The following is a 70,708-nucleotide window of genomic DNA, read 5'->3' as shown; positions in this document are numbered from 1 at the left end:
CTCTCCTACCTCCGTACATCGCCGTCCCCCTTCCTCACTTCGCAGCTCCACCGTTGTCCAGTCACGTTGCTGCTCAGGCCCGCTCGATGTCACGCCGCCATCGCCAACTCTCCTCTGTTCTTGGGTAGCTCTTCCCGTCGCTACTGCTCCAGCCGCTTCCGTCATTATAGCTGATGTCCGTCACGAGCAACCGCGATTGCTGTTGCTGTCCGCCCCGCCGCTATCGCTCCGTTCGGAACCACGCCGGCGCCCTCGCTGCTGGAGCTTGCGCAGCCTGCTTCTCAACACTGCACCACCACCACCACCCCCTTCTCTCTTTTCTAACTCTCTCTCGGTTTCTCTCCTCTCTTTTGACTTCCCAAACGCAAACTCCAATGTCCAATCGCCACCGCCTGATTCATCGCTGCTGCTCGGATAGTGAGACTTTGCCATCTCGACTCGGAAGTTTGTAGTCTCACTAATCTCTGATATGTAGAACTGCATTTGATAAACTCTTCTTTGCACTCTCGGTTTCTCTGTTTCGGAAACTCATCCCCAGGACCACGTGCTTGTACGTGGACGATTCAATTTGAGAAGGGGAGAAAAAAAAAGGAAAACAGAAATGGCATCCGCAGCAGAGGAAGAAGAAGCAGAGCGCGGAGACCAAACACACGGCCTCGAAGGCGGAGACGAATTTGAAAAGGATGTCGTCTATAAACCAGAGGTGCAGATTGAACCTCTTCTTCCACTGCAATGCGGCGGAGCTCTTCAACTTCCACCGCCACAAACTGCTACCGCCCCCGCTGCTGTGCGCCTTTGCCTCTCCTCTGCGCCGCTGCCGGGATCGTCATCGCTGTCTCGCCCCCTTCTCGCCGTCGCTGCCGAAGTCCAGCCACCGCTGCTCCAGATCGAGACAGCCGCTGCGGTTTGCTGCTGCAGCTCGCCCTCCAAGTCCGACGCCGCCGTCGCTGAACCGCTGCACGGCGGCTGTCCTTCGCCCCTGTTCCCAATCTCTCTCTCTGCTCGCCCGTATCTCTCTCCTCTCCAGACTTCCGAATCACGACGCCATCGCTGGGGTCGCCAGCCACCGCCGCCTCTCTACTTTGCTGCTCTCCCTCAAATTCGACGACATCTCCGACCCAAAATTAAAAAAGAACTCACTTCATCTCTCAATTCCTCCGATCTGAACTCCATCGTCGCTGCCCCATGCTCCGAATTGCAGCGCCGTCGCCGATGTTTTCGTATTCTTGCCGCTTCGTGTTCAGCCCGTTCATCCCTCTCCGCATCGCACAAGAACTCTCTTTTCTCTCGATTATAGTTGTGAAAAAAAGTCGTTATTCAGCCCGTTCATCCCTCTCCGCATCGCACAAGAACTCTCTTTTCTCTCGATTATAGTTGTGAAAACAAGTCGTGGGATAATGAAACTTGAGAGTTGATATACGTGTGTGTTTGCTGTTGCCCATTTATTCCTATATTTCAGGTAGGATGGATCATGGCATATCATGGCCCTATTATGTGGAGCAGAAATTGGGTGAAATCAAATTATTGAGAGTAATCTGGCGGTTTTCATCTCCAATTGGGCTTCAAAATGTAGTTTTAAAAAAAGAGGATTGGGCTTGGAAAATTAAATAAATTGGGGGTGGAAAAAAATAATTGTTATACGCCCAAAATGATATATCCTTCTATCAACTAACGAAACAAAGACAAAAAAAAAATTCAGGTGCACAAACAATATCACTAATAGAACAAATAAAAAGGGTAAAAAAAGTCGGAGTATTACGAGCCCATTTAGCCAACCTCATGGTTTACCCTCCTATTTCAGCACCAACAACAATGCATGTGCTGATTTCTCAACCAAAATAATTCTGGTTAAACAATTTTTTATTTTGCATTTTAAATTTAAGGGTAATCAATAATTCAATTTATTTGAACAACCATCATGAACTTAAATGATTCAAACTAACGCATGTAATTAAATTGGATACTGATAAACGTACATAATAATCGAACTTTTTTTAACATTTTACATTAAAAATCATTTTCTAAACATTAATTGATTTAAAATAAATTTCATACTAATCATTTTACAACACTTCAAAAAAAATTAATTTTTACTTCAATATTTATATATTTAAGTAAAAAAATATTTTCTAACTAAATATTGTATAATTAATTCAAATCAAGCTCAAAATTATGTTACGATTCGACATAAAATTTCTATATCACTTCTTTCTCAATGTTACATATAATATAATAAATAACAAAACTAATTTTTAATTAAATTCACTTAAATTTAAAAATTTAAGGATAGCATGTACATGCATGTATCTTTTCTCTTTGATCAATTCAGCTCTAAGCCAAAATGAAATTCAGGTTCCAAAAACAACAAAGAATATTGCAATGTAAGTGTGCCATCTAATTCAATTTAATTTATCTTTTTCAACAAAAAACAAATACAGTATTACTACAAGACATAGAGCTGCATCGTCAGTTAATCCAGAACTTGCAACAACAAAAACCAACTCATCATTCAAAAAACAAGATGTGCGCACAATATCTATCGTGCCGTCTGCGCAGGAGCATTTTCCAGAAGCTGGTGAACTATTTTATAGGTACGGTTAGAAAGAGCTGTAGTGTGGTTAATGAGCTGCTCATACCTGAGGAGCAGAAAAGATGATTCAATACATATACAGAGACAGATATACAGGAAAGGCAGAAGTGTATTGAACTTACACATTGGTATCATTGGGTTCCATTATAATGGTTCCCAACTTTGAATCAATCCTAGCTTCAAGCTTTGAGGTCCTAATTAGATTAACTATCCATCTTTCAGCCTCCTCGTAATTCAAATTCAGCTTCTCAGCGAGCACTCTGTCAGTACCACCAAAAAGAGATGAGTGGTGCCGGTACTAGAGAATATCAAATCTCTATTCAGCAATATTCCAATATACATAAGAATAAACTTACTACATGTGCCTAGAATTTGTATTGATGGTGGCAAAGTTAAAAAGTAAAGTTAGTGTGGCTATTCATTTGAAGAACAGGAACCAGGCAGAAAAGAAAATTGAAGAAAAAATACTCCGTAGTTAGAGAACAATTTCAGGTACATACCCCATATCAATGCGCTGATGAATGCGGCAGTAGGTCTCAAAGATGAAGAGACGAGCATTTTCAAGAAATTCATCTCTCAGAGGTACAGTTGTGAAATTTCCCTCTTCGATTCTTTTTCCAAGAAATGGGTCGTTCAATATAGCCTGCACAATCATACAGTTTAAAAAATTAATATATATTCAAAGGATCACACCAGAGACATGAATGAGGAGCTTTTGGAGTTGAGGAAATTTACTTCTTCACACTCTCTCATTTTCTTTTGAGCTCCATCAAAGTCATAGTTGACATAGATGCAGGCCAGAAACTCTGTAATGGGATCATCATGAGAGTACTGCTCTGGCTGGATAACCTTTATGAATTCCTTAAACTGTGGCCTTCTCCTTTTGTTCACAATGAAGGCAGTAGCCAGGTACCGTAAAAGGTGGGGTGCATTTGTTTGAATGGCACTCAGATACCTACAAGTAAGTAGGCAGTTGATTACAATTTATTGTTCCCCTTCTTTTTCGAACACAGAAATGAAATATCATCAAATAGCAGACTGCACATAGAAACATCTAAGAGAACAAATAGTCAAGAAACATACTTATCTTGATTAAACAAGTCAATAATCTGAGTTCTTCCATTATCATGGTTGAAGAAGATGAATAGACTCCAGTGCATTAACCATATTCTATTTTGGACTTGATTCAGCGGGGAAGAGAAATTCTGCAAAAGGCATACTGATTTTTAAAAACACAAATAAGCAAACTTAGAGAGTCACAATATGTGCACCAAACAACCTTGGAGTCAATGATTTCCTTCAAATGGTTAAGCTCCTCCAGCGCAATATCCCAATTTTGCATCAGGACCTCTGCTGCCAACTTCCCCCATAATGCACTCAAACTTTTGTCATTGTTGGTACACAAGGCTCTGTACTGGTGCAGATAATCAGCAGCACCAGAGTAGTTTCCACATTCAAATTGGAACTTGGCATAATCGTACAATGCATCAATCTGCTCAGGACCAATCTGGGAAACAACAAAAAACCATAGATTCATCAATAAATGTAACAGGCAATCAAGAAGTCTCCTTAAGCCTTTCAAATACAACTTGCAAGTAAACCACATCTACAAGTATGAAAATTCACATATCACTCTTCCGAAAGAAGAGATGATCATGAAGTTTCTAAAATGAAGGAGACTCAACCTGATAGCGCTCGTTAAGCATCTGTAAATTGTACTGTTTGTCAGCTCTTAATTCCTGTACTGCTTGAGGATTCTGCAGAAATCCAATCAAAGGAGCAGCCATCTTCCAACACCTTCAGCCTACCGACCACCTCGGCTCTCCTATCGATCATGTCTAAAGCAAACCAACAGCAAGAAATACAAAGATTATTAATACCAGTGGAAGAATGAGCACACATAAACATATCAACATTCACATGATCAACTGTTAAAACTCTTAAAATCTTGTCCAACATCGACTTGGTGATGATCCTAGCTTGTCTATATAAGTATGGATAATCATCCGCTTATAAGGCCTTTTAAGGGGTGAGTGACTCATTTCTAATATGCTATCAGAGCAGGCCCAAGTCGATGATGGATTTATCTCTTTATCTCTTCTCTTGCCTACCCACGTGATGGACGTCGGATGTGTCATTCCGGCCCACACGTGAGGGGTGTGTTAAAACTCTTAAAATCTTGTCCCACATCGATCGACTTGGTGATGATCCTAGCTTGTCTATATAAGTATGGATAACCCTCCCCCTTATAAGGCCTTTTAAGGGGTGAGTGGCCCATTTCTAATATCAATACTAGCAAAACTAAATCCACACATAACACAACACTGAATTTCGCCAATGGAAATGACCAATTGGAAAACCTGAAACGCCAAAACCCTAAAATAACTGGAATTACATCCCTAACATAAGACAATTTGCTACCGAACTGATCAAATCGAAATCCGTCATTGCACCAACCAATCAAATGCACACCACAGATGTCTTCCTAACAACACCTTAGATTCCAAATTTTCAGGAAAAACAGAAAAAAAATTAAAATAAAATTACACACCCTGGGGAACATCGTCCGAGCGGTAGAGTGATTTATGAATATCCATGGCGTAATCTACCATATTAGTGTGGTTGAGAAGCTCAATCTTCGCCTTTAAAATGTCTTCCTCAGGATACAATCCTCTCTCTTGCAAGAACTCGAGCAGCGGGAATACCAGATGCCTATCCAGATTCGGCGCTATCCGCGGCGTCAGGTCGAACTTCGACGCCATTGTTTCCGATTAACTGACTGCGAGAGGCGCTGGGATGCCGGACTTCTTTCTGGTTTAGGAACTAGTAGGTTTTTAAGAATTAAAAAATTAATTAATTGGATTTGCATTTTTCCTAAAGAAGTGAAATGGGCTTCGGTATGCTAGGGGTTCTGGGCCTGGGTATTCTAGGTATGTTGGGCCCAATCTTGATCATTGCGTTTTCGTATTGATGTAATCTAATTAAAACTTATTATATTTGTTATCCTAATCTTACTCATTTACTTTGTAATGCATAAAGTAAGTTTTCTTTTTTTTCCTTTTTTTATGATAGACGATAAATTATTTTACTTATGATAATTCAGATTTTTGACATATATATGAATCATATGATCTTATTTTCGGTCAAGCAAATTTTTAATATTACATTCTTTTTTTCCATGTTTGTATATGGGCGTCCTATATTTATTTTTTATTAGCAAAATCTGTTAAGATAATGCGTATGTATTTTTACAAAATCACTTTTATTAAATCCCCTATGATTATGTTATTTAGTTTAAAATGCTGAAGGTAAGTCTTGATTTACATTAATTCATAAGGTAAATTATCTTTTTTTCCATGATTTATCGTGACATTATTTTCTTAATTAGTAATTATTGTACTGAAACGGCACGGTTCTTAATGCACAATTGATAAAGTAAGTGAGAAAAAAATGAGTAAAGTAAGAGAGAGGAAAAGAAAAATGAGTAAGTAAGAGAAGGGAAGAGCAAAAGTAGTGAAAGTAAAGTTAGTGGATTGTGGGGCTCATGTCTTAGAATAGAAAGATTCTAAAATTTTTATTTTTAAGGAACGGCCCAAAATGAAAATAACTGCTATTTTTAAAAAAACGGAGGGAGTAGTATTTTATTTGGTTCACAACAATATTGCATCATAATAATTTGTAATGCATACATATAAAGTTGTTTTGCATCAAGTTTTTTTTAAACACCTACACTAATGCTCTTTCGCAAGAGCATGCTCTTACACTATTCAAGAGTCCCATTATTCTATTTTTCAATTTAAATATTTTAATTACTAAAAACATTTCCACGATATTAAAATGCATTCAAAATACCCGGACTACTATTACAAATTACTAAAAAATAAAAATTACACAATTAAAATCCTAAAAAATAAAAATTACATAATTAAAATCCTAAATATTAAAAATTACATCCGTGAAAATTTAAAGAAGACTAGTGGAAATTTAAAGAAGACTAGTTCGATGGCGGCATCCCCAATAGCTGCCGGAGGGTTTGTATCATCCAATGGTGAGCATCTTTTGCTCGGTAGTCATCCGAGACGTATCGGCGTTAATGGCGTTAGTCAAAATGGCTCATAACATGTTGGGGTTTGGAGGCATTCCAGGGGGTGGAGGCGACACAAAGGGAGAGGGAGCTGGCGGTTCGGCTGGGGGCGAGGCGCGACGGCGGCTGGCCGTCACCGTTTTCCTTCCTTGCACCTGGCGTCGGGAACCGCTCGGGCCGGCGTAGGAGCTATCCAAGTGAGCTCCGGCAAGCTGGCTTGCCACCTCGTCCTCGCCGACGTCGGATAGCGACCTTGACCTTTTGTTGGAGGAGCCGGAGGAGGATTAGACACCTCCCTTATACTTCGGAAGATGACGCACCTTCTGCCAACTGTTGAGATACTTGAATGGTTTGTAATGTATTCTTTGGTAGGCTGACATGGCGACTGTGATGATGTCGACCTCGTTGGTATCGTTCCCTGCCGACAGCTGTTCCTCGAGGTAATACCCTGGAACTTTTGGATTTCTTCGTTGGCTCTTCCGACAATATTGCGCACCATACTCTCAGTGCACTCCACCGTTCCAGCCAGTCGGTTGGCATTGTACCGGCGAGTGATGCGGTACCAAAACCTGTCCCGGTTTGGTTTGTGTCTACCTCCGCATCTTGGGAGATCGCGACATATGCATCGAATATCTTCTCCATATCGGGCGGAGAGTACGGGGCGCGGACGTTGAGGTCACCGACATTGCCACGGGTGCGGACACGGACACCACAACCGCCGTGACTGCCGGAAGTGCTCTCCGGAATTTGGGACAACGGTTGCGTCGAACCTCTCCCTCCTGAGCCGTGTTCGGGTGCCCACCGGTATTGCCTATCAGGGGCATCTATGTCCACCGGGTAAGGCCGGTAACCACCCGAAATTTGCGAACCTTGGGTAAGAGGAGGGGGCGAGAAATTCGTATCCGGCGAAGGGAATGGCGAACCGCCGAACCAATTGTGGTTCCATCCGTGGGAGTCGGAGGGGTGTTCGTCGGAGCTGGACATTTTTGCAAGAGAGAAAGAGTGAGAATTTATAGAAAATGAGATTGAGACAGTTGTTTGGTGTAGTGTGGTGTGATTTTTTTTTTTGTATTGAAATGGGGGTATTTGTTGATTAAAATGTGATTTTTTGGCTAAAAATAATGAAAAATAAATTAAAAGTTTAGAAAAAACGGATGTATTTTATTGGGAAGTGGGAAAATATTTTTTTTATTTAAATCTGAAAATCAGATTTTGGAATTTTTTAAAAAAATGAAAATATGCCAACGGCATTGCCGTTGGCGAATCACGGGCATGCTCTTCGGCACGGCGGTGCTCGTTGGCAAGAGCACGTCCGTGCCGTGGCAAGAGCACAACGGCAAGCAGGGTACTCGCCACGCCGACGGCGCGGTGGGTGCTCGTTGCGACGAGCACCGCTGCGGATGCTCTTAGGCATGCATGATATTTTCGATTATCTCTAAATCATAATTTTTTGCCAATAATTATATCAATACATGGTAAATATCGATTCTTCATAAATTTCGGAAGATACGATATTATTTCCTTAATTAATATGATTATAGTATTATCTTATTTCATTCACAACAATATTTGCATCTCAACAGTCGATAATTTGCATTATGCTTTGCATTCAGTTTTTTCGCTAATTTATGAAAGCTACAAGAATAAATGAAATGTTGGAGATGTACTTGGCAAGTTCAGTACTGGAGATGTTGTTGCTCAACTTGAAAGAAAATGTTAGATTAACGAAACAAATGTGATTAGGAAAGAATAATATTCTCAATATGTAAATGATAGCTACAAGAAATAGGTTTTCGGTTTCTATCATGCAGAAATCGCTGATTTCTTGAGTTTTACCCGTCGGAATTCGTTCCCGTTTGTTTCATTGGATTCCTCGTGTCTTGCTCTTGATTTCTACCATTTTTTTCTTTTAAGTTAGATTAAGTTTAGAGTCGTCCCGTCGGTTTTTTAGTTCTGATCGTACTCGCCGTGTTTGCCTCGTTCTGGTCACTGGACGTCCCTTCCGGCGAGGGGTGGACGTGGTTGTGTCGGGGGGTCTTGCTGGTTCGAGTGGTGGCCGGGGATTGAGAGCCGGAGGCCTGTTGCGGCAGATGTAGCCGGCGGCGCAAACTAGGGTTTTTTAAGGATTTTCGTTTTTTCTCTCGCGTCGTCGCCGGAGCTGGTTTGTCCGACCGGCTCTGGTTGGTGTCGGGTTATGTCGTCCTTCCTGGGGTGCCTCGAGGTTGGTGGTCGTCGGTTGTCCAGGAGTTGGAGGCGTGGGGTGTAGCGGCTAGGGTTTCCGTGCCATCTACGGTTTATGTGCCGGCTACGGTTCCGCCATGGAAGAACCGTCCGGTGGAGGGACAGGGTCAGGCAGGGAACAGGTTGTGGAATTGACGCCACGGTTGGCGGAGGAGAGGAATTCACGAACGGAGAATGGAGACGGAGAAGTTACCGAGGAGGGGGGTCTGCCGCCGGTGGTGTGTTGGCGAAAATCCATGGTCCCATCGCCGGAATCAATGGCGGCAGAAGGAAAGAGAATCGCCGTGAGGCTTGATGATGCTCCAGATATATGTGTGAATGATGTTGATAGTGGAATACATGATGTATGTGATTTAGATGAAATACATGGTTTATGTGATTTAGATGAATCACGTGCAATACAAATTGAAGATGGACAGGTGTTGAACCTTGAGATCAGCCGCGCCATGTCAACTGTGGTCGGACCATCCTCAATTGAGCGAAAGTTTGGCACGTGGGAGAATATTGAGTTGATCCTAGCATCCATTCCGGGGTCAAAAAACAGTCAAAAAACATGTTAACCACATCCAAAACACCAAAATTAAAGGTATGTGACTTCCGGAAGATACACATCCAAGAAACCCTAAATACAAGTTTTTCTTTACTCCAAAAACCAACCAAACGTCCAACTACCAAATTCATCTCCAAAACTGCCCAACGACTTTTAACTGTCTCCTCTTTGAACCCCGATAAAAACCAGCCAAACACACCTTCCAACACCAGAACCTCTCGGCCTTCCATGCCCATAAATAACCCAAAACCTCGCTCCAAATCATCCACCCTAAATGACCACTCTGATTTCCCTACTATCACCCCAGAATGGATGGCAAGAATGGAACAACCGTTGATTCAAGGTTCTGGAAATGATAGGTCAAACCCCTGGGTGAAAGCAACTAAGACAATGGCGGATGTGATAAAGGGCAGTCAGCCAAAGACATTGAATGAACATTTCATCTTGGACCCCAATAAAGTGAAGCAACGGGGCACGACATGCCAGAAAGACGGTATCCCTTGCCTTCATTTACCTGATACTGATAATACTGAGCTGGCAGATCGCATGGGACTCGCCCTGATTGGAAAGTTCTCACACTCCATTCCAGCCCCCCATTTGATTCGCAAGGCCCTCTCAAACTTCAAACTGAAAGGTACGCTAAATTGGAATTTTATTAATGCAAAGCATATCCTCATTACCCTTTCTGAGATTGATGATTATGTGAAAATTTTACGTGGAGCTAGTAACAATAACACTTGGTTTATTGAGCATCATCCGATAAGAATGTTTAAATGGACTGCTGATTTTGATCTATATTTGAGACTCCCATTGCTGCTGTTTGGTGCAATTTGCATGCATTACCCATCCATTTGTTTGAGGAATCTATGTTATTTTCCATTGGTAAATTGTTCGGTGAACCCATTCAGATTGATCATAACACTATCACACGTGCACGATTGTCATATGCACGCATCTGCATTGAAATAGACATCTCAAAGCCTGTTCCAGAGAAATACATACTTCGTCTTGGGGGAAAAGATGTAACTTTGCAGGTGAGGTGGGATACGATCACACACTACTGTTCAGCCTGCAAGCATGTTGGCCACTCAGAGGAACATTGCTATGCATTTGGGAATAAACCGGGCTCGCCCAAGAAAGACTTCTCCAGACCGGCACAACAAAGGCAGAATGAGATGAGAGGAGAACAGGGGGACCAGCCCCGGGGAAAACAACCAGCCGTGCAAACAGAGGCAGAATCAGGTTGGACTCGTGTGGGTAAGAAAGGCAGTGTCCTAAAGGACACATCGGCATAAGGACAGAATAAGGGGGTTCAGGCACTTAGGTATGAATACAGAGCCGTAGTAAACCGGAAGGACATCATCCCTGATACCAGCCTGCAGATTCGTGAGCCTCTTCTTATTCCGAACTCGGGCATGGTTGACCAACACCCATCTGGAAATGGCAGGAAAAAGAAGAAGAGAAGTCCAGAGAGTAGAGCAAGATACAGAGAGAAAAGAAGGTTGAGTAGGCTAGAAGAGGTTGAGGGTCGAGCCATGACAGAGACCGAGGGCTCGGAGTTTGAGACTGATGATGGGGGTGAGTTTCAGAGCAGAACGAGATCACTCTCACCCACCTTTAGAGAGAGTCGTAGCCCTAACCTGGAGACTTATATGGGACTCGGCGTCCATAGTAACAGTTTTGACATTCTGGAGGATGATGAGCCTGATACAGAGTCGTCTATGGCCTTGGTTCTGCACGATGGGACCGCGGATACTCAGATTATTCACGAGGCTAGAAGGACAAAGGGGGTACGGATTGGGGCTGCCGGAAATGGGAGCCTGCCGATGGAGATCGCCAGTGATGGGGATCGACGCCTTGTGATTAAAACACCGATGAAGAAAGCGAGGGTTTCTACCTCGCGTTCAAACTGATTTGTTTCCTCATGACGAGCCAGTTCCTAGTGTGGAACGCGCAGGGTGTGGCGAATGCCCGCATGAAGAGACATCTGAGATATCTAATTCGGGAACATAAGATTTTGTTTGCAGCAGTGATTGAACCACAGAGGACACCGCCAGCTTTAGGAAGGAAATTTCAGGGCCTTCGGTTTGCGGGATCTAATGAAAGTGGTCACATTTGGATTCTTGCTCATGACGATTGGATAGTGGAAGTGGTTGATGACTCCAGACAGGCTTTACACGTTAAGGTCTCTGCCGCAGTCTTCCTACTCCCAATCTACATCACCATAGTCTATGGGCGGGATACGAGAGAGACGAGACATGCACTTTGGGAAAAGTTGGGGGACATCTCGCTGGCTGTGGAGGGCAGACCGTGGCTTGTGGGAGGGGACTTCAACATGTTTCTAACCAATGAAAAGAGGCAAGGGAGTGACACAGATGGACACAGAGACATGATGGAGTTTGCCGATGCTATTGCTGAGTGCCAGCTGATCGACCCGGGGTTTGATGGTCCGATCTTCACGTGGCACAGGGGGGGCTTTGGGAGAGGTTGGACCGCATCTTGATTGGAGAGCATTGGACTTCAGTTTTTGCCACGACCCGAGTGACACATCTGGCGAGATTCAGTTCTGATCATGCACCACTTTTGGTGAAATGTCAGTTCTCTGTCCAGACCACAAGACCGGCTTTCAGATTTCAGAATATGTGGGTGAGACATGAGACTTTTAGAGGCGAGATTGCCAGAATCTAGGAGGCAGAGACAGGTTACAATGGCATGATGAACCTCCAGCTCAAGCTCATCAGGACCAAGAAGTTCTTAAAGGTCTGGAACAGAGAGGTATTTGGCAACATCATCCAAAACCTAAAGGATGCAGAGCAGGCAGTTCTTGGGGCACAAACTTTATATGATACTGATCCGACACCAGCACATAGAACCGAATTCAGTAGAGTGTCTGCAGAGCTCATCATCACGGCTAAGATGGAGGAAGAATTTTGGAGGCAAAAGGCGGCGATTAGATGGGCTGCTGAAGGAGAAAGGAATTCCAAATTCTTCCATGGTTGGGTCAGACAAAAGAGAGTCAAGTCCAGGATACACACGGTAGAGTTTGGGGGGCAGGCACTGACGGAGGAGACAGAGATCAGGGAGTCGGCGGCAACCTTCTTTCAACAGCTTTTGACTTCGGACGTGGGGGACCTTGCAGAGCCCGACTTATCTCTCATCCATACACTTCCAGACTCTGTTGATCAGGAGGCTCTGTGTTTGCCGCCGCGGGAAAAGAGGTTAGAGATGCAGTGTTTGGGATAAGTGGTGATAGTGTGTCTGGGCCGGATGGGTTCACTTCGTTGTTCTTTCAGTCATGCTGGGACAATGTTGGGAGGGATGTGATTGCAACTGTGGGAGACTTCTTCAGTGGGGCGTTTATGCCCCGAAGCTTCACGGCGACCATGATCGTCCTCATTCCGAAGAAGCCTAACCCGGTCACTTGGGGAGATTTTAGACCGATCAGCCTCTGCAACGTTACGAGCAAGATCAACACAAAGATCCTTGCCTCGAGACTTGCACCTCTACTACCCCTTGTCATTGCACCGAATCAGAGTGGGTTCATCAAGGGCCGCCTGATTAGCGACAATGCTCTTCTGGCTCAAGAGTTGATACATGACCTGGGTAAGGAGCTCTCGAGTAGAGGGAGCTCGTCCAATCTGGCTCTCAAGCTGGATATGGCAAAGGCGTATGATAGAGTCCAGTGGTCGTTTCTGCTCAAGGTCTTGGAAACGATGGGATTCTCACCGACCTGGGTGGATATGATCAGGAGATGCATTTCGTCATGTTGGTTTTCTGTCCTAGTGAATGGTGGCCCGACAGGCTTCTTTCAGTCGTCCAGGGGGCTGAGGCAAGGAGACCCCTTATCGTCTTCCCTCTTTGTGTTAGCGGCAGACTACTTATCGAGATGTCTTGACAGATTGATCAAGGGGATAGAGAGATGGTTTATAGATGCCGGAAAAAGGCTCCCGTTATCACCCACCTCTTCTATGCGGATGATATCATCATTTTCTCAAGGGCTCATAGAGAGGCGGTGAAGAAGTTAGTTGGATGCCTGGATCACTACATAGTCGTGTCTGGTCAGCTGGTAAACAATGGGAAGACACACTTCTATTTGGCGAATGATCACATGGAGTTCGCTGACATGGTGGGGGAGGTTGGAGGATTTCAGAGAGGTGTGATGCCTTTTACATACCTTGGTGTCCCGATTTTCCGAGGAGCGATGAGGGCATACCATCTTTTACCCCTTAGGCAGAGGCTGATGTAGACATGCCCACCGGTTCCGGTTCCGGCGGTTAACCGCCGAACCGGAACCGGCGGTTCCGGAACCGGAACCGGAACCGGCGCAATATTCCCGAACCGGAACCGGCGCAATTCGGTTCGCGGTCCGGTTCAGGTTCAAGATATTTCGAACCGGAACCGTCACCGAACCGGCGGTTCGGGACGGTTCGGAACCGGCGGTTAACCGTGGAACCGCCGGTTCCGGCGCTTAAATCGAGGCAGGGGGATGGGGGCCGGTGGTGATCTTCAAAAACGGTCGAAACCGCCGGTTTTTCGGCGGTTAACCGGCGGTTAACCGGAAAAACCGGCGGTTAACCGCCGGTTTAGTGGCTTTCGAGGCGGCGCGGAGCACGAGGCGACAATGGAGCAGCTTTTGCAGACGGTTCGTTGACCGAACCGGCGGTTTTATTTCGGAAACCGGCGGTTTTGGCCCGGAAACCGGCGGTTCCGCCGGTTCCGGCGGTTTTCCGCCAAAACCGCCGGTTTTGTGAAAATTCAAATTTTTTTTTTTTTTTTAAATTTCAAATTCGAATTCTTCCATTTTCCCCCTCATTTTTTTCTATAAATACCCCCCTCTATCCTCATTTACATTCACCCCACTCTTGTGTTAATAAGAGTTTCTCTCTTCAATCTCTCAATTCTCTCTCTTTGTCTCCAATTTCTCATTTGTGCTATTGTGCTTCCATTTAATTACGCAATTGCTACTCTTATTACGCATTGTTATACACTTATACAGTTATACTTGTTCCCGTAGTTCTATAAGTTGTCTTTCTTTCTCAATTACTAAAACAAAAAAAAATATATTATTCCATATTTCTACATTTCTACATACCATTCCAATATGTCTTCATCCCGAGAAGGTCGTGTTGATAAGGGAAAGGGAAAGGCCAAGAGGCCATCTCGGAGATCCGTTATTGATGAAATTTCTCAAATGAACATGGATGAGTGGCAGGTTAATATTTATTATCTACTAATTTCATTAATTTTGAATTACATTTCATTATTGTTCATAATTTTATTTTGTATTTACAATACAAATATTATTTTGTAGGCTCGAGAAGAGCAAGATGTGGCACATGCTATTGCTCTCTCTCGCTCTCAATACCAAGGCGATGCTTATGTTGGTACCGGTAGTGGTGCTCCCGGTCGCGGTGCCTATTCCCAACAAAGTCCAACCCCCGTGAATGTTGATGAAGACGATGATGATGATGATGATGACGACGAGGAGGAGGGGGAGGAGGTAGAAGAGGTTCAAGAAATGCCACCCCCACCACCACCAAGGAGTCGGCGTGGTCGTGGTCGTGGACGTGGACAACCTCCTCAACCTCCTAGACCAGCTGAAAGGTCTTTAACCTCAAACATCTTCGTGAAACATTTCAAGAGGGTACAAGATAGTAACGATCCAAACACTTATAATGTGTATTGCAACTATTGCGAAAACGTATACACATTCCGAAAGGGTGGAGGGTACGGTACATTTACCCGTCACCTGGAGAAAGCGCATCCGGTCGAGTTTGGTATCGCTCCAACCCAAACTCAACTCAACTTTCAACATGGAGTCGGAAGTGGGACGACGGGTTCATCCCAAACATCAGGTATGTGTAGCAATACTCTTTTGAAATATGATCACAAAAATGCTCTTAATGTGATGTCTAGATTTGCCGTTATGAAACATTTTCCATTCAATGCTTTTGATAACGATGCTTTTGAGTCGAGTATGCGGCAAGTATATAATGCCGCTGCAAGAAAATTGAGTCGAACTTCAATGACGCGAGCCGTTGTTCGACAATGCATGGAAAAGAAGGCGCAATTAGGTACGTTTATTATTAACTTAGGGCATAAAGTTTCTATTTGTTCTGATGTGTGGACTGATTGTTTTTGTAAAAATTCGTATATGGGCATCACGGTGCATTTCGTTGATCACAGTTGGACTTTAAACAAACGTTTGATTGCATTTCGGGAATTTCCCGCACCACACACTGCACAAGCAATTGCTCAATTGATCATTCAAGTTTTGAATGAATTTCAATTGATCAATAAAATTTTTTCTATTGGTTTTGACAATGCTAGCGCTAACACTGCTAGCATAGATGATTTAATCAGTGCATGTTCTCCTGTTATTGATGGTAAATATTTCCATGTGCGATGTATTGCCCATATTTTGAATTTGTGTGTTCAAGATGCCATCGATTTGTGGCAAAAGTATGTTGATCCTATTAGAACTGCTGTGAAGTTGATTCATAACAAAGCTCCTATTGGTAGAGCTTGGAAGAGATATTGTCATGGTAAGCAATGCAGGTACACCAACTTTCGTTTGGATGTTTCAACTCGGTGGAACTCGACATATGATATGTTGGAGTCGACTTTGAACCACATTGAGTATTTATGTGATTTTTTTAGAAGTTGTCCTCATGTTCCTTCTGATTTGATTTTGATACCCGCTTGTTGGGACCACAGCATGGATTTATTTCGATTATTCCGCGCTTTCAAAAATGCCACTGTTGAGTTATCCGGTGTTTATTATCCTACTTCTGTGCGCGTTTTGGAGCATTGCATGTATGTGGCAATTGGTTTTAAAACTTGTGTGAAAAATACTCAATTCGTTGAGTTGAAGGCTATTTTGTTTTACATGGTTGAAAAATGGTTAAAATATTTTTCACGTATTCCAAATGTGTTTTTGATTGCAAAATGCTTGGATCCAAAGTGGAAGTTGCATGGTGTTTATAAAATTTTAGACATGTACTATGGTTGTTTGCACGCTTTGGATTTTTCTCAACTCCGCGAAATGGGCTTGACAAGAGGAGAATGCTTCGAACTAAGTATTCCGGATGTTGATGAAATCAAACATAGGTTAGATAGTGCACTTCGTTCTCTCTACGCGGAATATGAAATGCGGTATAACACCGCTCACCAGGTACGTGCTCCTCCTAGTCCTTCTACATTTGATTTTGGTGGAGGGGATTTTTCCAATGTCATGATCGATCCCGACGTAGTATCACAATTGCAAGATCTATACGGTACTACAACCAATAGGACTAGAGCGACTAGTGAATTAGATATATATTTGGAATCGCGCTCTATTTTTCAAGATGCAGGTCCTCCTACTCAACAAATTGACGTCCTTAATTGGTGGGGAACACATGACAAAGAGTTTCCGATACTCTCCATCATGGCTAAGGAGATATTCGCCGTTCCCGCTTCCACCGTCGCCGTTGAACAAGCTTTTAGTGTCGGCGGTTGTGTCCTAGACGACAAAAGGAGCAATCTCTCCGCCAAGAACATGGAAGCCACTATGTTACTTGACGATTGGGCAAAGGCGGACATGAGAGCACAAGAGCCGGATTTCGACTTCCGTGTAGAGAGTGATGGTGAAGAATTTTCTTCCGATGGCGATGACGAGGTCAGAAGCGATAGCACTCAACATTAGCAATGAGTCGACGGGGGCGGTGAACGGCGAGCACTGCCGACCAAAAAGGTAAGCAAGGTAAGAGAACTACGTGGGCTTTGATTCCTCAATAAAATTGTGGATACGTAGGCACCTCAACTTAAATTTGAAAAGTTTAACTTCGAAAGTTTAAGTTGAGCTCAAGCCCTTTTCAATTTTTTTTTTCCCCCCTATTTCATAGATCATTCAGGATGCGGCTATGTTGTACTTGAAGATCATTAAAATATATTCCCCATTTGATAAATATCAAATGCGGAATATATTTTAATGATCTTCAAGTACAACTTAGCCGCATCCTGAATGATCTATGAAATCTTACCTTGGAATCAACCTTTTTTTCTTGCAAAATGTTGCCCATTTTCTAAGCAAACACATATCAGCACGCTATATACACATTGCTGCATTTCTAATAGGGGCAATTTGATCTTCCAAAGCAATCAATGCATCTCGAACACACATAGTCAGAACATTATTCAAGCATCTAGCATGGAAAAAATCAGAACAAACTATCTATTAGTACTAATTTTTTCCATGCTAGATGCTTGAATAATATTCTGACTATGTGTGTTCGAGATGCATTGATTGCTTTGGAAGATCAAATTGCCCCTATTAGAAATGCAGCAATGTGTATATAGCGTGTTGATATGTGTTTGCTTAGAAAATGGGCAACATTTTGCAAGAAAAAAGGGTTGATCCCAAGGTAAGAGAACTACGTGGGCTTTGATTCCTCAATAAAATTGTGGATACGTAGGCAACTCAACTTAAATTTGAAAAGTTTAACTTTGAAAGTTTAAGTTGATCTCAAGCCCTTTTCAATTTTTCCTTTTTCCCCCCCATTTCATTTTTTTTTAAATTTACCTTCCGAGTCCGACGAGGCGACGAGCCGACGCCCGACGACACTTGTAAATTATATTACATTGTTGTATGTTGTTGTATTGTATACTTATGTATTGTAAATTGTAATGTATCGTTGTCCGTTACAACTCAAAATCAATAAAATTTATTTCATTTTCTCCTTATTCGTCTTATTTGTGCTTGAATTATGCATTGTCTTGTTCCGATTTGTTGTATAAAGCCAAATTTCAAATTTAACAAAAAAAAAAAATAAAATAATTGAACCGGCGAAACCGCCGGTTCAAAAACCGGAACCGCCAAAACCGCCGGAAAACCGGCGGTTCCGAACCGGAACCGGAACCGCCCGGTTTTCGAACCGGAACCGGAACCGTGAAATAGCCTCACGGTCCGGTTCCGGTTCCGCTTCCGCCAAAACCGGAACCGGCGGTTCCGAACCGGAACCGCCGGTTTTCGAACCGTGGGCATCTCTAGGCTGATGGACAGGATCCACAGTTGGTCCCACCGGCATCTTGCTTTTGGGGGTCGTCTGGCTTTGATTAAGAGCACCCTGGCCCCCATCCCGCTACACATCTTACAGGTCATGAACCCTCTGCTTGGATTTCTTGACGAGTTGGAGCAGATATTGGCTAGATACTTCTGGGGCACTGTTGGAGAGAAGAGGAAGCTGCACTCTTGCCTTTTGATGAGGGTGGCTTGGGTAGTCGCCGCTTCAGGGAGGTGGCAGTGGCTTTTGGGTTCAAGCTGTGGTGGAGACTGCTAGCTCAGGACTCTCTCTGGGCCCAGTTCATGACCCAGAAGTACAGTATCCTTCCTTGTCATTTGCATACATCCCCTTGTTGGTCACATGATAGTCATACTTAGCGTCGTTTGCGTCGTATTTAGTCATACATGCATGAGTATATTCGTTGGTCCTTGGGTGAGGGGAAGATCAGCTTCTGGGATGATGTCTGGCTTGGGGCTAGCTCCATCCGGAGTCTGTGCGTCCCGGGAAATGATCACCCCCAATCTCAAGCCGTTGCATCATATTGGCATGATCATGCATGGGATGAGGATATGCAGCATAGTTTATCTTTCAGGTTCGGCGTACCTCTCGATGTGATAGACCAGATCAGAGCCACGCCGATCGAGTTGGGGGCAAAGGATGTGAGGCGGTGGAGTCTGACTAGCCATGGCGAGTTCTCTGTGACCTCAGCCTGGGAGAGCATCCGGACTAGATTGCCGAAGAGGGAGATTTTTGGTCTTATTTGGAACCAGGGGTTGACTCCTACCATGTCGGTGTTCATTTGGAGGTTACTATTTGGTAGGCTGTCGGTGGATGAGAAGTTGCAGATGAGGGGAATTGAGTTAGCGTCTAGGTGTCAGTGTTGTAGGTCTCCTTCGGTCGAACCTTTCAGTCATGTTTTCTTCTCGAGTCAGTCGGCGATTTCTGCATGGGAGTATTTGGATGTCTGGTTTCCTTCCTCGCACACACCGATTCACACGAGCACCGATATTGCACTTAGACTAGGTCACTGGCGGAGGTCCTCTTTCCAGAGGGCTCCCGCCATGCACGTTAGTTTTCTTGTTCCTTGTTTGATTGTTTGGTTTCTTTAGACGGAGAGGAACGACTGTAAGCATGGCGGTCGCCCTTTTCGTCATTCACTTGTTATTTGGCAGGTCACTCGTCATCTGCATGTGCTAGTTCTGGCCGGCAGGATCACCTCGACTCATTGGAGGGGATGCTCGCCGTCGGTTGATTTCATGCCTTTCTCCCCCAGACAGCGTGTTCTGCGGTCGCTCATGGTCTTATGGCATCCCTCTGATGCACCTTGGGTGAAGCTGAATACAGATGGTGCCTTCTCTACATCGACACTGGCGGCGGGAGAGGGAGGATTAGTTCGTGGGTCTGATGGAGGCCTTCTGCGGGCTTTTTGTGCTCCGATAGCTGCATTATCGAGCTTTGAAGCGGAGCTTTTGGCTCTGATTCGGGGTTTGGAGATGGCTATGGAGCTTTCTACTCACATTTGGATAGAGCTGGACTCAGCGGCTCTGGTTAGTTTGTTGTCATCTAGACACTTTGGCTCCACGGATTTTAGACACCATATGGCTTTGATCCGGAGCATAACAGCTCAGCGGCATGTTCGATTCTCACACATCTACAGAGAAGGAAACAGGGCCGCTGATTTCCTGGCAGGTAGGGGGTCCAGACCCCTACCCTTACATATTTTGATCCAATCTCTGCGCCTCGGTACCTGAAGGCGCTAGTTAGGATGGACCAGCTGGGATATCCTAACTTCCGCTTCCGACGTAGAGATGTGGGTTGATCTAGCTCTTCTAGTGGTTGGTTTTGGTCTTTTTTCGTTTCTCCCTTTAGTGTATTTAGTCATCTTTTTTCCACTTGATAGAATGGAGGATCCCGACTTGTGGGACCCCTATTTTGCCCCTTCATGTTCTTGTTTAGATCTTAGTCACTTTTGGGCTATGATCATGTTTTTGGAACATTACATTTTGACTTTATTTACGGGTTGGGGGTCTGCCTAAACCCCCGCCCACAGAGGGCGTTTCTGATTAAAAAAAAATGATAGCTACAAGAATATATTGATATCCTTCCCAATTTAATTAGGGCAAATCCTCTGTATTAGAGTGTGCTTGACGTTAATGAATACAAAAAAAATAATACTCCTATTCGTGAACACAATGTCTTGTGCATTTGCTTCATGTCTCTCGAGTTATACACCATAGTCGCATGCATGCATAATGCATTGCTTGGCTATTCTCATTTTGTCATTTGTATATATACTACAACTGCTATCTGAGCTTATAAAGAGCATCGACCAATAATAAAATTATATTTATATTTAATGTAGCTTTCTCATTTTATCTGTCTCTTCGTATCTTTACGAAGTTTAACATTTTTTACAATTAAATTATTAATAATAAACATCGACGCTCCTACAAAGTAAACAGAATGTTTACTCACGTTAATGCCCGGACTTGGTTACTACATAGTCAATTAATACAATTCGCCAAGTAAGAAAACTGCAATGAATATATAATACTTAAAAAAATCTACTAATTTCAGTTGCTTTTTAAGGTTGATGGTTTTGGCCACCTAAATCATTTGACTTACTATTAATTAATTCCTAGTTCCTACCTTGGGTTTTTATTGCAACTAGATTGGCACAAGTAGTGACAAAATACCAACCCACATGATGATAAATTATTGACTGAAATTTGAAAGCATCTAATCAAACACTTGAAGCACATGATTCATAAATTTTCACAAACAGCAGAAAATTACACTGTTTCAAAACTAGATAATAGACACATTACAACGCAAATAACAGCTACGTAACGCTACGGCCGTTTATGAAAGTAGAAAACATCAGCACAAAAGATTCAGATTCCAGATTCGACGAAGATAGCAGAAACGACACAAGCTGCATTCTCCTAAGCAATAAGGAAAGGTAAAACGGTTAACATGAAGGATTCATAGGTAAAAGTTGCTGAACCAGACAATGAGGTATCCTTCTCCTTGAATTTCTCAGTCAGTCCCTGCACAAAACACATTCAACGTTAGCACCCGCCTTAAAAAACTGCCTTGGAGCGACTCGAGCCAAAGATTTAACAGCAAATTGCTCACCTTCACAGTGAGACAACACCTGGTTTAGAGGGAGGGAGAGAGGAAAGGTAAGAAAATCAGTAAAGTTGAAACACTAGAACTGTTAATGAAATGAAAGAAAGCAAAGGGACCAACATACTCGATGAAATTGTCGTATTCAATGGCCTTGTTTTTGCCACCACTTTTGTCAAACTTGGAGACCAGCAACTCCAGAACCACCGGTGACACTGAGAATCCGAGACTGAGGAGGGCCTCCCTCAGCTCGTTCGTGTCAATCTTGCCACTTCTGTCCCTGTCGAATCTCTCAAATATTGCCTGGGCGAGTGAAAATTTGACTAGATCAGATGCAAACAGAGATATCTAAATGGAAGTGTAAGAGTAGTGAGATCGGATTAAAGACTGACCCTCCAGCTCTGAAGACTGTAAAAGACTTGAGTGAATTCTTTTGGACCTATTTCAAGAAATAAAACACATTAATAAACGAAGCAACTGAAATGATAATGTAGTTCAGCCTTCACAATCATCCCATCAACGAGAACCCGAAGGGACCACAGAATCTCAACATTTGTAACACCTTTATACATGATAGCATCACACAAACACATGTCTCATCATATTATCAGAACAGAACAGAACATGATACTAAAAATAAAGCATACAGCATAGCATCTTAATCGTGCTTGCAGAGAGAATCAGTTCCCCACAAGTCATTCGTTGATCTAATTGCTAGTGCACTCAATTACCAAGATACAAAAAAATTGTCGAAAAAATGCACATTGTAGGGCCAAGGAATTATAAGCCTGCAGACAAAATTGCATGATTTCCTTGTAACTGAGCTGATTCAAATTCAACACCTAAAACCTCACAGTGCCCTAATTTTTTATGCATAATAAGTTCCCAGCAAATAACAACAACTGCGTGATTCAAATTCCTAATAACAACAAATAACAACTGCGTGATTCAAATTCAAATTCCTAATAACAACAAATAACAACTGCGTGATTCAAACTTGCATGATTTCCATGTAAATGAGCTGATTCAAATTTAATACCTAAAACCTCACAGTGCCCTAATTTTTTATGCATAATAATAAGTTTCCAGCAAATAACAACAACTGCGTGATTCGCGACTAGATTACTCCTTTTCTCCTCCTAATCATATCCTTAGCTGGCGAGCAAGTATGAATAAACGAAGCGAAAACAGTGAATCCCCAATTTGATGAGTAAAAAAAATCAGACGCAAATACCTATTTTTCTGGTGTTAGTGTTGGTAAAAAGATATATAAGCAGATGCACGGTCCTCAAACTGAAGCTCTGGTTATACGACGAGAGCGCGCGCTGAAGCTCCTTATCATCGATGAATCCACTCCCGTCCTGATCGGCCATCTGAAAGCAGGAGATCACGCTCGGATCAGTGCCGGGCGGGAAAACCGACGGAGTGAGCGCGGCGAAGGGGCTTCCGTACGCTGGCGGCGGGTAGCCGCCGTAGGACTGATTTGGCGCGCCAGGGGGAGCGGAGGGGGCGCCGTAGGGGGAGGCGACGGGGGCGTAGGGGGAGGCTTGGCCGGGAGGCGGAGGAGCGCCGTAAGGAGCGGATGGGTAGGACTGCGAGGAAGGAGGCGGGGCGCCGTAGGGGTAGCCGGCGCCGGAGGGATTTTGGTGAGGGTAATTCGACATGTTGCAGAAATGGATGATAGATAAGCTGGAATTGATCGAAATGGGAGTTGAGTGCTTATTTATACCAATTTTGGGTATGAGATCTCTGATATTTCCGTCGGCGTGGGGGACCATTAGTTATTTCAATTTGTAATGACATTAATAATATTTTTTATAATTATTACTATTATTTATAAATATTTTCTAAATTATATGTATGATAATATTGTAATGAAATTTACTTAAGAGTAATTTTTTATATTCTATATATCATTAGATAATAATGAGTTGATTATAACAAATAAAGTAAAGTATATTTTGCATTGTGTATTCTCCTATAGTTTCAAACTGATTATGATAACTTAGGATTTGTTAAGGTTTCAAATTGGAGACAATAAAAAAAAGCATTAACTAGGATGTGGTTATCGAGGTTGAGGGTTCAAAAATTGGAGAAAATGAAAAAAGCATTAACTTGGATGTGGTTATCGAGTTTGAGGGTTCAAATGATGGTTGTGATATTATTCTATGGCCATGTTTGGTTGGCGGGAAAGTAAAGTTGGCAAGGAATATGATTCCTAGGAAAATGAATCTCTAGAATATGATTCCTAATAACTTTACTTTCCTGTGTTTGGAGAATACCAAGATTTTAAATTTTGTATTTCATGTAAACACCAAACTAAAGATAAACTTATTATTATTTTATTTTTAAAAAGAATAATAATTTTTTTTAATAAATTATTAATTACAAATGACGACAATTATATTATTATTATATATATTATTATGATGGATAGTTTAAATATGAATCATTCATCACAATATATAATAATACAAGTATAATTATAGTTACATGGAGTATTATAATCATAAATGATTATAATAAAAATATAATAATAATAATTATTATTATTATTATTATTATTACTACTACTATTACTATTATAATATTTAAGGATATTATAATTAAATAAATTTTATAATTTAGAATTTCACTATGATTTTATTAATTATTTATTTCTAAAATAATAATTAGTATTTATTACAATATAATTTATATTATATAATTATATTTTAATTTTTTAATAAGTTATTAATTATTATTATGATAATAAAAATTATATATAAATATTATAATACAAAGTTATAATTATGATCATTTTAATTATAGTTATTTATTATTCTGAAATTAAGTATGGTTTGTAATTTAAAATTATTTTTAAAACATTGTAATAATAATAATAATAATAATAATAATAATAATAATAATAATAATAATAATAATAATAATAATAATAATTAAATATGTAAGAATCCTAAAACTGGGAAAAAGAATACCTAAAAAAAGTGAGGATTCAGAATCCTGGAAAGTTGTACTAACTTTCCTTGTTCTTGGGATTTTGATTACTTTCCCAGTTTGATTAAAAATCGAAACAAACACAGGAATTTAAAATTTAAGGAATCAGATTACTTTCCCAGGCAGAATTCTGGCAACCAAACATGGCCTATAAGTAATGTTCTCTCTACAGAGAAGTTTTTTTAATATTTATGATGTAGTATATTATTATGATCAAATTTAATTAATTTTGAAGTATTTGTTTTTGTTTTATAATTATGAATAATGAAATATCGGATTGATTTTACCAATAAATTCAATCACACTACCCAAATCTTGTTATTACTCCCTCCGCTTCTTCATAGTTGAATCATTTTTCCATTTTAAAAAGTTTCTTCATAGTTGAGTCATTTTCATATATAGTAATTATTTTCTCTTTTTTACTTTACTCTCTCTTACTTTTTTCTTTCTACTTTATGCACTTTCTACTTTGTTCTCTCCACCTTTTTCTCTCTCTTACTTATTTTATCTATTTATTCAACACACTCAACATCCCTTTCTTAAACTACGTGCTGAAAAGTTCCGCCTCAACTATGATGAAACGAAGGGAGTATTAATTTATTGTGTATAATATTTTTTTTCAGAAACTTATGATCTACTACTATTTAACTGCTACCATGTTAATATTTTATGTATATGAGCTTGATGTCAATTTTGTAATATTATACTCCCTCCGTCCCAAAGAGTATGAACTTTGGGTTCGGCACGAGTTTTAATGCATTATTGGTAAAGTAAGAGAGAAAGAGAGAATATTTTTTAAGTATTGTTAGTGGAGAATTGGTCACACCTCATTAGAGAGAAGAGAGTTTCCAAAATTGAAAGTTCATACTCTTTGGGGACGGGCGAAAAAGGGAATAGTGCATACGCTTTAGGGACGGATGGAGTAACATCTTAAAGTGTGAGGGTCCATTTCGTACACAGAATTGAAATTAAATTCTTATTCAAATCTAAATCCTTTGTTTGGTAAAATTAAGAAAATGAAATTGAATTGCATGAGTGTGTATTTTTGTGTTTAGTGTGTGTATATTTTGTATATAGTGTATGCAATGTGTGTGTTGTGTATAGTGCATGTGTAGTGTCAATTAAGAAAATAAAATTGAATTGTGTGAGTGTGTATTTTTGTGTTTAGTGTGCATGTATTTTGTATATAGTGTGTCGAGTGTGTGTGTTGTGTATAGTGTGTGTAATGTATTTAAATTATCTATTTAGAATATGAAATTCAAATTGTGGAATTGAGATGTTTAGAATTGTAATTCCATTCCAAATTCAAATATTATTATTATGATATCAAATATTCAATTTGGAATTGAAGCCTCCTATTCCAATTTAGCACCTCCAATCACAGAGTAATAATTTTATGTATATTTTATATTTAATTATATATTTATGTTACATAAAGTCTTATTATGTATATTGAATTAAATTTTAGATAATTTATTGAGCTGTATATTGCATGTGGGTGAATACTTAATGAATGCAGTGTGTCATAAGTCATAACTTATGAGACTTCAATACTAGCTACTACTGTACTGGTTACACAATTTGAACAAAAAACTGAATGCAGGGAATCTGGAAAACAGTTGATGACATATGTCATCGTTGGATGTAAATTTTGAGAAATAAACTAAATGTACACGGCACACTTATTGTTATTATTATATACTTAAAACAACAAATGTGATTGTTAATTTGTTATGAAGAAGTGATGCATAATGATAATATACTGAATCTATTGAAGTTATGATATTAAGACAAAAACGAAAGGGGTAAAAACATTTTTTTATCACGATTTCTTGTGACCACACTATTCTATATATCTACGGTCAAACACCACTGATGTCATATATATTTGGATTTACTCTCTTAATTTGCAATTACGAGTTTCAATTTACCATTAATCCATCTATAATTTCAAGTTTTGATTCATTTTTATTACAAAAAAATAAATATTTCTAGTTCTAATATATTTCACTCACATTTTAATATTATTAAATACAAAGATGACATTCATATTCATTTTTTTTAACTTAGCTTTTTATATTTTTTAAAACTTTGCACGAATACAACCGAAATTTCTAATTGTGGACGGAAGTAATATAGTAGCTTTTATGCTGATTTACTGATATTTTTAATCAATTCGTATTAATGATCATCAAGATAAGCACAAACATATCGAAAGGATTATGGTACTAGTATAATTTAATTTTTCAATAATTCCATATCTACCAAAACCATATAAACAATAAAGTTGGATGCTTTTTGAGATGGACACACTGAGGTTGTTAACATTTTGTGGGAGGCTACTTGGTAAATAAGAGCATCCGCAGCGGTGCTCGCTGGCAAGGACGGCGTCCGTGCCGCTGACGCGGCTGACCCCTGCTCGCCGTTGTGCTCTTGCCACTGGCACGGCGCTGCTCGATGCATCGAGCACGTCCGTGCCGCTGAGCAGCTGATGTGGCGGCGCCTAATTGGCCAACGGCAATGTCGTTGGCAATTTCATTTTTTCTTTTTTTAAATCGGATTTAATTTAAAAAATCAGAATTAAATAAAAAAATATTTTCTCATTTCCCAATAAAATATATCCGCTTTCTCCACACTTTTAATTTATTTTTCAATTTTTTCCCCCAAAATTCATATTTTCATCTATAAATACTCACACTTCAACACAAAAAATTTCACACCACACTACACAATTCTCATCTAAATTCTCTCATCTTCTAGTATCAATTATCAATCTTTCACTCTTACTTACAAAAAAAATGTCTGGCTCCGGCGATCACCCCTCCGACTCCTGCGGTTGGAACCACGAATGGTTCGGCTCACAACCATTTCCTAATCCGGAAATGCAATTTTTGGCCCCTCCTCAAACCCAAGGTTCTCAAATTCCGGGTGGCTACCGGCCTTACCCGGTGGACGACCAAGATGCCCCCGATGGGCGATACGGGTGGGCACCCAAACCCAGATCGGGAGGGAGCGGCGGTGGCGACTCTCAAACTCCTCATCTTCCTACTCCTACTCCTACTCCTCGTGGTGTCCGCACCTCGTGCACTCCGGCGGATATGGATCAATTATTCAAAGCCTATTCGATTATCTCCGAAGATCCGGAGATAGGCACGAACCAAAGCAGGGATAGGTTTTGGTGGTGCGTCTCTCGCCGGTACAATGAAAACCGCCCGGCTAGAATTATCGAGCGCAATAAGAGTATAGTGCGCAATGTCATATTCAGAGCCAACGAAGAAATCCAAAAGTTTCAGTGGTATTACCTCCAGGAATAGCGGTCGGCGGGGAGCGGTAGGAGCGAGCTCGACATCATCAGTGCCGCCTTGGCGACCTACCAATCCATAAATTACAAACCGTTCAATTACCTCCGCGCTTGGCAGGAGGTGCGTGTGCATCCGGAGTATAGGGGGCGTATCATCCTCCTCCAGCTCCTCCAGCAAACGGTCGAGGTCGGTATCCCTATCCGACGCCGGCGAGGATGAGGTGACTAGCCAGCTCGCCGGAGCTAATTTGGGTAGCCCCGACACTGGCCCGAGCAGTTCCCAACGCCGGCCGCAAGGAAGGAAGAAGGCGAAGACCAACCGTCGTCGCGCCGCGACTCCATCCGCCCCCGCCCCCGCTCCCGCTCCCTTTGTGCCACCTCAACCCCCACCAACTCGTTGTGGACCCTTTTGGCCCAACTCAATTTGGCCGATAGGTCAAATATGACCCACGAGCAACTTGATTCACATTTGGCAAAGATACGGGGTCTCCGAAGAACATTGGGAATAAGGTCAGAGGAATAGTCTTCCACGGGGGTATTTTTTAGCCTTTAATTATGTATTTTTTATTTTTTAGGATTTTAATTGTGTAATTTTAAATTTTTAGTATTTTAATTATGTACATTTTAATTTTTAGTATTTTAATTATGTAATTTTAAATTTTTTAATTTGTAATAGTATTCCGGATATTTTTAATGCATTTTAATATTGTGGAAATATTTTTATTTAAATTGAATAATAAAATGGTGGGACCCTTGAACATGTGCTCGCGGAAGAGCGTGGATGTGAGTGTTGTGCTCTTGCCTAAAAGTCGGGAGTAAAAAAATAATAAAAATGGATCTGGGCCCATATCCGTGGATACTCTAAACAACCAATTAATGGCGACGCTTACAAATGAACACGTAGTGATTTAAACGTGCAGCCCCCCACGTGGACCAACTGCATTGTCGTATAAGTTAACGTTTTAATATACATTGACTTCTTTTTATTATACGGTAACGAGTTTAGTATTCCCAATTTGGCCATTATCTATATAAGTCTGATTAAAATTGACCAAGACTAGTATTAATTTTATTATTACTACTCCTATTATTTATCTTTCTGAGAGAAAGATTCTTAAAATGGTGTTTTTAAAACTATATCAAACTCACACTCCCTCCATCCTGTCATAAATTATTCATATTGTTTTAGACATCCCAATCATTTTTTATTTTACCAAAAATAAATATACTCCGTATTTACTTTTTCTTACTTTATTTTTTCCTATTCTTTTATTTTATTATCTCTCCAAATAATTTTATAACTATTACTCGTACTTTCTTAAATATTATGCCTAAAAAATACTCTCTTCGTCCCAAGATATTTGATTGACTTCTTTTTTGCACTCATTTTTAAAGAATTGCAATAAATAGTTAGAGTGAATAAATAATAACGTAAAAGAGAGAATAATCTACATTACTCTACATTATTCTTGCTTTTACGTTACTATTTATCCACTCTAACTATTTATTGCAATTCTTTTAAAACGAGTGCAAAAAAGAAGTCAATCAAATATCTTGGGACGGAGGGAGTAACAGAAGGAGTATTTAATATGGTTTGAAATGCTTGTAAATTTATCAAACATCACATTCAAACGCAACTATTGACAAGTCTTTTTTCAACTTTTAATCATACAAGCATACCTCTGTGCATGAAGGTAAGTAGAAAACACAAGAGGAAAATGCAGATGAAATACAGTAGCCAACTCCAACTTCTATTGCCTTCCTTGTACATACTATTTTGGGTTCAATTCAGGCGCCATGGCATTACAACTTAGTGCTTATTTGGTAGTCTAGATAAGACCAAATATATGAGTTATATGGATTATTTGGTTGTTTGGTAGATAAAATAAGGTCATGTTAGGCCATCAAAGCCCATCTCGACTCGCTGGGGCCTGGAGCGAATTAGTTTAAAATGGTGAATTGTTTAACAACCCAAAAAGGTGATATAGCATATCCTTATCTTAAAGCCAATCTTAATTAATTATCTTGTGCTAATTTAACATGCACTTAAGTGCTTGGGCATGGTAGCGCATGCGATGGTCGATGAACGAGGCAATTAATGACATACTTTAGTGGCCGGAGCTTTTCGCTCAAAAACTTGATCTACTTTTGTGCCTCCCTCCGATGCCAATAATCGCCAAGAATTCTACGAAGCTCATCTCATCTCATCTAGCTTCTCCTCCTCTGCACCACCCGGTTTAAGTACGAGTAGTTTCTTGCAACTTCAATGTTTGAATGTTTCTAACCATCTTTTACAAATAGAAGCAGATCAAATTTCAACAAGAATCCCACAATTTGGAGTTGTATATACATGATCTTTCACTACAATCACCAACTACTCCAACAACAATAAATATGAAGAAGCAAAAACTAATCAAGAAACTTGTGTTGCTCTATCAAAATATCCAAATCAAGACACCCATATTAAGAATTAAACTACTAGTAATTTTCAAACAGACTAAGCACAATCAGATAAGACCTAATTTCTGAGGTTAAGAGTTGGAGCTGTGAATATTCATTTACTAATACAGACAAATTTTCCTACTCAACCGTTTCGTATAGATTAATTATAAAGTTACTCCTACTAAATTAGACTGACCCACCAAGTCAAAAATTCTAAATTAACGGGACCCATTTTTCAGTTGAAATTAAAAAATGTATATTAATAAATTTGTATTTGAATTGATTAATAACCACAATAATACACCAACCAATTTTTTTTTTAATGATGAAATATCCCATAGGCTCCTCCTAAGTCCTATCCGCCGATGCAATGAAAATGATACTCCGCATATTTAGATCTCATCGTATCAATAAAATTGATTTTAATTCAAAAATAAAAATACAAAAGCAATATAAATTAAACAGTAAATGTTTGTCCCGTAAAGAAATAATTTTATAGACATAGAAACTTCTATTTTAAAAAAATTTCTTTTGCTTTCATGAAGTGAGACTCATTTTTCACTATCATACTTTTCTTTCTACCTTTTTACTTTATCAATTTTATATTAAAACCAGTGTCATTTTAAATATTCATATTTTTATAGGATGGATGGAGTATTGTTTTTCTAAAGCAACTATTTGAGTTCTAGTAGTCGACTCAATTCTTTCAAATTGTTTCTCATTATTAAGAAAGGGTAACAAAGATAAAATGGCAGCGGAATCAGCTCAAGTTGGTTGCATCGCAGCTTGCTGAAAGAGAGAAGGTAGTGTTCGTTACTGGACTGGTTAACCGGAAAAATGAAAACTAATGTTCGACCTTCTTTTGTCAAATGATCAATTTATACTACAGATGATGATCTGGAAACCTTAGTTTTGCTAACTTTTATGGGCTTAACAGTGATCTGGTAAACTAATAGATTGCCAATTATTAAACGTGGAGTACTTCGTTCCAACGCATAGTTTATTGTAACGAAACCATAGTAAAGAAACCAAAATGCATGTTTTGCTTTCAGATTAACCATTGCAGCCAATTAGTAAACTAGATAGAAAATGCAATTCCTGAGCTATATTGCATGTATTGAAGTCAATCCTGAGCTCAACTATAAATTTGTAGTAATGGACTTAACATGTATTGAATTACTATTATCTATCAGTTGCTTCTCTGCATTGTTGTCGTATCCACAGTCGGAGAAAAAACACACACCTTTTTCTGTCTTGTATGAGTCAGGATCAGGGCTTAGATTGTATTTACATATGATGTCCTGCAAAAGAGATGAATAAGAATGCTTAATGTGCAAAGACAAATTAGATCAAAAATGACAAAGGGAGAGAAATGCACGAGTTACCACAGTAACAATCACTCGCAGCCAAGAAGTTTTAGCAGCTCTTCCTTCTTAAGTCTAGAGTAGCCGCGTGTCTTTCGACTCTTTGCAATGGCCCTGAGATTGCTAAGTGATAATTTCTCCATAGTCTTGATGCATGAAGCCGGCGGATTATGGGGCACGTTCTTCGCCCCAGCTGTGGCGTCCTCAGCCATGCTATTTGAGGCATCACACTTCATCTTAGCATGTTTCATCAGGGAGATTTGTGAACTCAGAGGCTCTTGTGACAACAAATTTGATGCTGCAGTGCCTTCTGATGGGCCAGCTACATCGTTTTTACTCACCTGCTGCTCAGTTTCTTTTTTTGAAACTCCATCTTTTTTCGCCCCCATCACGTGTACTTCATGTACTACTGGCTGTGGGTTTTGAACAATTTGTTGCCATTCCTTGCTTTCCTTCTGTTGCACTTGAATTTGACACTCCTCCGATTCCATTCTTTCACTGTTCACTTGCTTGGTTCTGTCATTCAATGAGCAGGGGCCGCGTATCTTTCGACTCTTTGCAATGGCCTTGAGATTGCTAAGTGATAATTTCTCAGTAGTCTTCATGCATGAAGATGGCGGATTATGAGGCACGTTCTTCGCCCCATCTGTGGCTTCCTCAGCCGTGCTATTTGAGGCATCACACTTGGTCTTAGCATGTTTCATCAGAGAGATTTTGAGACCTCCTTTCTGGCTTGTGGTTTGTGCACTCAGAGGCTCTTGTGGAAACAAATTTGATGCTGCAGTGCCTTCTGATAGGCCAGCAACATCGTTTTTACTCACCTGCTGCTCAGTTTCTTTTTTTGAAACTCCATCATTTTTCGCCACCATCACGTGTACTTCATGTACTACTGGCTGTGGGTTTTGAACAATTTGTTGCCATTCCTTGCTTGCCTTCTGTTGCACTTGAATTTGACACTCCTCCGATTCCATTCTTGCACTGTTCACTTGCTTGGTTCTGTCATTCAATGAGGGGTTCTTCATTTCTGTTGCAAGATCCTTCACTGCTGCTTGTATTTGTAAAATTTTTGTATTTCTTCCTTTCGTTTTCACTGTTTTCACTGAAGGCTTAACAGAGAGTGGATTCTCACAGATAGAGCGCTCGTATGACACCCTTGATTTCCCTGCCTTACTCAAAGGTTCAGTTCTGGCTTTCACGTAATCCGCCTAAAATCCAAGATTTCTTAATTAGTCGAAATTGGAGCATTCAAGGCCAAGTTTATAACCATTTCAGATCTTGAATGTATCTTAGGCCATGATTTAGGTGTATCAAATTGGCTGTATATTAGCTAGATATAGACAACTGATGTACTATGGAACAATCATATTATGTCAAACTGTCACCTTGATTTTATGTCGAATCTTGCCTCGAATGACTTTTGCCTCTGAGCTAGCCTTGTCGTAGTTATTTTTCTTCTCTTCAATTTCCCTTGATGTAGCTTTCTCTACAGACATACTTGCACTTAATTCCTTCACCATGGGATCTGGTAGCTGAAAGGCATAGTGAGTTATCAAATGACTGTTATCTAAACTGCGCTCGAAGAAGACACAATTTCATTACCTCTAACTGTGTGTGGAGCAAATTTGGCATTCTCCTTCGTTCTAGAGTGCTTGGCTTATTTACTACCTTTTCAGAGACCTCGTCGCTTGTACACTTGTCAGCACTTGCATCAAAGTTTCTGATAACTGCATCTTTCTTCTGTGTACACGCAGACCTTTGAGGTGAAACCCTTATTTTTAAACAATGTTCAATCAAGCATGATAAACAAAAAGATTCATTCGACAGAATGTATGCAATTTGGAATTTTCCCATTTCAACCACGATAATTGCCAAAGAGACTACAGTTACTTCCAAACAGACTATTCATTGATTAAGCATAGTATCAAACCTGGAGCATCTGCACTGAGGTTTGGACTGTGAATACATTGATTTATGTGTAAATATACTACAAATATGAAGAATGAAAGAAAACTAGATAACACTGGGATTACTGGGAATTTGGCAAATATGTTGCCTAAAAAAACAGAGACAGGAGTAAAAACGAAGTTTAGGCCTCAAATGAGATCAAGATGTAACTCCCATATCGATATACATGACCAGTATTGGAGTACATAAAGAGAACAAAGTTGATGATTTGAAGTTACTTGTTGGGGAAGGCATATTTTCTTATCTTCAAGCTCTGTGGACTTGCCCTTTCTCTCATAGGTTTTGAGCATGATGGTGGATGCATTTTCTTCTGTTTTCTTGTTATGTTCAACATCCGGTGGAACAGGCATCTGTGGCATACTGGTTTCTGCCTGTTCATCATTTAAATAAAATGAGGCTGCTAAAACAAATGGTGATGATAAACTTAGATAATGATGATGCATTTCAATCATGATCAATTCAAATAATATTTGCAACATAGTGATTAAAAAGGCTTATGACTATTACTTGCTCACTCTTTGCTAAGTAACTTTCCATCAAAGGCTTCAGAAGATCATGTAATCTTGGTGGAAGTTCCTCAGTTTCTGATTGGATGTTGTTTCCATTATTGTCCTTCTTCAAGCGTTGTATCAAAATATCAAGATGATCAGTCTTTTCTCTCAAAGAAACAGTGCACTGTTTAGACCACTTCTCATCATCCCAAGCCAGTTGGCACTGAAGCATCAATATATCTTCTTCAAGTTTTACAATATCTTCATCTGCTTTGTCAATCCATATCTTCAGCACTTGCATACAAGATTTCTCATTCAAAGCATCTTCCTCCAGTATATCTTCAGCAACAAAATATAAGCAAACGAATATATTAGTTCAGAGTGAAGAGTAGTAACCAGAGCTTTTAAACGTTGACTTACCATGCCCATGAAAAGGCGAAAAGTCGCTCATCAAATCGTCTTGAGTATGGTATCCGGTCTTGGATGCAACTACAGACAAAATTTCATCAAATAAATGACAATCATAGCATCCAAAACAAAGCTCACACCAAATCAAAGGCGAAAACAAAGCAGATAGCAACTTGAATAGTTGATTTTAGATCACTTTATCCAACAAGCAGCTTCGATCTGTAGTGTCACTGAGGATACTTACAGGATGTTACATCGTCTAATGAGTCTGGAAGAGATAAATCCATGGCTAACGAACCTTGAATCTAAATGAAAACAAACGAGTCACAACTGATCTGTACGGTAGATTAGCATATGAATCAGAGATCCAATTGAAGAGTCACGCATTTCACTACCAGAATGCGTAGTAATCATCCTATACAAATACACCACACATAATCACGAGTGCTGAGAAAATGAACGAGTTCCTCTATCATCAAAATTTCAACCATTCTGAAGGAAATTTTCCACACTCATAAACTGAAAAGGGCACACAATCATCACGCGAACTAACTCTAGTGAAAATCGCTCATGCAAGGAGAAACAGGCAGTAAAATCACGAAATCGAAGGCAGAATGCAAAATTTACACAAGCAACAAAATGCTACTGAAAATTACTAGCTATTATCTCCATACAATCGAAATGCATCGCAGCAGCAACTTACAGTCGGTGGTGCACATGAAGATGAAGCCTCCAATGGAAGAGAGAGAGAGTCAGAGAGGTGATGTTGTCAATTAGCTTTACAACTTTCAACTGCAAATTTGCAGTTTGAAAACTGAAATTTCAGTAAAATTTTCCCCAATTATTTATTTTACCACTTTACTCATTCTTCGTTTCCATTTCACGTCCCAACATTTTTACGTCACTATATTGGGCTATAGCTCTATTTACAGTTTTTTAAGAGGCTAACTTATTATTCCCTTCTACCATTATTTCAGTCGCATTACCATACCATATTATAAGAATAATTCCATTTATGATAACATAAATAATTTAATTTTTATTTTTCTTTTATCTCTTATTTTACTTTTTTTATCGCTTATGAATACATTTTTTTTCTTTTATCTCTTATTTTACTTTTTTTTTATCGCTTATGAATAAATGGGCATAGGTCTATCGTTTTCGAGAGATAATTATCATTTGGTGATTTTGGCGTGATATGTGATTTTGATTTGATATTTAAAACTTCGTAAATTGTTTAATCTTTCAATTTTTCATAATTGAGACATCCTTTTACTAAGAGTATGTTTAAAAATATCTATAAAAACAGAGAAAAGCCCTTTTAATATTTGATTATATTATAGCATCATTTGCATAATTAATATATCAATTGGATATCATAGATGATTATATTAAATTACGAGGGATTGATATATCATAGATGATTATATTAAATCACGAGGGATTGATATAACGGGTGTAATTCATTGTTAACTCACCTATTAATTGCTAACTATAACTAATTTAATACTAAAAGATTTTAAAGATTTAATGGTCTATAAATTGTCATATGTACATTTGTTTTTTATTTTTTAATATTTAACAGATAATAACAACTCTAAATTTAGGATTTTAGATCAAAATATCAACACAGAAATTAAACATATCAAAATCATGTTTTGACTTTTGAATATGTCAACTAAGTTTAATATTTTGACATTTTACATGTATTAAGTTGACGTATTATGTTAGTTATATTGATATTAAACTGTTGTCGAAATATTATGAAAATTTACGAAAACAATATCAAATTTTGACATCAAAACATCTGCATGTAGGATCTCGTTAAAATCCTTATAAAATTATCTTTAAATTGATATATGTTGTGTGAAAAAAAAATTTAATCGAGATAGTTATATGCATTTTAAGTTTTAAGATACTCCTATTTTTCAAAAGATACAGCTAATTTATTGTTAATTGACATAAATATCCTAATTGACATTTTTCGTTCAATGTATTGATACTCGGAGTTGAATAATCTTGGCTCTTGATTAAAAATCTAATGACTATCATTTAGTTGTGGAGTAGTTAGCAATTTAAAGATGAGTTAACAATATAACACACACCTTAATATAATTATATATATTTATGTAGATGTATAATATAAAAATGAAACTAATAAAATTGATTTGCCAAGTATAATCTTGATGTACCTTATACACTATAAATTAAAACTTGGAGCTAATTGGAAAGCATCTGGACAAGTAGAAATATTGATAAGCTAAATACCAACAGCTAATGTTTAATTTGAAATTAGGTAGAAGATAAAATTCACATTAAATACATCATTATACTAGTAATTAGTCAGTAAAGCTTAACGAATTGGTTTAGTGGTGTATGGTATTTTGGGGCATTTTTGTCCGAAAAAAATATTGAAAAAGTATAAAAGCATTTTAACAAAGCAAAATGTAAAGTATAGAAACATAAACAATATTTTAAAAATAAAATTTATAAATGTGTATCTCTGTATTATAGTTATAAAATGTAGTTCAGACTTATAAATTACAATAGGTGATCATTTAAATTTTAAATACATTGAATACATGGCTGCTCCACATCTCTTCCAAAAAGAAAAAGAAAGGAAAGTGCATGTATCCAATGTAATTATGTAAAGTAATGATTGTGTAGCATACACGTGTATTCACTTTTTAATCATTATATTCAATAATTAAGAAATGAAAATTTTCTCATACGATTTCACTTAGTAGATAGCATTAATGATTCGTTTCAATATTAGATCTTATTTACTGTTGTACCAAATCAGTGTTATTAGTTTTCCTAAAAATAATTTGAACTAACAACCTCTGCAATATTATTGGTTGGGAAAAAAAATGAAAAAACATAAAGTAGTCAGACCATGAATAGTGAAATAGGTAATTGATGGAAAATGAGTTATATTTCTGTAAACAAGAAATAAGGTAAAAATGATATAGAACAGTGATGTACTGAATTTAAGAGATGAGTTGTGGATAACCTTAGTTTCAATGTATTCTACATTTATTCTTTTTATGAATAAAAGAGACAAAGAACAGTAAATAATTCATTTTATTCTTTTTGATTCCTTCTGTTCTTGTCTTGCTCACATCATAGGCAATATTTCAAAAATCGAATTTAATACAAAATTTAAACCCCACAATGAGGTTGGTCGATCCCAATTGAACTTTACCTGAATCTGTCATTATGATTTAGCAATAAGCAAAATTATTGAGCTCCCATCATCAATTTCATTGATGATCTTAGGCTACTTTTGGCATTATTTGTTTTAAATTTTTATTGGGCTGGTAAAGTTATTGGACATATATACAATAATTGGGCCATACATAAAGTGAGTAAAGGGATATTGGGCCTTTCTGTATATTAATATTCCAACAAAAATAAAATTCGATTTTGAATTATCGAGTGTACATTCAAATTCTTCGAAACGGGAAAGTGAATCCCGCTAAAAAACCTCTACGTTTGCAGATCTAAGCTTGTTGGTGCGTGTGTGGATCGCGAAAGCATTTACCGAAAGGTATTCATTCCATCAAAGGTGTGTGACTAAATTTCACGCCATTTTCCAGATTAGAGTTTGGTTTTTGCTATCGAAAATTTTGGTTGTGAGGATTTAAATTTTCAATTTTCCTGTGAATTTGTTACATCAGATGCAGTTTTATGTTAATTCTGTCATCATCCAGCTCACTGTTTTGCACCAGGATGAATTGGACTTGGAATTGCGAAATTGTGTTGATAGGGTTTGATGGTTTTTTTTTTTGGTTTTTTCTGGTGTGGATTTCAGATGGAAGCTCTTTACTCGAAGCTGTACGACAAATACACCAAACTGAAGGTCTTTCTGATGCCCGTTCGTTTAATAAAAAAATTATGTATATCTGTACTGAAATTAACGTTCTTGCTGTTTTCTGATGCAGAAGGAAAAAGAATACCAGTTTGACGAGCTGAATTATGAGCAGGAAGTGAAATTCTTGAAGTATGAAGCTGGTATGGGAAAATATATGCATCTCCCCCTTGTTTCGAGCTTATGTGCCAGTTAGCATTTATTACTTGTAACTTGTTAGTTAGTTCCCAGTGTTTTCTTGCCACTTGAAACAAGGAACTCTTGAACATTGCAATTTTTAGCCTTTTATAAGTAATTAATTTGGTTGGATTGAGTTTTGCTTTTAAAGAATGGTGAGTTCCAGTTTTTACCATTGCTGTTATGAGATTATTATTTTGTAGTACTTCTATTTGCATTAGTAAAGCATGTTTAACCTAATTGATTTAAACTCTCCATATATCTGTCAATACAGCTGCAGATGAAATGATCCATTACTTGAAAAGTGAGAATGAAAAGCTCCATGAACAACATATTCACTTCCAAAAGTTGTTAGCGGAAGAGAACCAAAAGAGTGAGCAAAAAATTACTTCACTTACTTTAGATATCACATTTTTACTATTATCAACTTGCACTTCTCCATTTCCCAACATGGGAAAATGAAGGGGAATGTCTGCACAGGAAGTCCACTGGCCATTCTGTGTGGTTATCATTTCACATACCGTAGTAAATTTCCTTTTAATTGCTGGCACAAGAAGTGAAAGTTCTCCATTTGGAGCCAAAAACTAGGTATACAAGCTTCGTTTTGCTTTGATTTAGTCTGACGTGGTCTGGATATATGCACACAAATTACTAAGGAGTGAATCATGTTTCTTGAACTCTAACCCGACTTCTTTAATGAATTAACCTGCACTACTTTAATGATTGAGGGTTGGATTATCATTTCTAAATTATGCTTCCTGCTTTCAACAGGAATTCTCTAGTTATAGCTCTCCCTTTGCACATAATTTTTAACATTGAGTGTTCAAAAGTCCGTAATTTCAAACATTGAATGTTCAAAGTCCTCTAATATCTTTAACTACTTACTATATTTCCTAAACATTTTTAGATAAGGAACTCAGTGAAGAAATTTCAAGGCTCCAAGACAAAAAATGTTCAAGCTATACTATGCCCAAGGAAACTGGACAGGAAAATTTACACAATACCCCTGGGGAACAATCGCAAGGAACATCTCCTGCAAAATCATCAAAAAAACGTAAATATGTCCATATTAGTGAGCATGCAGCTGCTCCATATGTTGATGTTGAAGTCGACCATCCATCAGGTCAACTTGTTCCTAGGGACAAAAGCAGCGGTGCCCCAAGCATCCAGCAGGTACCTAAATTATACACATTCAGGTTAAAATGTATTCTTCACCACCTAACATTTGATAATTATGATTCAGCCTGCCTGCTGTCTAAGAACGACCAACAGTTCAGGTATTTCCTTAAAGGAATCATGTCACTTCATTTTGCTACAGGCCATGAGCTTAACACTCTGACTTGCTACTGGTAGGTGGTGATGCTGCAGATACAAGCTCATTCAACTGCATGTTTCAATATCTTGTAGAGTATGTAGTTGGCCTCAAAGTTTCCCCTGTCGCTAAAAGCAACGAAGTGTCCATTTTGGCGCGTCACCAATCAAGTGGTAATATTATTTGGCTTTATGATTTGTTCCTTTTCTATGCATCTGCTTAATGGCCTTTGATGTTTCTTAGGTCACTTTTATTAGTTTTTTATCCTTTAATCCGAAATTTGCCATGAGTTGTAAATGTGGATATTTCCATTGATGGTGTTGCTCGAAGAGTGTATGTTGCCTTATCAGGACCGAACTGCTGTTGAATATATATTGTCGGAGTGAAAGTAGATATGGATATTGTTTATTGCAGGCTACTCGTTCAGCTTGACATGGATAACAAAGGCAGATGGAGAAGTTGAGCTGCTATACCGCGTTTTGTCCCTGGGGACTTTCGAGAGGGTTGCCCCAGAATGGATGAAGGAAACGCTCATGTTCAGCTCCAGCATGTGCAGTCTCTTTTTTCAGAGGGTTTCTCGTGTTATCAATACTTAACACTTCTACCTCTTCTACCTTACTTCTTGTTCAAATTGCTGTAACTTATATAGATCAAGATCAACAATGTATTCATTTCAATGCTTTGGAGGAGTGAATCGCAAGAGAATGCAACTTTAATGAAACATCAACTCTCCAAAATCTCATTTCTTCATATATCATACTCCTACTTGTGAAGTTATGTCTAAATTGTTGGGAAACGACACATACAATACAATGATGCAATCAAGAAAAAATCAATAAAGGATACGAGAAAATTGTTTAGCAAATTTGTTATGATATGTCAAGCTAAGAATTTTCATTGTGGTTTTTGAAGATTATACAAAGCCTCTGATGACCATTGTGCTTTCCAACATGACAATCAGGTTGAGGATGAAAAGCAGATTTCATACTAATTCAATAAAATCGTATATATCTGATGTTGGCAAGAAAGAAAAGCGGCATCTACATGAATTAAGAAATAGTAGAGTGAAAAACAAATTAGACATTTAGTAGATCTACGAGACACACTTATTTACTAGTAGTACAATTTATTTTTGGATAATGAATCACACTAATCCATTTCAATGATAATTCATTTCAACATTAACTATTATTGTAGACTCAATTTTCAGTACATTTTTTTTAACTTTTATACTTAATTCCTTAGAGCATTAGCAATGGGGCGCCCTAAGGGACGCCCTAAAGCCTGCTCTATGCACCGCCACGTTAGCATTTTATCCTCCTACCCTTCCACCTGCAATGGGGCGCCCTATAAGCCGCCCTAAACATTTTCTTTATTTGAATATTTAAATAACTATAAAAATTGTAAAAAATCTTAATTTCATTTAAAATTAATACATTACAATACGAATTACAAAAAACACGCATTCTCAACGACGGCGGTTACGGGCCCAAACTTCTTCAACTATGTCGTTCATGAGCTCAGCATGGCCTTGTTGGTTGCGCATTAAGGCCTGTCTAGACAGAACCTCATTGAAGCCTGTCGGTAATCCTCGAGCGTGGGGAACGGTCGCCGTACTGGAGCTAGAACCACCTTCATCATCGGCCCAATCGGTGACGCTTCCACCTTCGTGTTCGACTATCATGTTGTGCCAGATTATGCACTCATACATGACATCGGCGATGACTTCCTTGAACCAGAGACGCGCCGGCCCTTTCACTATTGCCCACCGTGATTGGAGCACACCAAATGCACGCTCCACATCCTTCCGCGCCGCCTCCTGCTTTTGCGCAAATAAAACTCTCTTCTCACCCATTGGGCAGCTGATCGTCTTCAGAAAAATAGGCCACCTTGGGTATATGTCATCGGCCAAGTAGTACCCCATGTGATATTGGCGCCTGTTGGCAGTGAACTCGATGGCCGGGCCTTTGTGATTGCACTGCTCGGTGAAGAGGGTGGATGAGTTGAGGACGTTGATGTCGTTGTTCGCCCCCGCTACACCGTAGTAAGCATGCCAGATCCAGAGCCGATAGTCAGCGACAGCTTCGAGGATCATCGTCGGGTGGCTGTCATTGTATCCACTAGTAAATTGGCATCTCCACTCCCTCGGACAATTCTTCCACTCCCAGTGCATACAGTCGATGCTCCTTAGCATCCCAGGAAAGTCGTGCGCCGTCTCGTGCATCTTCATCAGGCCCTGGCAATCCACAGCAGTCGGCTTTCACAAATATGTGTCGCTGTAAGCCTCCACAACTCCCTTACAAAATCTCTTCAGGCACTCGCGGCCAGTTGTCTCCCCGACGTGAAGGTACTCGTCGAACATGTCCGCCGTGGTGCCGTAGGCCAACTGCCGGAGTGCAACCGTGCACTTCTGCAACATCGTACGTCCGGGTCTACCGAGGCCATCTTCCCGATACTGGAAGTATTCATCACGTGACTCCAACGTCTGGATAATGCTGAGAAAAAGATAACGATGCATTCTAAACCGGCAGTGAAAAACAGTCGGGGCCCACCGTGGTTGATCGGCAAAATAGTCTGCAAATAGACGTTCGTGAGCTACGGCGTGTTCGCGGCGGACAAATGTCCGACGTCGAATAGGCCTGGGGATCTGCTCCGCCGCCTCCTCCTCGCGCTGCATTTCGGCTAAGCAATCCGCCATTGCGTCATTGACGGCATCGAATAAGGCTCGCGTCAAGGTCCACTAACGCCCTTTGAGGTACTCCAGTCGTCGTCGTGGTTCATTTTTGTTTGTGAGAGATTATCGAAATATTCGTATGGAATGTGAGAGATGAGAGAAATGTTCGTATGAAAAATAGAATGACAAACGAGGTTTAAATAGACAAAAATTCGCAGAAAAAAATGAAAACACGATGCTTCGGACATCGTCCGCACACCTACAGTGGGCGGACAATGGCGCGCCCCTATCGTCCGCCCATAGCGGATGCTCTTAAAAATATTAGGAAAGGGGTAATCAAATTAAACAACAAACAGAAATTCAAAACCAAATCACGCACACATCTCAATCTGAAAATAATTAATCTTGAAATTGCAGAACACGAAAATCTCTGAAATCAATCACCAGAAAACGTCGAATGCGAAATGAGAATCGAAATCGAAATAAACAATGTCATCTAAGAAGGACACAGTGATCATCACGAGCCTCGTAATCCACCAACATCGGCGTCCTCCTCCTCTCCAACTCCAACTATGGCTTCTCCTTCCCGATCTTCCTCAGCTACATCTCCATCCTCTTCCTCAGCCTCGTCCCCGTCCAGCGCCTCAAATCTCGCTCCCAATTCCTCCGCATCGCCACGCTCGGCCTCGTCTTCTGCGCCTCATCTCCCTCAGGTATTTGCCGGTCTCCTTCAACACCCCCTTCTTCACCGCGCTATTTGCCTATCTCATCACTCGGAAGCGAGAGGCCTGGGCTACCTATACCTATCATCATTGCCAGTGGGGTATGTACCTTGATCTCATGAAGATTTGAATTGAATTTCCTATTTGTTTTGCTGCATCATATTTTATGGATGGAAACATCCGCATTTTGATTTGTCCTTATTCATAGTAACAGCCATTGATTTCCCTTTTCTTCCTCACTTCTTCACTTTGTTGCTAATTTTGACTCTTCACACCATATCTCTCGTCTTGTTACTTTCTGTGTTGATGGTTTATTAGTGATTTAATGTTAGATGTTTGTTTACCTTATTTCTAGTAACTAATTTATTTCCTCCGTTCCGCCTTAACAGAGGCGTTTCATTTTCTACACTTGTTTTGAAAAAAATAAACAAAGTTATAATGGCACATGTTTTAGTATTATGTTAAAGTGGAGAAAGTATAAAGTAAGACAGAATAATATAGAGAGAGAGGGTCTTCTTGGGCATAAAATGAAACGCCTCTATTAACATGGAACGGAGGGAGTATCTTTTGTTAGAATGATACTCGTTTTGGGAGTCCCGGTTGTGTTAATGTGATAGTGGAATGTGATCTGATAATAAAATAAGAGTGAATGAGTTAGTGGAATGTTTAACCTACTTACCATTTATAGTAAAAAGTAAACTGAGACTAATTGTGGATGGACCGAAATAGCAAACCGGGATTTGACCTCTGTTGCACATAACATTCACAAATTCATTATGCAGTTCTCTCTACTTTCAGTAAATTTGCAGAAGTTGCAATGTGGTCGAGCTACTACTTTTTTTGGCTCCCGTGATCATGGCTGTTCTAGGGTAGGGTGGGTTGATTTGTGGCTTCTGAAATCGCATTAGTTTGTGGTCTCTTGTAGGGTGAGCCCAGCCTCCATCTGTACGGATTTATGTGTGTATAAGTGCAACCGCGGCGAGAGCCTTCAAGTCAGTGCTTCAGGGGGTCCTTCATTCTAGTGAAGGGTAAGTACCTAATCACATAAATTTTTTTGACAGATAGAATATGGAGAATCAGATATGAAATCTTAGTTTTAGGTCAACTCCTCTTTCTCAAACAGTAGTTGATTGCAGGGAAAAGCTCAACTCGATGAATTTGATGCTTTATGTGGCACCAGTTGCTGTTGTAGTTTTGCTCCCTGCTGCGCTTGTGATGGAGCTCGGCGTGTTTGTTTGACTTAGTTGTCGCACATGGAAAGGAACATAAATTCATGTGGATTCTACTTTTCACCAATTCAACCATGGCTTATGGAGCAAACTTGTGCAATTTCCTGGTGACTAAGCATACAAGTGCCAACAACGCACATAGCTCTGTGTCATATTTTACCCCGTTCCGATCAGGTTTTAGGCAATGCTAAAGGAGCTGTGGCTGTTGTCATCTCAATCCTCAATTCCAAAATCCAGTCACCTTCATTGGTATTTGCTGGTTACACCATGACAGTCATGGGGGTCATTGCCGATGGAGAGTCGAAGAGGAGACAAAAATGAGCCCTCGTCGTTCGTCGTTCTATCCTACGTTCTGTAGGAATACAGAGGCTATTGTTGTAACTGCAGCCACAAGTGACGTAAGAGTTGTTGAGCATAATCAGCTTTAGATATTTAGAAATAGAGTTTGATTTTATCGCAGTGCCACTTTGTATTATGTATTTTGTTGCCCAGAAATGTAAGCTTATGTTTAGTAGCAAAATTTTGGATTTATAAGACAACAAACATTAACATCAAATAAAAGCAGAAACTTGAATAATAAAAGTAATAAATAGTTCGAATTCATCGTTAAGATTCAACAGCAGATCCAAAATACTGGGATTTCGATGTGCTGTTGCTGCCTGCAAGTTCGGCACCATCCCAATTGAAACCAAAGGCGATGGACGATATCACGCTTCAACACTCTCTTCAATTTAAGCATGACGAGCAAAACTCGGAAAATTTGCACTCATAAAATACCCAAGGTTTCAACTTCACAAATGTATTGTTTGATAATATGTAAAAATCCTTTTTCGTTCTTACCTAATTAAACCATTCAAGTCTGAGCTGGAACAATATGGTGTTTAAGCGCGTTCTGGGCCGGTTGGGAGCGCATCGTAGCCGTCGTGCTGTGTAGCAGGCGCATCGTTCTTGACAGGAATGCACTTCAAGACTACAGCTATAGGCATGCCCACAGCACCCAATGCAATGCTTAGTGCCCACAGCTGCCAGTTCAATGGTACGGTGCTGGCAAACGTACCCAGGAACTCGACTATGATGACTTGGAAGACTACTGTGGCCATGATGATTCCTATGAATATCCAGTTTCCAATCAGCCCACGGAAGATGTTGATCTTCTCGATGTCGCGACTGTTAAATTCATTGAACACCTGGATGCATCCAAGAAAGATCAAATTCATAATTCTGCATTGTTTAACAATGTGAAGAAATGGATAAATAAATACCTGACAGAAGACGAAGGTGTTGAAGATGAAGGTATTCAGCACTTCAGTGGCATTAGAGCCTGTGAGCCCCAGTATTTGCTTCCCAATGAAATTTAGGACAAGCAGAATAGCCAACTGATAGATGCTCTGTCCGAAGATATTCCTCCACATGGTCCTCGTTATGAAGCTTTCGTTTCTTCGTACAGGAGGCCTCTGCATCAGGCCATCGTGTGGTGGCTCAGTGGCCAGTGCAAGTGCACCTAGAGTGTCCATTATTAGGTTCACCCACAGCAGCTGCACAGCTGTGAGGGGAGCTGATCCTGATGGGACGACAAAAGAAAAGCAGTTTTGTGTTTCGGTTTCATGGAAAGCAAGTGCTCGAATTGAAATGTGGATGCAGAATGAGAAATGTTACCTGATGCACAAGCAGATATGAAGTTGATCATGAGAGCAACAATGTTGACGGTCAGTTGGAATTGAACGAATTTCTGAATATTTATGTACACTGAGCGTCCCCATTTCGCAACATTCACAATTGTTGAGAAATTGTCATCTAGCACAATCACATCAGCACTTTCTTTCGCAACCTGGTTAATTTGTTTGATGCGTGATTAGATGTTATATCAATGAGCTCAAACATTTAAAATGGTTTTGCAATCGTTCAGCATCCTAATATCAAGAAAGCTCGCATGCTATTTACCATAAGAAAGTTTTGCATGCCTTTTTTAGTGTTCTGGGGTAAGAGCTTGAAAACAAATGCCTCAAAAAAAGATGCATTTTTAAAAGAAAAATATTGGAAACATGAATGCTTTGGACTGTATTCTGAGAGAATATATAGGAAAAGGATTCTTTTTGAGGGAAGATGAAATATATAAATTCATGAAACTGTAGCAAACAATGTATGATCAGACCTCTGTTCCTGCAATGCCCATAGCAAGTCCAATGTCTGCCTCGTGCATAGCTGGAGCATCATTTGTCCCATCGCCAGTAACTGCAACAACCTCTCCTAGTTCATTTCTTGATGTCTTCACTAGAAGATGCTTATCTGTTGGTGAGGACCGCGCCATTACCTAACCACAAGATATTGACACTTTAGATTATGATTTAAAAGATACTGTATATATATATATATATAGAATTAGTGGTAATGCAGAAAGATGGGATACAATTGGAGTATTTGTTATCCACCTTTAGTTTTGGTATTAGTTCCTTCATCTGGTAGATACTCAGAGAGTGAAACTCTGGACCTTCAATAGCAAGATCATCATCTTTAAGAATTCCACACTCTCTAGCAATAGCTTTAGCTGTATTAATATTATCCCCAGTAACCATGCGTACAGCAATGCCAGCATCTAAACAGATTTTAACTGCTTCCCTCACACCAGGGCGAACTGGATCCTTGATTCCCACAATTGCAATCAACGTATAGCCACTATCAGGGATACTATCCTCCGGAGAACCATCGTCAATATCCTTAAAAGCTAAGCAGAGAGTACGTAAAGCTTCATTGGCAAACCCATTGATGATATCCGAGATAGAACTTACTTGCTCTTCTGACAACTCGACAACCTCCCCATCAGCATTAATTACCCTGCTGCACGTTTTTAATATAATTTCCGAAGCACCTTTGCAGAAAGCTCGGGTTTTGCTATCTGGAAGTGACACAAGAACAGACATCTTTTTCTTTTCAGAATTAAAGGGTTCAACCTTCTTTATCCTACAGACTTTGCGTTGCTCCTCAAAATCACCTAGAAGCAATCCATATTCTAGAATCGCCGACTCAGTTGGTGTACCCAGAATTGTCCTCTTTCCATCTTTATCATTGACAACCTCAGCTCCTGTATTGTTAAATATTCCTTGCAAGAGGACGGATAATACTTTTTCTGATATATAGCTATCTAATGCATCCTTGTGTCCACTGGCATCAACCTCCTTTGATTTTCCAGAAAGCCATATTTTACTGACTACCATATGGTTAGTGGTTAATGTACCTGTTTTATCAGTACAAATGCACGTAGCAGAACCCATCGTTTCGCAGGCTGACAAATGTCTCACTAGTGCCTTTTCCTTCATTAATTGCTTCATCGCGAAGGCAAGACTAAGTGTAACTGCAAGGGGCAATCCCTCAGGAACCGCAACAACAATAATGGTGACTGCTGTAGCGAAGTAGTTTAAAAGCAACAGAGCGTCACTAGAACCCCATTGGGTAATTTCGTTGCGAAGCCCCTTCTCAATCAAAAACCTTACCGTCAAGACTAGGAAAGTCAGAACAGCAAAGCAAAGTCCAAGTTTACCAATAATAGTAGCAACGCCATTCAGCTTGACCTGCAGAGGGGTCTCATCATCACCACACTCACTTAGAGTTTCCATCAACTTCCCCCATTCTGTTCTCATTCCAACTGTAGTCACCAGCATTTTACCAGACCCGTCTTGAACTTTACTTCCTGCAAGAAGAAATGGCCTTTTTTCGTATATGTTTATTGGCACACTTTCACCAGTCAAACTTGACTGATCAATCAACAAGTTAAACCCGGATATGAAAATTCCATCTGCTGGAACCTGATCTCCGATGGACAGAATAACAATATCTCCAACAACCAAATCAAATATGGAGACTTTCTGCCGAACTCCATCCCTAGTGACATTGATAAAAATCTTCTTTTTCTCCTTATCCAACTCTTTGAATTGTAATGATTGCTTATAATCACTAATTGCAGTAACCATGACCACAAGAAGTATGCTAAGGATAATTCCCAAGCCATCATATATACCCTTTGGCCACCCTTCAGTAGCAAGCCCTACTCCAATAGATACCACAGCACAAACTATAAGTATAATAAGCGTCAAGTCATGTAAAGCTTCCCATACAAACACCCAAAAACCTTTAGAAGGTTTCTCAGTGTAGCGATTGACACCATATATATTTTGCCTTAAAGGCACGTCACTTGAGTTCACTCCTTTTTCTAGTGAAACATTCAATCTATCAGCAAGACCATCAGTGCCTTTCAGTTTAGTTAAGGTCTTAATGTCGTAAGAAGCAACAAGAGATCCAAGTTTATCAGGGTTGATTTTAAACCCTGCAAGTCTAGCCTCTTCGTGAAGTCCATTTTGGATATCCTTTTCTATATCTTCTTCCGTTGGTTCAGGGTGAGTTATTTTAATATGTGCACCTACATTGACAAAAAAGACAGAAGTCAGAAAAATAAGAGCAGTATGTTAAAAATAAACAAATATTGAGCATTATAACTGACAAACCAAATGAGCAGAAGCATTACCATTAAGAAACCTGAGGGCTGCCGTCAGAGTAATGAAGGAAATACGAATCTTTTCCTGGTATATAGTAATAAAGATTATTAGTAAAATCAGATACAAAATGGGCCATGATTGTAATTATAATAATGCAACATAGGAAACACTTAAAAAGTGGAGTATGATAACCAGAAATCAATCAAGATACAACTACCATGATATAAGAGCAGTTACTAGAACCACTTTCAAGCCAATCAAGATAATAACTAGAACAAGAGAAAGAATATCAGAACATAATATTTGTCCATTCAAGGCTGGGTTTGTACATTTTAACCATTAGGAAAACACTGATGTATCTACCATTAACCTATACCAAATTAACCCCGAGTACATGTGCTTAGGTTCATATCAACTAAATGTCGGCCCCATACTTAATCCAAGACCAATCAGTTGATCATTAATAAACTTGACCAAATGAAATTTCATAGACAAAGGGATATTTGTAATGTAAACATAAAAACGACCTTGTATAATCCACGTACTTTTCAATTTGCCTACAACTGTCTAAGTTTTCGCATATGTAGGTAATATGCAGTTCTAATGAGAAAGACATGCGAGCAGCCGAGCACAATACTTATAACATTTAATTACTCAAATATCAAAGTTTGACTTATAGTATTTCCTACATTTTTCCAAAAGGAGCATAAAATCAACCCACGTACAATGGCCACATGGCCCCTCGGAGATAAAAGACACTTCTTGTTGGCTGGGTCAATTCTATGTAAAGAACCTGTAGCTAAAATAGTTTCCAAAAACTGTCATAATTGAAGAGACAAATTATAATTCCCAAAAGCCATTACTCATTCAAGGCTGCTCCCTCTCTCTCTCTCTGTTATGTGGTGAATAAGTAAAAGCAACGGCGAAAAAAAAAACACAACTGTTCTTCATACAATGGTCTTATTTTATACTAGAATTTATCATATAATAGTATTGAGTTGTTAATGTTTACTTAGAATGAAAACTAAGTAACGATACACACAAAAAATATATTACTACTACTCAAATATAAAAAGATGATTAATACAAGGAGCGCCCAAAAAGAAAAATAGTGGATGGTTATTAAGATAAAAGAGTGCATATTTTTTTAAAGAGTATATGACAGTATGCTTAAAAGTCAAAATCTCTTCTAACAGAAAGTTGAAAAATCAAAAGAAAATTTTACCAACTTTAAACCGGAAATTAGATCTGATACATACACATGTTTCCAAATTCCAGTACCATCCTTCACAGAGAGAGTCATACAATACAAACCCTACAATAATACACATCTCTACCAACTGATCCTTTACAAGCAGAAGCAAACAAAGAGATAAGTTCTTGGTTTTCGCCTTTTATGAAACACATCCAATAAATTAATAAAAATTGCAACAAAATTATCCTTCTCTAACAACCAAAGAAATTCTAAACTAATCTCAATTCTTTTATTAAAACTTTACGAATCAATCGCTTTGCAGGCAAAAAGCTCCTCTTTCCGCAGATCCTCGGGAATCACAATTCTCATAATTTTTTCGAAAGATCAAGCAAACAAACTAACACTCTTACGCCTTCCGATCCAATGAGATTCGAAAATAGCCATGGAAATTAGAAATAAATAAACTAGTGCGCTACACTAGTTCAAAATTAAACAAACACCTCAAAAACTGCATTGATTAAAAATCCGTCCAGATTCAGAAGAACAGAGAAAGAGAAGGCGATGAATATACGTACACTGAGTTTTTTGAGCTGCTCTTTGGCTTCGGTTCGCTTCTCGAGATCGGCGGCGTAGCGGAACCTTCTCCGGCGGTTCTTCACGATCGTTCCGACGGCCTGGCGCCACTTCTTCAGCGCGTCATCTGAGTGATCTTTGTGGTCCAAATCGAACTCCGGTGGTATGAAATTGTCCATGAGAGATTAGATTTCCCTCCGCCGGCTACGCCTCTAGGGTTCCGCCACGGTCAATAGGTATACATACGCACACGATAGAGACGGAATAGTAAAGAAGCGAGAGAAGTAGAACACAGAGAGTGATGAAAAATGTAGATATGGTTTCGCCTCTTTTATTGGTAGAGCAATCTAGTATTTAATTCTTAGTATTGGAGTATAATTTATCTCAGGATATTCAATATCTCTGTAAATTAGGGATTTACAGGCCAAAATCTGGTCAAAATCGCAAATCAAACCTCAATGAGTCGTAGTGTAAGAGCATCCGCAGCGGTGGCGAAAGACGCCACCGCCGTCCGCGCCGTTGGCAAGGCGCAGGACCGCCGCCGCTGCAGCCGCGCCGCTGGCACGGCGCTGCTCGATGTATCGAGCACGTCCGTGCCAGTGGACGCACACGTGGCGCGCTCCCATTCGTCAACGGCATAGCCGTTGTGTTTAAACTTTTTTTTATTTTATTTTTTTAAAAATCGGTATTTAATTATAAATAATGCTAAAAAATAAAAAAAAATATTTTCCAAATCCCAAAAATATGGCCGTTTTTTTCCCGTTTTTTCTGAATTTTTTTGATTTTTTTTGATTTTTTTTTCCCCCAAAATCATCTATAAATACACACATTCATCATCCATTTATCACATCAAATCATCTCTCATTCATCTCTCATTCATAATTCTCATACAAACTATCAACACATTCATCCCCCACTCAAAATCTCAAATGGATTTCACCCATATTATGGCGGAAGCGGAACGCGAAGAACAAGAATACTACGAACAACATCGTGCCGCTTACGAAGCATATGTCGCGGCGAATACCCCTGCTCCTCCTCCTCAACGAACCAGATCAAATCGACGGTACATCCATCGTGACCGGGAGGGAGCCCACGAAAGGCTCGTTGCCGACTACTTTGCCGACCAGCCGCGGTTTCCGGCAGATTACTTCAGGCGCCGTTTTCGCATGTCAAAGCGCTTGTTCATGCGAATTGTCAACACATTGTCCGCACGTGTTGAATACTTTCAAACAGGTGTAGATGCAGCCGGCAACGAGTAGTGTCATTTTTAATTTTTAGGATTTTAATTATGTAATTTTTAATTTTTAGGATTTTAATTATGTAATTTTTAATTTTTAGGATTTTAATTATGCAATGTTTAATTTTATTTGTCATTTGTAATATTTATTGTGGGTTTTAAATGAATTTTAATATTATGGAAATGTTTTTGTGTAATTGAATTTTATATTAATTGTGCTCGTCCTTGCGGAAGAGCACAGTTGTGGGTGTTGTGCTCTTGCCAGAGAGCAGGCATGAATAGTACCGCCCGGGCCCACAACCGTGCCGCTGGCAAGAGCACGGTTGTGGATGCTCTAAGATTTGATAAGATTTCAAAAATATAATTTGATTAAAAAATAGTCTTATTTTTATTATGATTAACCATTTTTTTTACTATTTTGTTCTCTATTTCTATCTTATTTTAATAATTATGCATTAAGATTTATGATTTGTTTTATTCATAAATATGACCATTTTTCGGTGGATATATTGGAATATTTTGAATTACTGATTTCTCAAAAATAAAAGCCAAACTAAATTTATTATTATAATTTATATTTAAATTAAATTTATTACTACTATACTTCATCCGTCCTATAAATATTAAATCGGATCTCCTATTAGCAGACGGACTAATATGGTAAATCGGGTTTTGCTAACGAGAGTGATGGAGTATACAACTCCTTTTTTCTTTTTTAAGTGGTTATCAAACTTTATTTCATCAACTTTTGCCATGGAATAGTGTATATTAAAAGAAACTATTAGTACATAAAAAGTTTTAAAAGTTTCAAACATTTGTTTCTTATAAAAGTGCAATGATTTCTGGAAAAAAAAGTTATAAGATCTGTCTCAACTTTAATTATTTTACTATGTACATATATCAAGTCGTGCCTCCAATTAATTTTTCTTTCTTCGTGCTCTGAATGGATATTTGTAATGGATTCCCACTATCTCTAAATCTTACTTTCAAAATCTATAATCTTTCTCATGATTTGATTTACTTTTTAGTTAATAACTTTTCGTATGAGAATGAGTCACCAATTTCTCATCGTGGTTTGCGAGGTCAAAAAAAACTACTAAAAAAAGAGATTCAATAATAATTTTGCTTTCAATATTTCAAGGCAAAAAGAAGGAATCCCGTCTCAAATGATAATTTTTTAATAGAGGAAGGGTTCCAAACAAGAGAGGAGATTTAACCTTATTTTGTTTTCAATTTTATAGGTAAAAAGAAAGAACATGAATATTAGTCCTCTGTTTTTGTCCCTCCCAAATGATATTGCATTTGAGAGTAAAATATACCATTATGCAATGTGATTAATCGTTTGCACTTTGTACATTGAATTCAATGTCTGAATATTCAAAAATCAAAACAATATAGTAAGGGCATCCACAACCCCTAAATTTCAGTACCATGCCACAACTCCTCTAACCATGCATGCCCCATTAAGGACCCAACTATTAAATTGCACTATTCACAACTCCAATCTATTTTACTTGTAAAAATTGAAAACGTTTATAACATGAGAAATTCATTTTTCATTCGAAAATAATAAATTTCCAACATATAATTATAAATTACACTATAATTTTTTTTAAAATGAGAACATAAAAAAAAATCAGCTCCCTCTTCTGTCGCCCCTCTCCCTCTTCTTCCTCTTCCAAACTAAAAAAAAACAAGAAATTGAGGCCTGGGTCCAGCCCGAAGGGACTCCAACGCCAGGCCGAGGCGCACCGGGGCACAGCCCCGCATCCTCCAACCCCGAGCCGGGCCTCAACGGGGCGCGGCCCGGGACTCAACTGCGAAACCAGACGCGGTCTGGGCCGCGACTTCCCCACCTCCAACGCGCAGGACGCGGGCCAGGACCCAGGTGCGGTCTGGCCCGCCAGCATTAAGGATGCTCTAATCCCCCTATCTCATGTTACTCGCACTTTTCTATTTCATTTCGTCACAAAGTACTTACATTATTTATATTTTAAGTAAGAATTAGAGTATTTAATTAATATATTAAAGTTAATTAAGTATTCTATTATTAAATGATCTCTCATTACACTTAAAATACTAATATAATTATACTAAAAAATTAATCCCAAATTAACGACTTAAAATGAACAGTGCAAGTAGCATGTGACAGAGAGTATCTATTTTGTACTCCTAAGAAAACTATCTAAAATGTTTGATATTTTCATTATATGGTTTCGCAAATGAAAATTTTAAACGTTTATACTCAAAATATATGAGCGGTTAAATAAACAAAAGAAAAACAGTATCAAGGAGTACTTAATTTTAAAAACTATTCATATATAGAGAGAAAAAAATGGTCTCGTTTCAACTCCACCAGTGTTGCCGTGGGCCAATCCAAACATGAATCACTGCAGAAAATGGCAAAATTGGCCTTTCATAATTGAATTACATAATTGACTTTCTTAAAATGGTTAGCTATTTTCTAAACCTTTAGACTTGACTTCTAAGTTCTAACTTGCACTGTGACATCATCCCTCGTGTTGTGTCAAGACCGTTGAACAAACACACGCGATGAAAATAAAAACGGAAAAAAAGCAGAAGCTAAAAGAAAGTTGTAAAATAAAAATCCGAAGATTGTCAGCCACGACGAACACGCATGATACGATTATCGTTCAAGTATTCATAAATGCTCGATAATCTGTAGTTCCATACCAACATCTAAGATGGTGTTCGGTTGGCAAGATAAAATAATACCAAAATATAATCTAAGATTGAGGTGTGAGATTATTTTAGTCATAGAGGGTTAGCTAAGACTAATTATCCCATGATTATCCATCTAGGATTGAATTGTGGGATTGAATCTCACGAACCAAACACACTATAAATTTAATCCCGGGTACAATCTTGCAAACCGAACACCCCGTAAGTATGTATAAAGAGGGATATCATATCATGATGATATCAATATTATACAGTCTACATTTTGGATGAGTCTGGCCGCCTAGCAAGCTAGACTCATCAAATATCAATGAATAAAAGACAGTGAGTGATGTGTGGTAATTCTGGTGGCCACAATATGGTAGATGTTGGCCATGACATTGCTATGAGAATTGACTTGGCTTAGTTAGAGGCATAATTGGTGCAAAATGACCCAAATTCAGAACCGGTCTAAACGATGTAGTGATGGACCAGATATGGTCAGTAGGGTGGTCCTAAGCTATGGAGGCAATGGCTTTTTAGAATTCAAACAGTCTAGAATGAGTAGCACATAGCTAGATTTATGCACACAAATTTTGGTCAAGCTAAGCGAAAAAATATCCAAGATAGATGCAGATCATGATATATAACATATTTCTACCAAGGAAGCAACACAGTGATACAAAAGAGCAATATTTTCTAAGGAATGGTGAAAAGGGCATATATTCTTTACCCCGATCTCTACGACTACCCCAATTTCATTATTATGAATTTCTATATCTCTAAGTCTACCCCATATAGTGTTGCATTCCTTGACTTTTTACTTTTTCTATGTAAGTCAACAGTAGCCAATTTTCTATATCTCTAAGTCTACCCCATATAGAACGGGTCATTTTATAGAAAACTAACAAAACAATGTGCGAGTTAAATGAAGTTTTGGAAATAGTTTATATTACTTATGTTCTGTCCATCATCTCCTATAGCTTTTGTAACCAGCCAGTGTATTGACCTTGCTCTTTCTTGTGTAGGTAGAGGAGGAGGTTGTTGGTGAAGTCCTCTTCAATCCCTCTGGCTGCTAGATACTGCTTCAGCTCATGTTGTAAAGCAGGGTCCAGATCACTGCAAAAGGACGTGACCGATAACTTAATCATGGAAGGAAAGAGAAAACAACAGGGAGGAGAATGGCAGGTAAAGTATGAGCACACACCCCGACCCTCAAAACAAGTAAAATAGTAGTATATTATTCAGAGTTATAATCTGATTTTCAAAATGTAGACATGCATTATATTACCTCCATATAAAAGAAAGTCATACTGAGAATACACACTTTCATTTAAGTAACATTCAGATATATCATCTGCTCAAATAGGAACAGAAAACTGGCAACAATTGTACCGACAGTCTACAATTTTGTGCTGAATTCATCACAATATCAAGACAGGAAAACACGCGAGCAGAAATATTTCTGCAGATTTTTGGATTTTAAAAGAGATACTATTATAATTGTGAAGTTAATAGTAGTATTGTTTGCTTGTTTTTGGAATCAAGATTATATAAATTATAAAACATGAAAAGGAGTCAGTAGAATCCGCAACTGGGGCAAATCTAAGCTGAGAGCGGAACCCTGAAATATAGAAGGATTTATTTCGTTTGATTTTCAGCATTCTGGAGGTATGCACAGTGTCTCAATGTGAGAATGTGTTTAACATAACAGAGATATATTCTTAGTTAACAAATGATAGTTAACGACTCTCAGTTTACCTCATACTCGTTATATTCCATATTTTCCATTAGCCAAAAGTGATGTATATAATTAATATTGATGTTATAGGTTTGAAATAGAAACTATTTCTATTCCTGTTAAGAAAGGGAGCAAGCAATCAACCACATTTTTGGCTCCTCAGAATGTTTAAAAGCCAAAAACGAGGCATGTGAAATAAACCAAACAACTGCTTACTACTTAGTAATATGAATGTCACACAATGGCCATAAGAAAGCTATGTTAGCAACCAGTAGTGACAAACATTTCAAATTGCATTTATCCCAACATAAACAGGTCACAGATCAATTTCAATAGGAAGATACCTGAATAACGGCCATCTATAAACTGATGAACAGAGAGACGACGATGGAATGTAGTGGGCGCTGTGAATGTGAAGCTTTTTCACACATATTTTCACACATATTTTCAGCAAAGCTTCTGCAGGGAACCTGGAGAAAATCGCGTATATAGGCCACTTGGCCTTTAAAATAACGCAAATGTACCCATTTTGTTATCAATTCCATTTATGGGAAAAACGCCGATGAAGTTGGCGTGTTTATAAGTAAAAACGCCATTGAGATTGGCGTGTCTATACTGTAAAACGCCAACATAGTTGGCGTTTTACAATGGCACCGTATCTTGCTCGTATTTTTAACCAAAATACTTAAATTTGAACACGCCAATCTTGATGGCGTCTTTACTAAATAAAACGCCAAGTTCATTGGCGTGTTTAACGTTAAAAACGCCAACCTGATCGGCGTCTTTACTAAAAGACGCCAACACCATTGGCGTCTTTGTTCAGAAGCATATAATAGCAGCAGACAGTCGCGAAAAATTAACCTCACAGACCAAATCCTTCGCAAATTTTCTCTAGCAGCGGCCAAATCCTTCGCAAATTCGTCCGTGTCTTTGTGATTTCGCCCTCCATTCATCAATCGGTGCTAGTTTTCCCCAAATTCGTCCAATTTATTCGGTTAGTATGCTTATCTTTTACATTATTAGAGTAATTGTTGGATACTTAGCTAGGGTTTGTAATGTGTTGCGATTTGAGTTGAAATATTGTGCATATGGATTATTTGTATGATGGTAGTGTTGATTATTATGTTGGATTGTTTGGGTTAAGTGAATTTGTGTATAAATTTGATTATAAACCAAAATCGTAGGGTTTGATAGCTTAAAAATTGGGCAAATTGATTTGGTTTATGTGGGTTTTGGTTAATGTCTTTTTTTAGTTTGAAATGTTAATTTTGTGTACATTGTTAGGTTGAAATTGAAATTGTTAGGTTGGTTAAACTAAAATTGGGTAAGTTGAATTAGTGGAAAATTGATGTATATTGTTTATTTGAACTGTTACTTTTGTGTAGGTGAATTGTGTTATGATGTTGAAGTTGTGTATTGTGAATTGTTTGATATAGGTGTTCCATTTTGTGATATTGTATTAAATTGTTTGTAATTATTGAATTTGTTTAGGTTTGTTTGTTGTTTAATTTGGAATATGAATGTTGTGTAGGTGATTTATGGCATCTTCTTCAACTTCTCGTCGTCGGCTCTTATGTGGTCCTGAGGACCCCTCCGTATTATATCTGCAGAGACAACACGTCTCTAATAACATATGGGCAGGAGTGCCATCGGAAGACGTACGGTGTAGAAGATACGAAGGAATCATATGGGATGTTCCCATAAATCCTCGTGTTTTGGCGGTTATAGATGAGATGGGGTTCGGCGGGATGTTGAGGTGTGGTCAACCGAAAGACATTGACCACCATCTTATCACCGCTTTGATTGAACGTTGGAGGCCAGAGACTCACACGTTTCACTTTCCAGTCGGTGAAGCGACTGTGAGCTTAGAGGACGTGGAGGTCTTATGGGGCCTCAAAACTGACGGTGAGCCTCTGACGGGTTACATCCCCAGTAAGGATGTCAACTATTGGAAGGATGTTTGTTTGGATTTTCTTGGCTTTATTCCAGATGCAGTTGATCTAAAAGAATTGAACTGGAAGTAGACAAGCTTATCAAATCAACTGCGGATTGAGTTGAGTGATGACCACGAGCAATACATGTACAATCAACATGCTCGTGTGTATTGTCTGCTGTTACTGGGTGGTCTACTGATCCCGAACGCTACCGGTAATAAAATTCCCTTCTTCTACCTTCAGTTTTTCATGGATATAGAACAATGTGCTAGCTATAGCTGAGGAGGTGCGACTCTTGCCTGCTTGTACCACAATCTATGTGAAGCTGCACTTGGTAAGAGGACCGATGTCGGGGGAGCTCTTACATTGTTACAGCTGTGGGCTTGGGAAAGAATCCCAATTATTAGACCGCAGATGCTGAATCCCGCGCCCGTAGACTACTTACCATGTGCAGTCGCGTAAGTTGTCCACTAATTACTCTTTTAAGCATAATTTTTATTGATTTTTGTGTTGTTCGCTCATAATTTAATTTTTGTAGATGGACTGGTCGGGCCTCTTATGTAAAAGCACCGGGGCATTGCATTGAAACTTTCAGAGATCAGTTCTCAACAATGCATGCCAATCAGGTAATTTACGTAAACTAAATTGTTGCTAGTGTGTTGTTTTGATTGAACTTGTTTGACTAAATAAGTTTCATATTTAGTTTATTTGGAGGCCGTATGAATCGCGAAATCTGCCGGATGTTTGTGTTGCCGGTCGTCCTATATGGACGTCGATGACAACACTAATCTGCTGGAATATGGTTGAGCCACACATGCCACAGCGGGTGTTGCGACAATTTGGGATTGTCCAACCTTATATCCCGATTGTCGACCGGTTCCACGGATCTGATTTTACGAAACAGGATCGACGTGGCAAAGCAGGTCGGAACTGGGTTCAGTGGCACGCCAATCATATACAAGATTGGCATAATAGGCACGACACGGTGTATGTTGATTTGGAGTACTCAATGGTGCCTGTTGCTACTGATGAGTACAAGGATTGGTTTCGCCGGATAACCGTGGTGTACCTAACAAAACCTGGGGTGCATTCTCATGAGGGCTTCCATGAAACGGCGGCCTCTCATCACTACGCGGTAGATTTCAACAACTTTTCTTTGTTTAATTTCATAAGACGAAATGTAATTAACACTGAAAATTGTAGGTGGAGACCCTTCACAAAATACGCCACTTTCTTAGGGAGCAAGACATGTCAGGACGGCCGGATTTATTCACCATTTCGAGAATGGTTGAAGATGGCCTCCAGATATGTGGGGAAGCTGAGACGATGGACCACCGTCCTTCACAGCGCTCTGAGCTGGACCTTGACATGCCCGTGCGGCAAAAAGCGAAGCGGCGTGGAAAGAAGAAAGTTGGTGGAGAGTCGTCATCATCAAGGATGGATACTCAGTTGGTTGATGATTCTGATGACGATTTTGTGGCTCCACCTCCACCAAGATCTGCCGTGCGGGGTCGTCACTCAGTCAACCACACGGGTGGTACAGGAGAAGATTTCGGTCTCAGCGATCAACAATCTCCACCTCGGTCTTCTGCGAGAGACGACATTGATTTAGAGAATGCCGTCGTTGAAGATACTCCTCCGTCTAGAATCCCTAAGACCAGCATCGGGAAGGGAATCCGTAGTCTGTTTATGCGTAAAAGGCGAGACGAGTGAACGTTGCCCGAACTTTTTATATTGGTGTTTTTACATTGATTTGAACGCTTTATATAAGTAATTTGATATATTGTATTGATATTGGTGTTTTTTCATTCATTTGGCGTATGTATATTAGTAATTTGATAAATCCGCTTTTTATACGTGTGCATGTTGATAATTTGAACTCGTATAAGTTGGATTGGTACATTTTTTTGAAACACGCCACTCACGATGGCGTTTTTAACTTGAAACATTTTTCCAATCTTTTGCCACGCCAAGGCTGAGTTTCTGAACAAACACGCCAAGCTTACTAGGCGTTTTTTAAAACACGCCAACGACGATGGCGTTTTACCTATAAAACGCCATATTCAGTGGCGTTTTTTTAAACACGCCACTCAAGATGGCGTGTCTAAGTCCGAATTTTTTTTGGCAATTTTCTGCCACACCGAGGTTGAGGTTCTGAACAAACACGCCAAGCTTACTTGGCGTTTTTTAAAACACGCCAACGACGATGGCGTTTTTCCTATAAAACGCCATATTCAGTGGCGTTTTTTTAAACACGCCACTCAAGATGGCGTGTCTAAGTCCGAAATTTTTTTTGCAATTTTCTGCCACACCGAGGTTGAGGTTCTGAACAAACACGCCAATCGGCGTTGGCGTCTTTAAAACACGCCAACGAAATAGGCGTTTCTAGATAAAAACGCCAACTTAGATGGCGTTTTTAACACAAACCCGCCAACTTAGATGGCGTTTTTAGGAAAAACGCCATCTTGAGTGGCGTTTTTATAAAACTAAATTTTACGTTTTGCATATTCTATGACTTGCCAAAATATTAGTAAAACAGAACAATGTTCTATTCAATAAATAACTACGACGCCGCCAAAATATAAGTAAAACAGAACAAACAGAACAATGTTCAATTCAGCTAAATAGTTGTTACACATTCAGTTGTCTCGCCTTCTCCGGGTAAAGAAGCTACGGATACCCTTCCCGATTCTGGCGGTGGAGAGTCTAGACGGAGGAGTATCTTGCACAACGACATTCTCTAAATCCACCCCGAAATAATCGTCTCGCACAGAAGACCTAGGTGGAGAATGTGGGATATCACTGAGACCGATGTCTTCGCCTGTACCACCAGTGTGGCTGACAGAATGCCGACCTCGAACTACAGATCTTGGTGGAGGTGGAGGCATAACATCATGATCGGCATCATCAGTGTGGCTGATAGAATGACGACCTCGAACTGCAGATCTTGATGGAGGTGGAGGCATAAAATCGTCAGCGGCATCATCTACCAACTGAGTATCCATCCTTGAAGAAGCATTCGGGCAGTTGCGTCTGTCGTGCCCTGGTTGACGGCAATGTTTACATCGGCGTCGGGCGCGTGGCTGGTCAGCTTCACGGACATCCATCTGATTAGGAATCCTAGTAGTACGATATCGACCTCGACTTTTAGGCATTAACTGGGCTCGTGAACATTGCAAAGTCCATTCAGGCACAACCCAATAATCTTGGTGTCTGATTGGATTGAACACCGTAGAATACTGGTGTACCCAAACACTTGTGCGGTATACGTTATCAACAAGCGACAGCATGGGCTCGTTTCTAAACCGCGCAACTGCCGCTGCATGTGAACATGGAAGCCTCCACATCTGCCACTTTTGACATTTGCAGTTCGACTCCAAGTACTTTACCTTCCACTTATTAGCGCCCTTTCCACCAATTCGACGCTTTGTTCGAACCACATAATGCCCTGCAATTGTGTTGGGTGCTCTCACATTATGCAATTGACCTTTTGCATCATTTTTGCACACCTTTGCATGGGCCCACGGGGTAAGTGGTGTGGTACACTGTGTTGATGCAATTGACCGCTCATTAAACCATTCTATTGTCCTCCAAAATATCAGATCAATGCAAGCTTTAATTGGGAGTTGTCTTGCGCCTCTCAACATTGTTGTAAGATTCAACCATATTAGTGGTCATCTCACCCTATCTTTTGTGTTTGTCATACGCCAAACTCCATTTTTCTAACTCCACGGCATCAAGGTACTGCACAGCCTCGTTGTTGATGGTTCGAAGTAAACGACGTCTGATCTTAAACTTGCGTTTCTTTGTAGCAATACCAATTTTCCAAACAAGTTTTTTTACCATGATGCCTTTGTGATTCTGCAAAACATTTTTTCTAACATGTACCAAGCAAAATCTGTGATGCCCCACATTGGGTTCTTCTTTCCATATGGGAGAATTCATTGCATCTATGATTCCCACATGCCTATCAGATATTACACATATTTCATGCTTGGCTACGTGAATTCTAATACGTTCCATAAACCAATTCCAACTTTGTATGGTTTCCTCATCAACAATGGCATATGCAATAGGCAAACATTTCTTATTAGCATCAAATCCAACGGCAATAAGAATTTTACCTCGATATCGTCCACGTAGATGAGTTCCATCAACGGTTAAAACTGGTTTGCATAGTTGAAAAGCCTCCACAGCTGGACCAAAAGCCCATAATACGTACTTGAAAACCTTGTTCATACCGTTGCTTAATCTTTCATCATGTAACCATTCGACAATTGTGCCAGGATTCTGTCTTTGCAACTCATTCAAATAACCTGGTAAAACTTTGAAATTCCACGCCCACGAACCATACACAAGCTCAATAGTTGTCCTCCGAGCATACCATGCTTTCTTGTAACTAACTTTCACATGAAATCTATTTTCAATATCCGCGACAATTGCTTTTACCTTGTAGCAAGGATCGTTTTCTATCTGATGTCGAACACTCAACGCTATCATACCCGACGAAAGATTAGCGTGCCCATTATAATTACGATCCCCCATGCAAGTATGAGCAGTGCTAAACACTCTAATTTGCCAGTGTTCATCATGCTTCCTTAATGTTGCTCGGCACTCCCACAAACATGGCGGTAAGGACTTATCTTTCGGATTTCCTTGTGGCCACTTACAAACTGCATGCCATCTCTTTCCTTTACTTTCAACAACTGTATATTGTCGGATTTTTTCCAAATGCCAAAAAGTCACAGCTGACTTCAATTCCAATTTGGTTTTAAATTTAGTATGCAAACCGACATTGCTCGGATCTTTTTCACTCCAATAATGCACATTGAGATCATCAGACTCAAAGTTTTTTGGATCAAAACTATCATATGGACCTGGTAAGGTGCGAAAATAGTTCATACCAGGCTGTGGGAACTGTGGAACTACTCTTTCTCGTACTGCTCTTCCTCCAATTGATGTTTCGCCAACCACTGTTTCTCCAACCGGAATGGATGTTCTTGGAGCAACAAATTGGTCCTCATCCGACGAAGCACCATCTGAATCTGTACTATCCGGATCGACATCTTCAGAATCATAAGGTGATTGTGGATCAAGAAAGTCGGCTTTATCAAGACCAATTATGTCCTCAACCACAGCTGGGTTGTCACTGTCCCCTAAATGCACGCCTCCAATATCAAAATCTTGTGTTGTATCGAAGCATGGTTCTTGGCCTCTCGTAGACGTACCAACATCAAAATCTTGTGTTGCAGCGAAATATGGTTCTCGGCCTCTCGTAGACGTACCAACATCATTACTCATGAGATGATGACTATGTTGTTGAGTAATTGACAAATACTCAACATACAATTCAATTTGACCTCCTGTAGTCATACTCTCACTAAACATTAGTGGCATGTATACTTCTTCTAGTAAAATACCTATATACGTGATTGAAGATCCATAGAATATATGACATTTCCATACTATTTGAAGTTTGTTTTCAAATATGTTTATCCCCATTCTTTCACAAATTGTTTCCACAAGCTTTTCGTAGGAAATACTTTCATCCAACATAATCAATCCTTTTGCAAAAGGAGGATCATATGAAATAACTGTTCCGGGAATTATATTTCCACCCCAATATAAATGGACACACCACGTCATACTATCTGCATTAATGTCAAACACAAATATTGGTCAAAAATATTTCTTTACAGTACACTACAATATATACTATCATAACAACCTATCAAATATGGGTAAAAAATTAGATATACTACAACATATAATACCATATCAATTGGTCAAAATATTTCTATTAATTACAATACAATTTATAATACTATAACAATCCATCAAATAATTATATAAATTACACTACAATATATACTATCATAATGATCCATCAAATATTAATATTGGTAGACTAATGTTTGGAAGAATGAGTTAAAAATTAGTTATACTAACCGATTGCGAGTACTAATATTGGGAAGAAATGAGCGAAAATAGAAATCTACACGCTTCAATCCACCACCGGGTTAACCAGACCAAGGCAAGCGTTTTCGCGTTTTTCAGCCTTGGGAAGGTTTTTCGCGTTTTGGGGAGGGAGGAAATGTGATTAGGGTCTGCGATTTTGGGGGAGATCTGAGATATATGGTTCAACCGAAAAACGACGATCAGGTTGGCGTTTTTTACGTTAAACACGCCAATGACCTTGGCGTTTTATTTAGTAAAGACGCCATCAAGATTGGCGTGTTCAATTTAAGTATTTTGGTTAAAAATACGAGCAAGATACGGTGGCATTGTAAAACGCCAACTATGTTGGCGTTTTTGCGTATAGACACGCCAATCCCACTGGCGTTTTTACTTATAAACACGCCAACTTCATCGGCGTTTTTCCCATAAATGGAATTGATAACAAAATGGGTACATTTGCGTTATTTTAAAGGCAAAATCGCCTATAAACGCGTTTTTCTCGGGAACCTGCTATCTTCATGGAAAGTATCGCGGCCCAACAATGCCGAGATGGCCACTTCCTCCCCGGACGAGGAACACTTTATCCTCAGAATCACATATTGGGACTTGGGAGAGTCCCACTCAACCACAAAATCACCAAATGAACCCATTTTTTCATTCTGCATAACATAGACCAAGTCAGGCCTCAAAAGCAGGATGAAAATATAACTGGAACAGCAGCCATTATAAGCTCAGCATCACAGCATATGTAGACACAATAACCTATTGTAAACTTAAATTCATCTAAATTTTTGCCCTGATTATCATTGTGCTTCGCCCATACAATCACTCATCAACAATTATAAATTTAACACTGGAATTGTTCGCCAAACTTTATGAATCAAACTATAAAATATCAATAGGAACCCTAATTTATTCCCCAATCAAATTAATCACGAAATGTAGGGCGAGAAATGAATCGTTCATAAGAGCATCCACAATATCGGCGAGCGCACCGGCTCGCCGATTTTTGGCGCTCGCCGGTCCGCTCGCCGAACTATTGCAACCGGCGAGCGCCAAATCGGCGAGAATTTCGGCAAGCGCACGCCGATTCCCGGGCGGTCGCCGATCGGCTCGGCGATATTGCAGCCTCCCGATCGGCGAGCGGGTTTATTTTTTTTTTGTTTTATTTTCGAAATACTATATATACGCGATTTGCACGTCATTTTTATTCGCACCACTTGTTTTAACGAGTACTCTCTCTATCTTAATTTCTGTACAAGATCAACAACGTGAAATGGAGAACAACAACGAAGGTACTCCAATGACGAGCGGGTCTCAAACTCCCCCGGTACCCTTGGAGGTGGATGTGGTCCGATGCCCGGGTACTACAACATGTACCCGTGGCAGCAGATGATGTCCGGGATGGCAGCCGGGGGGGTTACCAACGATGCCGGGGTGGGCACCCGCTATGCAGATGATGCCGGGGTGGGCACCCGGGATGCAGATGATGCCGGGGGTACCGGCAATGCAGGGGACGCCGGGGGGTACCGGCGACGCAGGGGACGTCGGGGGGAACGTCTAACGCCCCAGTTTTAATTTTTCGACTGCTTCTTCGCACACATCGACCCCAACGGAGGCGCAGTTCACGCAATATGAGACTTTCTCCTTAGAGGAATTGGAGTTTGATCTTCTCGGTGTTCCGGAAACTTCCGTTCAAACGGGGGGAGTAGGGCGGGGTCGGGGCCCCCCAAAGAAGAAGGGCAAGGGGAAGGGCAAGAGGGTCGGCGAGTCGGCGCAGCCGGGTGAGGACGACTGCTCGGTACGGAGGAAGTGGACGGATGCGGAGAACGTCGCGCTGTCCAAGGCGTGGGTAAGTGTTTGCGATGATCCCCTCACTTCGAACAATCAGAGGATCGTCAACATGTGAGCCAAAATAGCAGCAGCCTACAAGGCATTCGGATGGGAGGCCGTGCAACGGGGAGGAGTGCTGGAAGGCGTGGGACTGAATTAGGGCTGGGGTCTCCCGATTTTCGGGCTTGTACGCCAACGCCCTCCTCTTGCAGAGCAGTGGCCAAACGGAGGATGACTGCAGAAGGATAGCGGAGAAAGCCTTCCCCCAACTACTGGAACTGCTATGAGGTGCTGAACGACTCCGAGAAGTTCCGGGCAAGTGTCGACGCTGGCTGGCCGAAGAAGCAACGACTGAACTATACCGGTGATTACAGCGGCAGGAGCGGCGGTTCCCACGACCTTTCCGAGGGTGCTCAGGAGCTCCCGTCCCCTCCATCGTTCGCTCGCCGAACTCGCCCGGTTGGTCAAAGGCGGGCCAACGGAAGGCGGGGGGGCACCGGGGGGTCCCAGGAGGTCCAGTCGGCATCCCCCTTGGCCAGTCGACAGAGGATCTCAAATTCTTCGCACATCAACAAACGCGTGCTCAGATGGTCAAGATCTTAGCCGATTGGAAGGCGGCAGAGGACCCCGAGGAGAAGAGTTTTCTTCACGCATTGCTCGTGAGCATGCGTGACGATTTGAAGGCAACCGCGGCACGGGGGTACAGGCGGCGACGGTGGCAACGGAGGCGACGGCGGCGACGGGGGTGAAGGAGACGAGGAGTGAGGCGGAGGTCGGGATTTTTTTAAAAATAATGTAATTTATTTTTCAATTAATGTAATTTTTTAATGTATTTTTTTAATTTAAATAATTTTATTGAATTTTCCCGTATCTGTATCGTAAATTTAATTTCGTATTTTGTGTGATTGTCAATTATTTATTTTATATAATTTTGAGTGATGTGGCTAGACTATTGCTAAGCTATTGCTGGGATTGCTAAGCTATTGCTGGGCTATTTGTTTGTCCTGATGATGTGACAGGAGGATTTTCAGTACTGATAATGTGGCAGGAGGAGTTTGTGGCTGGACTATTGTTACTGTGGATGCCCTAAAGTAAAAAATGCAAAATCGACCTGGAAGCGCATGGAGGAGAGTTCATGGTTGAGCTCAGATTCCAAAATTCTCAGCAAATCCAAATAATCGATAGATTTGTAAGCTCTGCGCAAAACATTAGTCACTCTCGCTATAGTTCTTACTTCTGTTTCTCTCCTGCTGTAGTTAAAACGCAACTTTTTGCAAATGAAACGCAACGCTGCACATTTTCTTTTCTTTTTTGTATAACAGGCTTATTTATATTGAATACTCACAAATAAAAATACATACCGATTCTAAGTGTCATAAATCATAATCAGCTATCATCATATAAATGATTTATGTTTATGAGTTTGTTTTAAATAGATATTAGTACCTCCATCCCAAATTAAGTGTCACATTTAGTATGTGTACGGGTTTTAAGAAATATTCCCTCCGTTCCCGATTAATTGTCACTCTTTTTCATTTCAGTCCGTCCCTCAATAATTGTCACACTTCATTTTTACCATAAATGGTAAGTGTGTCTCACATTCCACTAACTCACTTTACTCACATTTTATTATAAAACCAATATATTAAAAGTGGGTCCACATTCTACTAACTTTTTCAACCAACTTTTCTTTACATTTCTTAAAACCCGTGCTCGGTCAAAGCGTGACAATTAATCGGGGACGGAGGGAGTACTATAAAGAAAAGTGAGTGAAATAAGTTAGTGGATTATAAGTCTCACTTATATATTAGTTTTATAATAAAATGTAAGTAGAATTAGTTGGTGGAATGTGAGGTCTATTTACCATTTATGGTAAAAGTGAAATATGACTCTTATTGTGGGACGGACCGAAATAGAAAAATGTGACACCTATTGTGAGACGGAGGTAGTAGTATGTTTTTGTAAATAGGGTACATTAAACAAAAAAAAGCAGTCGGAGTATATATAGGTAGATGATATGATATAATGTAGTACTATAAAATTGGTAAGTATTTTAAGTCAAAAATCTATATACGTTTTACAATATTTAAATGAAAAAGTTTTATGTTTATATTTTTGTTTTGGTTGGATGTTATATTAGTATGTAATACTCCTTCGTCCCACAAGAATATACACTCTTTCTGTTTTAGTATGTCTCATAAGAATATGCACTTTATTTTGAAAATTCTTTTCTTTCTAATTAGATAAGATTCATTTTTCACTAATAATATTTTAATTACTTTTTCATTTTACATCTTTCTTACTTTTAGAACCGCCCGGAACCGGCAGTTCTGACACGATTTTGGTTCGGAAAATTTTTGAACCTGAATCGAACCACGGTTCTAAAATCGACGGTTTCGGTTCGGGTAAATTCTCACGATTTCAGTTCGGAACCGTAAACCTTGGGCATCTCTAATTTTGAGGGTTAAAACAATAAAGTTTCACTAATATTATCAATTTTTCATTTTCATTTTCTTTCCTTTTCATTTTGCTTTTCTTTTTTTCCTCTCGTCTCCGACCTCCCTAATTGTTAGTACTTTTTTAAGGAGAATTAATTCTAGTATTAACTAGTCCATCTAACATGCAAATCCTCTCTTGATTATTTTACATGCCAAGAAATCATCATATAATGCGTCACTCAAACATGATACATTATCAAAAGCTTAGAATAAGTAAACATAAACAAACAGATATCAAGAATGAAATTATATAAACCAAAAGAGTAACTAACAACTCTTTATAATTCTTACAGTTTAGCTACTTATAGACAAATAATAAAAAGTAATATAAATTAAAGTACAAAACATAAAAAAACACTCAACGATAAAGTACTATGTAGTCTTCGGTCTTCTCTTGTCTTGCTACAATATCCAAGAATAGTGGATGGAGGAATTTTAAATGTAGAGAAAGATGGAGATATTAGGGTTGGTAATATTCATCTCTTACAAGGAATATAAAAGTTTTGGAACAAGGTAATATTTTCTTCCATTTCTTGAATTTCCGCCTAAATTCCCATAAACTTTGACCGTTTTGTGCGACGTTCGTAGAATAACTATAATTTTCTCCACATAACTCTTATTGAGATGATCAAGGTACCTACGTGAAGCTCTTTCGAAGATAAAGTGAGTGGTATGCAGTAGACACTGATTGGACTTCAAACTCTCCAGATAAATGGGCTTGAATTGAGGCTGCTGCATCTCTACATAAATTCATCGGACCGTTGACTTGGTCTCAGCGGGTCGCTGACTTCTTTCTAGACTCTCCGCACTGTTCTCGGTGACTGCTGAGTGGACCACTATCTTGGCATGTTTTCTCTAATCTTCATTTTTAACTTTTTCGTATCATCGACCAAATCCTTTTCTTGTTCAGTGATGAGTAGAGGGTCTGTATTTTACATCAGAGCATCCACAATGGCGCCTAGCGCACCGCCTAGCCGAGCGTCGGCGCTAGGCAAACCATTGGAGAATCCGAAAACCACCGAGCGGTTTTTCGGAAATCAATTTCGCCTAGCGCTAGGCGGTCGAAAACCGTTGGGCGATGCGCTGGGCAATCCGCTCGGCTCCATTGCAGCGCCCGGATCGCCCAGCGCATAGCCCAGCGGTTTTTTTTTTAAAATTTTCGAAACACTATATATACGCGATTTGCACTTCATTTTCATTCGCACCACTTGTATTAACGAGTACTCTCTCTATCTTAATTTCTGTACAAGATCAACACCGAGAAATGGATTTGAACAACGAGCCTAGTTCAGGGACGAGCGGTTCTCAAACTCCTCCAATCCCCGTTGGAGGCGGATGGAATCAGATGCCCGGGTACTACAACATGTACCCGTGGGAGCAGATGCTACCCGGGATGCCGACCGAAGGGAGTCCGCCGGGGGGTTCCCGGCGATGCGGGGTTGGGCACCCAATATGCAGATGATGCCGGGGTGCGCACCCAATATGCAGATGATACCCGGGGGGCGTACCGGCGACGCAGGTGACGCGGGGGGACGTCTATCGCCCCAGTTTTGATTTTTTTGACTACTTCGTCGCACACATCGACCCCAACGGATGCGCATGAATCGAGAGCATGAATGACGATCTGCGTGAAGGCGGCAGTGGCGGTGGCGACGGCGACGACGGAGGCGGCAGTGGCGGTGGCGACGGCGACGACGGAGGCGAGGGAGCCTACGTGTGATTTTTTTTAAGCAATGTACTTTTTTTAATTTATTGTACTTTTTTTTAAAAATTAAAATAGTATTATTAATGTTTCTCGTATATGTCTCGTAAATTAAATTCCGTATATTGTGTTATTAGTGATGTGGCTATTGATGTGGCTGGGCTATTTATGATATGGCTAGGCTATGGCTGGGCTATTTCTGATGTGGCAGGAGGATTTTTAGTATTGATGATGTGGCAGGAGGAGTTTGTGGCTGGGCTATGGCTGGGCTATAACC

At 39.7% G+C, this 70,708-nt stretch overlaps 7 protein-coding genes and 2 pseudogenes across 8 annotated transcripts; 5 read left to right on the top strand and 4 right to left on the bottom strand.

Annotated features, from left to right (window-relative positions):
* Positions 1-2,395: 2,395 nt before the first annotated feature.
* LOC121746706 lies at positions 2,396-5,404 on the bottom strand (annotated as a pseudogene).
* A 5,985-nt stretch (positions 5,405-11,389) lies between these two features.
* On the top strand, positions 11,390-11,968 carry LOC121749337. Its single transcript, XM_042143915.1, has one exon. The coding sequence runs from the start codon at positions 11,390-11,392 to the stop codon at positions 11,966-11,968; it is 579 nt and encodes a 192-aa protein (XP_041999849.1).
* A 212-nt stretch (positions 11,969-12,180) lies between these two features.
* Positions 12,181-13,711, top strand: LOC121749336. The gene is made up of 3 exons (XM_042143914.1): positions 12,181-12,460; positions 12,652-13,166; positions 13,364-13,711. Exons 1-3 carry the CDS (start codon positions 12,181-12,183, stop codon positions 13,709-13,711), a joined length of 1,143 nt encoding a protein of 380 aa, XP_041999848.1.
* Positions 13,712-21,249: 7,538 nt separating this feature from the next.
* On the bottom strand, positions 21,250-23,346 carry LOC121748962 (calcium-binding protein CBP-like). Its single transcript, XM_042143557.1, has 5 exons — positions 22,873-23,346; positions 22,031-22,077; positions 21,766-21,941; positions 21,648-21,666; positions 21,250-21,559 (listed from the first exon to the last, which is right to left on the bottom strand). Exons 1-5 carry the CDS (start codon positions 23,300-23,302, stop codon positions 21,455-21,457), a joined length of 777 nt encoding a protein of 258 aa, XP_041999491.1. The 5' UTR covers positions 23,303-23,346; the 3' UTR covers positions 21,250-21,454.
* An 8,117-nt stretch (positions 23,347-31,463) lies between these two features.
* LOC121746880 lies at positions 31,464-35,403 on the bottom strand. Its single transcript, XM_042140835.1, has 9 exons — positions 35,310-35,403; positions 34,851-34,911; positions 34,619-34,687; positions 34,215-34,537; positions 33,926-34,078; positions 33,342-33,479; positions 33,125-33,271; positions 31,764-32,947; positions 31,464-31,679 (listed from the first exon to the last, which is right to left on the bottom strand). The coding sequence occupies exons 2-8, from the start codon at positions 34,891-34,893 to the stop codon at positions 31,775-31,777; spliced, it is 2,046 nt and encodes a 681-aa protein (XP_041996769.1). The 5' UTR covers positions 34,894-34,911; positions 35,310-35,403; the 3' UTR covers positions 31,464-31,679; positions 31,764-31,774.
* Positions 35,404-38,052: 2,649 nt separating this feature from the next.
* LOC121747203 lies at positions 38,053-40,717 on the top strand. 2 transcript variants are annotated; one of them, XM_042141202.1, is made up of 8 exons: positions 38,053-38,174; positions 38,421-38,468; positions 38,551-38,620; positions 38,929-39,027; positions 39,562-39,827; positions 39,898-39,931; positions 40,008-40,139; positions 40,381-40,717. In XM_042141202.1, exons 2-8 carry the CDS (start codon positions 38,421-38,423, stop codon positions 40,560-40,562), a joined length of 831 nt encoding a protein of 276 aa, XP_041997136.1. In that variant the 5' UTR covers positions 38,053-38,174; the 3' UTR covers positions 40,563-40,717. The 2 variants fall into 2 exon arrangements, with proteins under 2 accessions (XP_041997136.1, XP_041997137.1); XM_042141203.1 differs by having other exon boundaries at positions 38,059-38,156.
* A 2,288-nt stretch (positions 40,718-43,005) lies between these two features.
* LOC121747295 lies at positions 43,006-45,111 on the top strand (annotated as a pseudogene).
* A 210-nt stretch (positions 45,112-45,321) lies between these two features.
* On the bottom strand, positions 45,322-51,207 carry LOC121747294 (calcium-transporting ATPase 4, plasma membrane-type-like). Its single transcript, XM_042141305.1, has 7 exons — positions 50,849-51,207; positions 49,108-49,162; positions 47,021-49,002; positions 46,744-46,902; positions 46,248-46,419; positions 45,854-46,152; positions 45,322-45,778 (listed from the first exon to the last, which is right to left on the bottom strand). The coding sequence occupies exons 1-7, from the start codon at positions 51,023-51,025 to the stop codon at positions 45,473-45,475; spliced, it is 3,150 nt and encodes a 1,049-aa protein (XP_041997239.1). The 5' UTR covers positions 51,026-51,207; the 3' UTR covers positions 45,322-45,472.
* Positions 51,208-57,363: 6,156 nt separating this feature from the next.
* LOC121747512 lies at positions 57,364-60,283 on the top strand. Its single transcript, XM_042141565.1, has 5 exons — positions 57,364-57,500; positions 58,038-58,898; positions 58,979-59,066; positions 59,144-59,575; positions 59,644-60,283. Exons 2-5 carry the CDS (start codon positions 58,855-58,857, stop codon positions 60,151-60,153), a joined length of 1,074 nt encoding a protein of 357 aa, XP_041997499.1. The 5' UTR covers positions 57,364-57,500; positions 58,038-58,854; the 3' UTR covers positions 60,154-60,283.
* The last annotated feature ends 10,425 nt before the right edge of the window (positions 60,284-70,708 follow it).

This window comes from Salvia splendens, chromosome 9, assembly GCF_004379255.2.
Source record: "Salvia splendens isolate huo1 chromosome 9, SspV2, whole genome shotgun sequence".
Taxonomy (NCBI): Eukaryota; Viridiplantae; Streptophyta; class Magnoliopsida; order Lamiales; family Lamiaceae; genus Salvia; species Salvia splendens.
Note: the sequence above shows the minus strand (reverse complement) of the source record. Positions and strands in the feature narration are given on the sequence as shown.

Coding starts and splice junctions, on each gene's coding strand:
- LOC121749336 (XM_042143914.1), top strand. CDS start 12,181: ATGAACCTCCAGCTCAAGCTCATCAGGACCAAGAAGTTCTTAAAGGTC. Junction 12,461..12,651: donor GAATTCCAAATTCTTCCATG/GTTGGGTCAGAC, acceptor TCTGTTGATCAG/GAGGCTCTGTGTTTGCCGCC. Junction 13,167..13,363: donor AGTGGTCGTTTCTGCTCAAG/GTCTTGGAAACG, acceptor ATGTCTTGACAG/ATTGATCAAGGGGATAGAGA.
- LOC121747203 (XM_042141202.1), top strand. CDS start 38,421: ATGGAAGCTCTTTACTCGAAGCTGTACGACAAATACACCAAACTGAAG. Junction 39,828..39,897: donor GTGCCCCAAGCATCCAGCAG/GTACCTAAATTA, acceptor ATTATGATTCAG/CCTGCCTGCTGTCTAAGAAC. Junction 40,140..40,380: donor GGCGCGTCACCAATCAAGTG/GTAATATTATTT, acceptor TGTTTATTGCAG/GCTACTCGTTCAGCTTGACA.
- LOC121746880 (XM_042140835.1), bottom strand. CDS start 34,893: ATGGATTTATCTCTTCCAGACTCATTAGACGATGTAACATCCT. Junction 34,688..34,850: donor ATTAGACGATGTAACATCCT/GTAAGTATCCTC, acceptor TTTTGTCTGTAG/TTGCATCCAAGACCGGATAC. Junction 34,079..34,214: donor ACTTAGCAAAGAGTGAGCAA/GTAATAGTCATA, acceptor AATGATGAACAG/GCAGAAACCAGTATGCCACA.
- LOC121747294 (XM_042141305.1), bottom strand. CDS start 51,025: ATGGACAATTTCATACCACCGGAGTTCGATTTGGACCACAAAGATCAC. Junction 49,003..49,107: donor AGCCCTCAGGTTTCTTAATG/GTAATGCTTCTG, acceptor TTGTCAATGTAG/GTGCACATATTAAAATAACT. Junction 46,153..46,247: donor CATATCTGCTTGTGCATCAG/GTAACATTTCTC, acceptor TCGTCCCATCAG/GATCAGCTCCCCTCACAGCT.
- LOC121747512 (XM_042141565.1), top strand. CDS start 58,855: ATGCTGAATCCCGCGCCCGTAGACTACTTACCATGTGCAGTCGC. Junction 58,899..58,978: donor TACTTACCATGTGCAGTCGC/GTAAGTTGTCCA, acceptor TAATTTTTGTAG/ATGGACTGGTCGGGCCTCTT. Junction 59,576..59,643: donor CGGCCTCTCATCACTACGCG/GTAGATTTCAAC, acceptor TGAAAATTGTAG/GTGGAGACCCTTCACAAAAT.
- LOC121749337 (XM_042143915.1), top strand. CDS start 11,390: ATGACGAGCCAGTTCCTAGTGTGGAACGCGCAGGGTGTGGCGAATGCC.
- LOC121748962 (XM_042143557.1), bottom strand. CDS start 23,302: ATGTCGAATTACCCTCACCAAAATCCCTCCGGCGCCGGCTACCCCTAC. Junction 22,078..22,872: donor CACTAACACCAGAAAAATAG/GTATTTGCGTCT, acceptor TTCTTGAAATAG/GTCCAAAAGAATTCACTCAA. Junction 21,942..22,030: donor ACAGTCTTCAGAGCTGGAGG/GTCAGTCTTTAA, acceptor TCACTCGCCCAG/GCAATATTTGAGAGATTCGA.